This window comes from Coregonus lavaretus (assembly GCF_964263955.1).
Source record: "Coregonus lavaretus genome assembly, chromosome: 23".
NCBI lineage: Eukaryota > Metazoa > Chordata > Actinopteri > Salmoniformes > Salmonidae > Coregonus > Coregonus lavaretus.
The window spans coordinates 39,235,856-39,295,809 of record NC_140010.1 but is presented as its reverse complement, the minus strand read 5'-3'; the positions used below and the strand labels follow the sequence as shown (position 1 = coordinate 39,295,809).

Genomic DNA, 59,954 nt, shown 5'->3' with positions numbered 1-59,954 from the left:
GTGTGGAGTGCAATAGAGATTGCATCATCTGTGGATCTGTTGGGGCGGTATGCAAATTGGAGTGGGTCCAGGGTTTCTGGGATAATGGTGTTGATGTGAGCCATGCCCAGCCTTCCAAAGCCCTTCATGGCTACAGACGTGAGTGCTACGGGTCGGTAGTCATTTAGGCAGGTTACCTTAGTGTTCTTGGGCACAGGGACTATGGTGGCTTTACAGACAGGTTGAAAATGTCAGTGAAGACACTTGCCAGTTACTCAGCGCATGCTCAGAGTACACATCCTGGTAATCCATCTGGTCCTGTGGCCTTGTGAATGTTGACCTGTTTAAAGGTCTTACTCACATCGACTTCGGAGAGCTTGATCACACAGTCATCCGGAACAGCTGATGCTCTCATGCATGCTTCAGTGTTGCTTGCCTCGAAGCGAGCATAGATGTAATTTAGCTCATCTGGTAGGCTTGTGTCACTGGGCAGCTTGCGGCTGTGCTTCCCTTTGTAGTCCGTAATAGTTTGCAAGCCCTGCCACATCTGACGAGCTTCGGAGCAGGTGTAGTACGATTCAATCTTAGTCCTGTATTGATGCTTTGCCTGTTTGATGGTTCGTTGGAGGGCATATTGGGATTTCTTATAAGCGTCCGGGTTAGAGTCCAGCTCCTTGTAAGTGGCAGCTCTACCCTTTAGCTCAGTGCGGATGTTGCCTGTAATCCATGGCTTCTGGTTGGGGTATGTACAGTGAGGTAAAAAAGTATTTGATCTCCTGCTGATTTTGTACGTTTGCCCACTGACAAAGACATGATCAGTCTATAATGTTAATGGTAGGTTTATTTGAACAGTGAGAGACAGAATAACAACAACAATAACCCAGAAAAACGCATGTCAAAAATGTTATAAATTGATTTGCATTTTAATGAGGGAAATAAGTATTTGACCCCCTCTCAATCAGAAAGATTTCTGGCTCCCAGGTGTCTTTTATACAGGTAACGAGCTGAGATTAGGAGCACACTCTTAAAGGGAGTGCTCCTAATCTCAGTTTGTTACCTGTATAAAAGACACCTGTCCACAGAAGCAATCAATCAATCAGATTCCAAACTCTCCACCATGGCCAAGACCAAAGAGCTCTCCAAGGATGTCAGGGACAAGATTGTAGACCTACACAAGGCTGGAATGGGCTACAAGACCATCGCCAAGCAGCTTGGTGAGAAGGTGACAACAGTTGGTGCGATTATTCGCAAATGGAAGAAACACAAAAGAACTGTCAATCTCCCTCGGCCTGGGGCTCCATGCAAGATCTCACCTCGTGGAGTTGCAATGATCATGAGAATGGTGAGGAATCAGCCCAGAACTACACGGGAGGATCTTGTCAATGATCTCAAGGCAGCTGGGACCATAGTCACCAAGAAAACAATTGGTAACACACTACGCCGTGAAGGACTGAAATCCTGCAGCGCCCGCAAGGTCCCCCTGCTCAAGGAAGCACATATACAGGGCCGTCTGAAGTTTGCCAATGAACATCTGAATGATTCAGAGGAGAACTTGGTGAAAGTGTTGTGGTCAGATGAGACCAAAATGGAGCTCTTTGGCATGAACTCAACTCGCCGTGTTTGGAGGAGGAGGAATGCTGCCTATGACCCCAAGAACACCATCCCCACCGTCAAACATGGAGGTGGAAACATTATGCTTTGGGGGTGTTTTTCTGGTAAGGGGACAGGACAACTTAATCGCATCAAAGGGACGATGGACGGGGCCATGTACCGTCAAATCTTGGGTGAGAACCTTCTTCCCTCAGCCAGGGCATTGAAAATGGGTCGTGGATGGGTATTCCAGCATGACAATGACCCAAAACACACGGCCAAGGCAACAAAGGAGTGGCTCAAGAAGAAGCACATTAAGGTCCTAAAGTGGCCTAGCCAGTCTCCAGACCTTAATCCCATAGAAAATCTGTGGAGGGAGCTGAAGGTTTGAGTTGCCAACCATCAGCCTCGAAACCTTAATGACTTGGAGAAGATCTGCAAAGAGGAGTGGAACAAAATCCCTCCTGAGATGTGTGCAAACCTGGTAGCCAACTACAATAAACATCTGACCTCTGTGATTGCCAACAAGAGTTTTGCCACCAAGTACTAAGTCATGTTTTGCAGAGGGGTCAAATACTTATTTCCCTCATTAAAATGCAAAACAATGTATACAATTTTTGACATGCGTTTTTCTGGATTTTGTTGTTGTTATTCTGTCTCTCACTGTTCAAATAAACTACCATTAAAATTATAGACTGATCATGTCTTTGTCAGTGGGCAAACGTACAAAATCAGCAGGGGATCAAATACTTTTTTCCCTCACTGTATATATATATATATTGTAAAGTGGTTGTCCCACTGTGGGGACGACGTCATCGATGCAGTTATTGATGAAGCCAGTGACTGATGTGATGTACCGTACTCCTCAATGCCATCGGAAGAATCCCAGAACATATTCCAGTCTGTGCTAGCAAAACAGTCCTTTAGCTTAGCATCTGCGTCATCTGACCACTTCTGTAATGAGTGAGTCACTGGTACTTTCTGCTTTAGTTTTTGCTTGTAAGCCGGAATTAGGAGGATGTAATTATGGTCAGATTTGCAAAATTGAGGGCGAGGGAGAACTTTGTATGTGTCTCTGTGTGTGGAGTAAAGGTGGTCTAGAGTTGTTTTTCCCTCTGGTTGCACATTTAACATGCTGGTAGAAATTAGGTAAAACGGATTTAAGTTTCCCTGCATTAAAGTCCCCGGGCACTAGGAGCGGCGCCTCTGGATGAGCATTTTCTTGTTTGCTTATGGCCTTATACAGCTTGTTGAATGCGGTCCTAGTGCCAGCATCGGTTTGCGGTGGTAAACAGACAGCTACGATAAATATAGATGAAAACTCTCTTGGTAAATAGTGTGGTCTACAGCTTATCATGAGATACTCTACCTCAAGCGAGCAAACCTCGAGACTTCCTTAATATTAGATTTCGTGCACCAGCTGTTATTTACAAATATACATAGACCACCACCGCTTGTCTTACCGGAGGCCGCTGTTCTATCTTGCCGATGCACCGAAAACCCCCCCCAGCTGTATGTTATCCATGTCGTCGTTCAGCCACGACTCGTGAAACATAAGATATTACAGTTTTTAATGTCCCGTTGGTAGGATATTCTTGATCAGAGCTCATCCATTTTATTATCCAATGACTGTACGTTGGCTAATAGGACTGATGGTAGAGGCAGTTTACCCACTCGCCGTCGGATCCTTACAAGGCACCCCTACCTACGTCCACGATATCTCTGTCTCTTCTTCATGCGAATGACAGGGATTTGGGCCTTGTCGGGTGTCTGAAGTAAATCCTTCGCATCCGACTCGTTAAATAAAAAATCTTCATCCAGTACAAGGTAAGTAATCGCTGTCCTGATATCCAGAAGCTATTTTCGGTCATAAGAGACGGTGGCAGAAACATTATGTACAAAATAAGTTACAAATAACACAAAAAAACACACACACAATAGCACAATTGGTTAGGAGCCTGTAAAATGGCAGCCATCTCCTCCGGCGCCATTATGGGAACTCCAACAGACAGTGCACTGCTACTCCCCTCTCCTTCTCCATCCTCCTACCCCTCTTTCCCTTCATTGATCACCTGTTATACACTCTTGTTCAACCGCCTTCTCAACTCCCCTTAACTTGTGCCTTTGTCGCGCTTTCGTCCTCTGTTTTCTCCTCGCTGTCTCACCACCGTCACTCTCAAACTCCTCTGATCAGAATATCTGTGAGAAAAACAAACACATCCAACATGTTCAGGAATAATACTATCAGAGTGTATTTTAATTTACAAAGCACTGATTCTATTAAACTAGTACAACACTGGAAACCAGCTCAAATTAACTGTGGGAAACCTGGCTACTATGGCGAAAGAGCACACAGCTCCCTTTGTTGAACCTTGGCTCATGACATCATGCTTCGTTACCATGACCTCATTGCTACATCTTTAATAAACATGAATCACTGTGTGACATTCAAATAGTATACCATGTAGCATTGCTTTTCTAGGCAAATATAACATAAAGTCACCACAAGCAGGCAGAGTGAAGAAACAGGCAATTCTTCAAATATTCAATTGTTCTGAATGAAGACGAACCATCTAAATGTGCGAGGATCAGGCTACACTGCTTCGTTGTTCATCCAAAACTGTCTGTATTAAACACAATTAAAGTATTGAAATGTAAAGATCTGCTTAAATTTTCAGTGAGTTACTGCAACTACTGATTGCGTTCTATCCATGAACCTGTTTGTTGGGTTCTCTCTCCATGACAACTGTGAAGTCATCTTTTGTGATGTCAAGCATCAGTGTTACATCACCAAATGTCACAATTTGTAACCATGACTTACATTTCTTTAATTCTATCCATTCTGTCACTATAGCAACCACTTTATGATGTCAGAGCTGATTACACAGGCTGAGGCAAGTTGTAACCTAGGGCTTTCTTCAACCTAGGTTGTAATCCATTTCAATTAAATGAAAACATTGACATTATATCAGTCTCATTCGTTTCTTTCTGTATTTGCTGTTAGAAATATTGGCTACTTAAAGGGGCAATCTGCTGTTCAAACAATGACAAAGCGTCACCTCGTGGCCTTGCCACTGTTTTGGTAAAGAGCTGAGGGATGAGGCTGGAGAAATGTCCATCCATGACCATCAACATTATAGTTGTTTTTAGGCATTACATTGTTTACAGACATTGGAGTAAAACAAGCTTATATTTGGGGTTCTGATGGGGTTTAAGACATTAAAAGTAAGTTTATGTGGCATGTGTATATACTGTATATAATGTACAGTGGGTATAGAAAGTCACCACCCCCTTTCAAAATGTTCACCTTTTGTTGCCTTATAGCCTGAAATGAAAACACATAGTATTAGACTTTTTCCGGCTTTATTTACACACAGTAACTCACAATATCTAAGTGAATTAAAAAAACAAAAAAACTAAAGAAATTAATTTAAAGTAAAACAGTAAAATTTGGATAAGTGAACACCCCCCCTTAGAATTGCAATTGCAAACTTGCTGAGGTATAACCAACCACCTTCCAGATCATAAATCAACCTAATTGGCTTCCATATGTGATCAATTGTACTGACTTTGATTAGTTCAGAATATCAGCAGTTGTTCATAGAGGACTCCACTGCTTAGTAGTGCAATTCAAAGCAAAGAATCCCCTATGGGCGGAAAAGTACTTTCAAAAGATCTACGAGATAAAGTTGTGGAAAGGCACAAGTCAGGGGATGGATATAAAAAGATTTCAAAGGCTTTGTCTATCCCTCTGAGCACAGTTAAGACCATTATTAAGAAGTGGAAGGCGTATGGCACCACCCAGACCCTGCGTAGATCAGGCCGTCCCTCCAAACTGGATGACCGGGCAAGGAGGAGACTGTTCAGAGAGGCTACCAAGAAGCCAATGGCGACTTTGAAGGAGCTTCAGACCTTTATGGCAAAGACTGGTCAATGTGTGCATGTGACCACAATATCACAAGCACTCCACAAATCTGGCGTCTATGGGAGGGTGTCAAGAAAAAAAACACTCCTCACAAAAAGCCATATCAACTCTCGTTTGAGTTTTGCCAAAAAGCACATTGTAGATTCTGAGGCCAAGTGGCAAAAGGTGCTGTGGTCAGATGAGACCAATTTACTTTGGCCTGAACGCAAAACGATATGTCTGGCGAAAACCCAATACATCTTTCCACCCAAAGAACACCATGCCTACAGTAAAGCACGGCGGTGGCAGCATTCTGTTGTGGGGGTGTTTCTTTTCAGCAGGGACTGGAGCACTTGTCAGGATAGAAAGGAAAATGTACAGTGCAAAATACCGACAGATTCTTGAGGAGAACCTGCAGCCCTCTGCCAGGAAGTTGAAAATGGGAAGATGGTTCACGTTTCAACATGACAATGACCCAAAGCACACCACCAAAGCAACCATACAGTGGCTGAAGGACAAGAAGGTGAGTGTCATTGAGCGGCCTAGTCAGAGCCCCGACCTAAATCCCATCGAGAATCTGTGGAATGACTTGAAGAGTGTAGTCCATGAGAGGTCACCATGCAATTTGACTAGGCTTGAACAATTCTGCAAGGAAGAATGGGCAAATATTGCGGAATCTAGGTGTGCAAAGTTAGTAGAGACGTATTCAAAGAGACTCATGGCTGTTATTCAAGCAAAAGGTGGTTCCACCAAGTATTAACTCAGGGGGGTGTGTTCACTTATCCAAATAGGTTATTTTACTGTTTTAATTTTAATACATTCAGAGTTTTTTATTTTTTATTATTGGATATTGTGGGTTACTGTGTGTAAATAAAGCTGGAAAAAGTCTGATTTGATGTGTTTTCATTTCAGGCTGTAAGGCAACAAAAGGTGAATATTTTTGAAAGAGGGTGGTGACATTCTATACCCACTGTATATATATATATATATATAAGCCCTATCACTCTCTCACAACTGCCCTAGAACTCATGTTAACCAGCCATTCACTGACCGCAACCTTATGGTTATGATGCATTTTTTTATCAGTAGTTGTTCAATGTGCTTACTCTGTCAGAAAAAGCCCATTAGAAGAAAAATCATGTTTCTTTCAAAGAAAACACAAAACAATTGTGACCCTATAGGTCCACTAAAATGAAGATTGCTAACTTACTTACCAACAAAGTCTCCTGTGTCAGTCAAACTGCAGTTGTGAAGCTCGTGTTCTGGCTTTCTGTCCCCAAAGCTCTCTCTCCATGCCAACCCCATTGTGATGTCATGCCTGTAGCACCTGTAACTGTGACATCACAGTTAGACAACTGGCAACAGTAGTAGCAAATAGGTAGCCATTGATCTATTGACATAATTAAAATCCTGGTCTTGCACTCTTCCATACACTCACTCTTGTATTATTTTTCAGAATCACACAAACACACAAACTCGCCATATACGTCTTTGCAATACTGAATCACCTAATTGCATTTTGCTGAAACATTTTTCCTCATCAGAATTAAGACAGGATCATTTGTTTTTTGGCAGTTCAGTTTGGAGCCTGTGTTCGCTGATTTAGGCCAACAGATGGCACTCAGTATCTGCGCGTTCAGTGGAACTTGTTTTGAGGGTGAAACCAGGTGGCCATAAGTATCAACATCAATATCTTTAATAAAGTGCACACCACCTAGTACAGTCACCTCCGTAACCTCAGTGCATTAACAATAATATCCAATGACTCCTATGCTTAACCTCTACAGTCATCACCATAACCACAGTTAATTTCAAAACGGTCAACACCGTAACCACAGTGCACCTCTCAAACATAGTCGTCATCTCCATAACCTCATTGCATCTCCTGGTCAACTCCGTAACCACTGTTCCCCTCCGACGTGTCCATCCGTTGAACACTCAGGGATGAGGAGGGTCTTCTGTCTGGGTCCAGCCTGTCTGCAGCCATGCATTGGGCTTTAGCCCATCAGTTTTGGACGTCTAAACTGGGGATTTAAGGGCTTATGGGGGGTTAAACCCCCGGATTCAAGCCCCCAGCCGCCTGTTTGAGGGATTACACTCCTCAGACCTCCATTTTCACCTCTTCATCTTGGCTAACGAGAAGTGGGGGTTGTCTTTGTGGTCGTGTCTCGGCCTGACATCTCTGGGGGCAAGCGATCTCTAAATGACTGGGCTAGCTGCTCTTAGATGTTAAAGAGATTCTCCTGTACTTTTGTATACTTTTTAGCCAGTAGCTCTGAAAGTAGCGCCCATGAGCCAAAAGTGGTCCCCAAAAATGTCATACTACAGATGTAGGATCTTAATTTGAGCCAGTTTGCTACAGCAGAAAAATAATCCTGCAGCAACAGGAAATGTGAATTATTATGTGTATTAAAATTAATGGAAATTTTTTGTAGGGGTTTAGAAATACTTTTTAAACCTTGAATACACTACAAGTTTGCATTTCCTGCTGTGCAGGAAAATTCTCATCAACAAAAGAGTGATCAAATTAAGATCCTGCATCTGTACGTCACAAATGTGCAGATATGTGTACCACGTCATTGCTCTCTCTCTCTCTCTCTCTCTCTCTCTCTCTCTCTCTCTCTCTCTCTCTCTCTCTCTCTCTCTCTCTCTCTCTCTCTCTCTCTCTCTCTCTTTCTCTCTTTCTCTCTCTCTCTCTCTCTCTCTCTCTCTCTCTCTCTCTCTCTCGCTCTACTGTGTCTGCGCTTGCTAGCTGTCACTCAACTGGCGAGGGGCTGAAGCTTATTGCCTGAAAAGCTTACAGAAAACAGTCATTTTCAAACTAGGGATTTCATGGCTAATTGAGGTAAGACAGTAATTCTGCTCATAGATTATGTATGTATGAACTACACATTGACACATCCAGCCCAAAGCGGGAGGTTTAAAAAATACTTACTAGTCTCCAAAATACCAGAGCATGTCTTTAAATCCCCTATTTAAGCGGTTCTGGACTGGTTTTGACTGACTTTTTGGTGTACAAATCGCTCTGTGAACGTTGCAGGCTTCAGTGCCTTATAGTGACAGAAAGCCCCATCTGTCTGCTACCGCTTGAAGTGTCAGGTTTCACACTCCAAATTCGCATATGGAGTGACGTGTCACGTTGTCTGGCCTATCCAGACAAATAATCAATTTGCTCTCCCTCTGAACAACGGATGCCAGCCTGGGAGGTGGCATATTCCAGGGGACAGTCTAGCGAATGCAGCAGTCGTAGTTTCATTTCGATGTGATATTCTCAGCCGGATTCTCAGCTCTCAACATTAAAAAGTACTAAATAACTTAGTAGAATTGAAACACGACCACTTTCTCTTGGTCACAAAGGGACGAAACCGCTATGTCGTCAGTTATATGAAATGGGGCCAAATTTGTACTGTCACTAATTATGATCATATTTATTTGACAATTATACGTTTCTATCTCACAGTAAGGTAGTTTGTCATTTGATTGTTACTATATTTAGAAAGCAGTTCAGTCATTTCAAGCCTTGTTCCTTCACTTTTGTTGAATAGGATGTTTCTTAATATTTGTACACCTCAGTAATTTATAACTATTTTTACCAGAAAGGTGAGTTTCAGACCTTTGTAGAACTATGCAGCATTGCTAGTTATTGTTTATGGACATCTCATGAAAAAGTATTACTTTTAGGCATGTCTATTTGGGTGGAAATTTACATTTTGCCATATTGTTCAAGAGGTTAGAAGGTTGTGTAAGTGGGACATGGTACATGCTGTATTGTAATGTAAAGACGAATGCTGAGGAACTTTACAGTGTTGTGACAGATAGAAGCCAGTGGAATGCACCATATCTTTTTGAGGGGGGTCTGATGCAACAGCAAAAACATCAGAAGAACAGACATCAAAGATTCGACGTAGGTCTACAACAGTATTAACATATCGATGATATTGACTACACAATGGACTGCTCTGCTCTAATGGCTTACAACAACTGCCTATACTAGCAGTATGGTAATGATTTGACAATATGGATGTGTGCATGCGCTGCATGTGTGTGTATTTGTGTGTGAGAATGAGGTCAACTTTGTGCCTATGTGAATGAATGGAAAAGTGTGAGTGCGTGTTTGTGAGTGCATGTATGAGTGTGTTTTTGTGTGTGCCTGTGTTTACCGGTATGTGGTTTTGTGTGTGCGCATGTTCCGGTATTGGTGCGTGTATTGGTGTGCTGGCCAGAGCGCAAAGCTTACGCTCCACTTCAGTGTGTGTGTGTGTGTGTGTGTGTGTGTGTGTGTGTGTGTGTGGTGTGTGTGTTCCGGTATGCCAGGTGTCCGTGCACTTGCTGGCCAGAGCGGGAAGCTTACGCTTCACTTTATAAGGGGGCCTACAGGGGTGGAAGTAAGCTGCCCTGAAACTTTAATGAGAGTCTGACATCTTCAACACGACTGTCTCACTGCCCTCATCCTCATCCAACACTCCCTAAAGAGAGAGAGAAAACCAGACAGACAGTCTACTTTACTACCAGACAGACATTCTGCGGTCTCCTACACACAAAGACACTATTGACACTATTTATGGAGTTTTATTGTGAAGATCAACAGCTAGCTACGAAAATAGGTTTCCAGTCAAGTTTTAATTATCTTGTGTATAGTACATTAAATGTACATGCAAGTTGATGTTGACTTGTTGATGACTGTTCCTAACGATTTTGCTTTCTTAATTGTTTTTGATTGATTGGCTAATTGTCCTATAGCCACATCATACGCCAATTACAGTAGCAGATCAATATTAGTTTACATCGTTACGTGCTTGGCTGAACTGTAAAAACACTGGAGTACCATAAATTCAATATTGGGAAAGCCCTGATTAATTATGAGATCTACTGTAAATCAATGACCCATATCAACAATGTATGCTGACCTCCTATCACTTATATCTACACTACTGTAAGTACATGCACCTCCTTAAAGGAGGACTATCCCATCTCTATTCCTGGGGTTGGGTAGGGTAGTGGTTACGACAGAATTCAAATAGCCTACCTCAGTGGCAGTTACATTGACCAAAACCCTTCATTGGAAGTAGTTCTCTTTTATCCCCTCACCCACCAGAGTCAGTTTAGTTACACTAATAGAGCCTGTTGAGTTACACAAACAGACTCTGTTATCTTTAGTCTGTGTGCACTGACCTCTGCCAGGGAGTAACTGTTCCTTTGAAGTGCAGCACACACAGGCTGAGGGGAAGAGGTCAGACGGACCTTTTCTTTTGTCCTCTGAAGTGACGGATGTCGGCTGGCTTTGTGTCTGTCCAGTTAACCACGTCGCCCACAGAAGGTACCATTATTAACATGGTTGACACTTCCTTTACAGTGCATTCGACCAGTAAAAACCCCCAGTAAAACAAGCTGGTAGTGACTGGCTATTTAGTTGTGAGATTGACATGTGGTCAATTATTTAGAAATCAATGTCATTTAACTCATATCTGGTTATGGCATACTGTACCTTATGACAAGAGAGCACGTGTGATTCAATTCAAAGTTCTTGATTGATACTCTTACTCAGTACCAGCTCTCATGATGGAAGTACCATTTAAGTACAATTACAGTGCTGGATTAGCCATCTAAAATAACAAGCACATGCACAAGTACATGATATCCACTAGTAGTAATAACAGTCTGGAGCTATAGTTTGTGATTGACAAATCCTGTGTTGAGAAAGTAACTGCACAACAAAACTGAAAAGGACTTGGCTCTTGAATTTGACTGCTTTCTTACTGGGCTACTTATATGCATTTTTAATTTGGGACTGAACCATATCTACAAAAGCTAGTATAGACATACATCTTTTCCTATTGACTTTCGTGTACAGTTCTGCTCGTTCTCTAGGGCTAAAAAGGTACTTAAACAAACGTAACTCTCAACTGCTGACTGAATTTCTGTTGTTCTTATTAATAGATCTATCACATGCAACTTGTAACTAACTCAATCTTAACACTGTAGCTGGTCTCATACCCACTACTGTGCACTGACAATTAGCCTGATTCTTTCCTCTCCTCCCCTCTGCTGGGGCCTCAATTATCAACCGTGTACATTTCTTACAAAATTGAGATTCTAGGATTTGCATGCGCAACAAATTATTGGGATTTATCAAACTGTCGCACACAACATATACGTATGTTTTCATTGATAAATAAGAGCCATACTATACGTGAACGAGCGCTACAACCCCGCCTGGAAAACGTCCTCCATTCACGATTTATGGTAACAAAAATGTCCTAATTTGCTGTATGATTTGGAAATGTTGGAACTGGGCCATGTGAGTTTCTAAAAGAAAGTGCAAAGTCTAATTTCTATCACATTTCTGTTGTGGTGTGGGTAGAATGTTTTAATCTTTTGCAGTGACTTTTCGAACAAAAAATGCATGCCACTTATAGCGAGTGCCAAACACTGGCTATGCATTCTGCAAGATTGATTGTCTATTCAAACAATTTAAAAGTAAATGCTACAGCCCATACTTCTTTGCAATATTATACACTTCATGGCCAAAAGTATGTGGTTGTTGAACATCTCATTCCAAAATCATGGGCATTAATATGGAGTTGGTCCCCCCTTTGCTGCTATAACAGCCTCCACTCTTCTGGGAAAGCCTTTCACTAGATGTTGGAACATTGCTGCGGGGACTTGCTTCCATTCAGCCACAAGAGCATTAGTAAGGTCGGGCACTAATGTTGGGCAATTAGGCCTGGCTCGCACTCGGCGTTCCAATTCATCCCAAAGGTGTTTGATGGGGTTGAGTTCAGGGCTCTGTGCAGGCCAGTCAAGTTCTTCCACACTGATCTTGACAAACCATTTTTGTATGGACCTCGCTTTGTGCACGGGGCATTGTCATGTTGAAATAGGAAAGGGCCTTCCCCAAACTGTTGCCACAAAGTTGAAAGCACAGAATCATCTAGAATGTCATTGTATGCTGTAGCGTTAAGATTCCCCTTCACTGGAACTAAGGGGCCTAGCCCGAACCATGAAAAAAAGCCCCAGACCATTATTCCTCCTCCATGCATTCGGGCAGGTAGCGTTCTCCTGGCATCCGCCAAACCCAGATTCGTCTGTTGGACTGCCAGATGGTGAAGCGTGATTAATCATTGCAGAGAACGCGTTTCCACTGTTCCAGAGTCCAATGGCGGCGAGCTTTACACCACTCCAGCTGACGCTTGGCATTGTGCATGGTGATCTTAGGCTGCTCGGCCATGGAAACCCATTTCATGAAGCTCACGACTAACAGTTTTTGTGTGCTGAAATTGCTTCCATAGGCAGTTTGGAACTCGGTAGTGAGTGTTGCAACCGAGGACAGATGATCTTTACACGCTACACGCTACGTTTCTACTTCACAATAACAGCACTTACAGTTGAACAGGGTAGCTCTAGCAGGGCAGATATTTGACGAACTGACTTGTTGGAAAGGTGGCATCCTATGACGGTGCCACGTTGAAGTCACTGAGCTCTTCAGTATTGGCCATTCTACTGCCAATGTTTGTCTATGGAGATTGCATGGCTGTGTGCTCAATTTTATACACCCGTCAGCAACGGGTGTGGCTGAAATAGCCGAATTCACTAATTTGAAGGGGTGTCCATATACTTTGTAGTGTATATTGTTCAATATTTTGTTTATCAATACATGATTGTGTTTCCTTCTCCTGCCTTGGTATAGGCTCTGAGATGACATAGGCTGTGATGTTGCGCTTATATTGTACAGCAATACTGTATCCTACACATACTGTTGAATAATTCAATAGCTTGGCTATTGAATTAACAATGGATAAATGGTAGACACATTTTTGTTATGTAGCGGGAATAAACCTATTTGACCCTTTGATGTCAGAAAAGTAGGGACAGTTACATGTCCTGCAATATGATTATGATTTAAGCCTACATAATAAAAGTAAAAGGAACATAGGCCTATTAGACTACATGCTGCTATGCGATATCATTACCAATGGCAAATGCATCTGTTTTATAATTTGTCCTATGTTTTTATGTTTTTATTAGCCTACCATTATTATAGTTCCCGTCCACCAAATACCTCGATGTTCCCCAAAATAACAACATTAGCATGCAACTCAATTGATCAACCACTAGAAGTTGTGCGTCCGCATGGTTTGAGCTTTGCGCACATTTTTACCAACCTTTGCAGGAAAACTGATGCACGCAAGGTTTAGAGTCTTTTATGTGCGCACGCACCTTTGATAAATGAGGCCCCTGCTCCCTATCTGCTCTGCTCTCTGCAGTCCCTAATTCAACAGCAGTTAATACACCCTCAATTCCCCAATTCACCACCGCCTGTTTCTGTAAACTAATTTTGATCGCCTCTGACACAGTTTCCCCCCACTCCTCTCTCTGCAGGACTCCTTGTTTCTGCAGCCGAGTGCGAGACCAACCGAGGGGGGGATGGAGGGAGGGGGGAAAGTGAGGGGAGGGGGAGGGGGCGAGGGGAATGGAGGGTAGGGTTGATGAAAACAACAGATCGTTGCTACCCTAATCCTTTTGTGTATACAGTGTTAATCCAGCCGTAAAAGCCCCCTGCAGCCGCGCCTTGTACCCGAGCGCTCCCATCACACAAACAACTAGACTATGTCTTTACGGAAAGCAATGTCTGGACAGTCATACTGTAAACACAGCACTAGCAGCAGTAGCATCTCATAACAAACACACAGCAACACAACCTCAAACTCTAACTGTGCCTGTTGTGTGTCCATTCGTCTGAGTTGCCCCAGGGATGTTACAGCCTTAACATAGATTTCTTCTTTGCGTGTTTGTGCAGAGTGTGTTTTAATTAATATGGGTGTGTTTTGGAAATGGGTTTTAAATTTTTGGGTGCTTTCTGACATTTTCTCTATGTGCATTTGTTGTTTTTGTTCCATTTGTGCATACAGAGTTGTTGGTTTGTTTGGTATAGATGTGTGAATGCATACATGTGAATGTAAGTCAGTGTATTCATTATGTGCTGTGTTTTTGTGTGTATCCCGGGCTTGTTTACAAGCTGAGAGAGAGAGGGGAGGGGGGAGGAATAGAGGGAGGGAGTGGTAGTGTGGTTGCCGGGGCAGGGGGTGGCTGTGTCTAAAGAGGACACACCCTGGCAGCAGCGGAGGCACCAATGCCCCTCCCACCCCCAACCCCCCTCTTCTCCAACCCACCATGCCAGGCAGCTGATTAGAGAGCTCTCCGTGGTGCTGAAAAGAGAAAAACACATTCAGTGCAGCACGGCCATGAGAGAGAGAGAGAGAGAGAGAGAGAGAGAGAGAGAGAGAGAGAGAGAGAGAGAGAGAGAGAGAGAGAGAGAGAGAGAGAGAGAGAGAGAGAGAGAGAGAGAAACAGAGAGAGAGAAACAGAGAGAGAGAAACAGAGAGAGAGAAACAGAGAGAGAGAAACAGAGAGAGAGAGAGGGGAAGGTTGAGTAGGCGTGTTCTTTGTGTTGTGATCTGCGCTTCTGAAGCCTGGACTCATCTGCTGTGGCTCAGGCTAGCAGAGAAGAGCTCTGTGGATGAGAGCGGCAGTGGAGGGATGCTCCGACTGAACACTCCCTGACACACACACACACCACTCTCCTTTTCAACTACGGACACAAACTGACACACACACCTGGACAGCTGAGAGTTCATCGGATCAGACAGAAGAAGCCACGAAGTCGCCTCCGGAGTGTGTGTTCATTCTGCAGAAAGTGGCTGCAAGTCAAGAGGAGTGTGCGCGAGGCTTGTTTGTGTTTGTCAGTGAGGATGTGTGTGTGATGCTGGTAGGGTCTGTGCCAGTGCTGCTGCCTCTTCCCGTGCTCTGTAGCATGTGCAGATGAGTGTGAAGCTGGCCCCTGGGTTGGAGTCTAGCATCGTTTGGACAGAGGGTTTGGATCTCTCCGGCTACCCAGGGGAGGGAGCACTGGCTTGGGCATCCACCGGCCTTGCTGCCCCCTGGCACCGCCCTGGCCCTGGAGGACTCCTCTGAGCAAGCCTTACTGTCGGGAGCGTACAATGGCTACTGGACTTCCCTGTGGATTTAAGTGGAATTCTGCACAGGTGCTCCAGTATCTGTCCGAGTTGTTCAGCGGCTCGCACTGGACTCACCTGGAGAACACTTCTTTGGCCCTCCTCAAGGCAGCAGGGACACAGCTCCACTGTAAGTATCACCACACACACACACACGTGAACGCATGCACACAATCACACACACACACACACACACACACACACACACACACACACACACACACACACACACACACACACACACACACACCTTCCCCTAACAGTGCCATTGAGTTCATAGGGTACACCTTTGTTACCTGATCCTCTGTATGATGAGTGATGGTTTTCACTGAGCTGGCTGTGCAATTTTTGACACCGCTCGAGAATATCCCCATACCACCTGTGACACCGTTGCCTAGATACAGACATAGTGTGCCACTTTCAATTCCGTTTTGAGAAAAGGGCGCCTCGGACAACCAATTGTTGCAGTCAATGTCACCTAAGGAGAGGAGAGGATGGAGAGGACAAGAAAAAGTGAGGTATAGTGAAGGAAAGAGAGGATCTAGGTTCGGAGCTGCAAAACAATGTTTTAAGAGAAAAGATTGAGTAAAAAATTGCACGCACGGGAGAGAGAGCTTCTCCAACAGATATAGCTGATTTAAAAGAGAGAAAAGACATGAGAAGGAGAAAGAGGTGAAAGAAAATGAAAAGATGAACTGTGCCAGACCATAGGATGAAAAACGGGACTGCAAGGTTTTACTGAAAAACAGTGTGATAAACAAGCTGATTCCAGCGCTGCACAGCGCTGCAGGCTTACAGGGATGACAGAAGCGGGCTTAATTCAGCTCCAGCAGTGTTTGAATCCTGCGTTGCCCCCCTTCCCCGTCACTGACAGAATTTTCCCTCTGCACTTAACACATCCACTTAACATATCACTTAACACTCACTCAACACTTCAACACTGAGATTTCACGATGGGCTTCAACGGTGCTTCACCACTCAGCAGCTTCATGAAACCACTGTGCTTAGAAACTGTGGTACATGGACCAACATTCAACCAGTCGATGCATTGTAGATGTACCTGTGTATCAATGATAAACTTCAACTATGAGGTACAATTCTGCAGCATTAACCGTAGCACTTCAGCTACGAGCTGAAATACAGTACTGTACATTAGGTCTGTCTCTCGTCTCTCTGTGACACTGATTCAAAACTGGGCCCTTTAAAAATGAGTAGTCTCTGGAGCAAACCGGATAGAACTGCCCCACATGCAGTTAAACTCACTAACCCCAACGTAGAGGTTATTCATGGATAGACAGAACAGACAGACAGTAGAGGTGTAGTGTGCTAGACAATTTTCTGGTCTTTCTAAGTTAGCCATGCAATCCATCTGGCTGCCCTCCAACCTCTCTGACTCACACACACACACACACACACACACACACACACACACACACACACACACACACACACACACACACACACACACACACACACACACACACACACACACACACACACACACACACACACAGTCTAACATGCACACACAGACAGACACACAGTCTCTCTCTCACACACACACACACACACACACACACACACACACACACACACACACACACACACACACACACACAGTCTAACATGCACACACAGACAGACACACGGTCTCTCTCTCACACACACACACACACAGACACGTGCTCATACACGGTCACACACACAAACACACTGTCCCCCAGGCCCCCTCCCCCCGCTCCATACACACACACACACACACACACACAGTCCACTCAGTCTCTTAGGCAGATCTGAAAACATTGACCTACATAAGAGCATGCACTGTCTTCTCTTCCGCCACAGACTTCTGCAGGATACACTGTGCTATTGCACACACACATACCGGTACACACACATTCCCTCTCAAACAGCATCTATGCACAGTGTACACTCTGCATCTACACACACACATTGAATCACACACCACATCATTAGATGCTCAACGGTGTGTTTGGATGTGGCTGTAAACAGTGCTGTATTCACCCTCCATTCTCCTCATTTGAGAGCATTAAAGAAAGCAAAGGGATAACAGTCGAACTGACGTCAGGGAAGTCTTTTTTTCAATGGAGCATCCTCCTTCATGCAGCTCGCCTGTGAATCACAACTGTTTGTGGAGGAATCTTATAATGAATAATCTTGTAGAGAATCAGACAAAAGCACAAACCAGATTATTTGATCAGGAATCGCAGCAGTTCTATGTGGAAATCCAGCACAAACCACAGGACTGCGCATAAATGCAATCAGTACCATAATGCCTGAAATGCTGTATGCATAGTACATTATGTTGAAGGACTTCTCAGTACTGTATGTTGCTTCATCCTAGTCCCCTAAGTATAAGGCTACTGTGTCATTCTCTTTTGTGTTATTTGTTTTCCTTCTTTCATCCTTCTTTCATCTTGATCCATTGAAGTCATTTATCAGAGCGACTAGATAGTGTGGCCCCTTCAGAGCTGTGTGTTTGTACTGTACGTTCCCCATGTGGGGGGGGGGGTAATGATGAAACTTGTGGTCGCAGTCATGACGCAACTATTACCACAAATACTAACAACCCTTTATAAGCAAAAAAAAAAACACCCAGACACAACCACCAGCCACCGTGAACGTCACTGTGCCACTATGCCATATTTGTCATTAACGCTACCCTATGTTCCTCTCGCAGAAGGCTGCCGGATCGCTTGTGAAGAATGATGAGCTCCAAAGAGGAAGAAACTCGGAGATTTTTCCAGTATGTTGAAGATAGCGGACTAAGAGCCTACAGCGGGCTGGTCTCTCAGAACCTGGACCACGCCATGAATGAGAGGAACAGGATTTACCTACAGGAGAAAAACGACAAGAAGAGAAAACAGGAAGAAGCCATAAAGAGGTAGGAGGCTTAAAATGCGTTCATACACCTACAGGATACTCTGGGCCGCAGACCTTTGATAAATAATACATACATACATGTCATGCTTGTCTATAGATGTGAGATGTTGCATCATACTCGTGTGAGGACTTAACATTACATGTAACAAAGCATCAAAGACAGTCATGCATCTTATAATACACCCCAAAACAAACACACACACAAACACTGCATGCTTGTCCAGTTATATATAGATCCACTTATACATTACATGCTTGTAAAGTCACAGGCTTAAGTTGTTGCTCTGTGCTGCTGATGCCACCGTCCTCTTACAATCACAGCTAACCTAAGCCTCCAAGACAGACAATGAAACTGGCCCAAACAAGCCCTTAGGGCACCCAGTCCAATCTTTCAAGGAGGCCTTCGGAGTTCCGCTCCCTTAAGCTGGGTGTACACTACGTGATTTTGGCCCCGATTTCGCTGTCCCAGACAAGTTTTTGCGATCGGAGACAAAATCCCATGTCGTTGCCTACTCGGGGAGCGCGGCCGTCACCGACGCTCTTTTAACGTGAACGGGTCAGAGATGGAATCTGAGGGCTACCGAGCCCGTCTTTGAGCAGTCCCAGACGTCCCGATATTTGGAAACGTTTGAATTTATCGGCACAAAATCTGCAATGCTCTTGTACTGTGAGATATGCAACGACAAGATTTGAGAACAGTGATCTGCAATAGCCAATGAGAGCTCTCCAGAGAAGGAGCCAGTAAGATGATGGTGTTGTATCGCATCACACAGAATGTGTACTCTCGAGCAGGAGCGATGACTCTGACAAGCTCTTTACACGCAATGTTATTACATTCAAAATGGATTGGCTAGATATTTCAACTCTGTATCGCAAGCATGAATGTCTGACTGAAAACGTTTATGAGGCTGCTTTGAGCCACAGCTCGTTCTAGCTATCTAATCACATCACATCCTTGTTTTAGCGAGACAGTGTAGTATTTTTATGGTGTGTGACCCCCGTCTGTGCACACCACTACGTTGGCAAGACAGAAACACAACAGGAAAGACTGTCATTTAATATGAGAGGCTCAGCGATGTTAGGATTTTAAAAGTCGTGTAGTGTTCCGCCCGGCATTATGGTGCGTCATTCTGATTTGGATCAAAGGCTTGTACTGCATTGGTCAAACTGTTGAGTTTCCATACACAACAGAGAGGAAAGGGTGCATGTACTCTATGTGGTTCTTGAGTGTGTGTGCACGGGTTGTGTGTGTGGGTCTTGAGTGTGTAACATGTCCTCAGTCCCTTCTGTTAAGAGCTCACAGTGTGTGTGTGTCCCGTAAGCTATTACCATAGCTTGGGGTTCCAGTGGGTCAGTGCGGGCCTCTCTACGGAGTAGAGTTAATTTGTCATTTACTGACTTATTTGGGACTTGTCCTTGGCTAGAGGTCGTCCCTGCCTGTTCCACTTGATGGAGAGTAGTTTTAAGGTAGCCTGGTCTCAGATCTGTTTGTGCCGTATAGCCAACCCTTATGGCCGTTGTTTGGCATGGCAACGGCAATAGGACTTGGCAAGGCAGCAGAAACAGATGACAACAACCATAGGAGCACAAACAGATCTGGGACCAGGCTAGATTTAGGGGGATTGTGCTCATAAAATTGATGGATGAGCCCACATTCACTATTGGACATGAATGCACTAAGTGTTTGTTTGGTTTAAGGTTGTTTTTAATGTAGGGCCAATCAACAGAACTATAGGCTATATTTGTTAGCTGGCTAATGATAGAAGAGTGGGCCAAAACTCAAAACCAGTCATACATAATGTGCATAATATTATTTACTAACTGAGAGTTTGTAATTTCAGTGGTCTGATACAGTGGTTACAAAAAGTTTTGTCTGATTCTGTACAAAGCATTGGAATTCGCATTGGAATAGTCAGTAGTGTCTTGCAAATGTTTGCATCCTCTTTCACCCTCTGTCCCGGTGAAAGTGAGGCAGAGGAGACTGGTTGTCCTGACTTGGGGATGTGTAGCGGCACCATGTGGCGAACAGGAAGTGGGCGCACAACGTGGGCAGCACGTGGAGACGGCGTGCTTTGGTTGTGTGTGAACAAGTAGGTGCTGTGGAGCAAATGTGTGGTTCACCCATAAAGGATGATAGCAGATGGATAGAGAGTTGCAGGCGTCTGGTTGTGTGCGCTTTCTAATGCTACATGCTAACAGTGGTAGCAGAGTTCCTCGACAGATTCTCTTTCTACATGGTGGCAAAGTCTCTGCAACATCTTCTAGGTCCAGGAAATATGTTCCAAAGCTGAACAGTCATCACTCTTTAAGCCTTGAATGGCATTGATTGCATTCACCTGTTAAGCTCTGCAAATGTTGTCGAGAGTGTCGAGTATGTGCAGTGCCTTAAAGCTTTGGCCATTTAGTGTCTTCTTCTGATAGTAAATCTGACTTCAACTACAGTTGACTCCTAATATTATAGTGGGTGTCAGCAGTGTATACATTTCCATTCGTTAACTGTACTAGTTCTCTGCACTTGCAATGTTTACACGCACAACACTGTTTATATTAGTAGCATTTATGAGCAAGGTCTATTTGAGCAACCAATAGTGCATGTTTTAAAGCACAAAATCCTAGGTCCTTCAGTCCTATGATGAAACGTTCTATGGAGTGCAGAACAAACTCATAGAACCTTTCACTCAAAAACATTGCAGCAAAAGTTACCTAGCACACCCGACAGCGAGTCTGAAGTCATCCTAACTTTGTACCCATTCCAAGGGAGGTGCTGCCTTGAGGAAAGTGGTATCTAGTGTCCTGATATCTCTCTATCCGTCTCTCAGCTGTTGTCAATGTAAAATATTAATACACAGAAGCTAGAGGAAGAGTATAAAAAATAGCTGGATTTTTGATGAGGCCTATAAGTAGGTCAATGAGATGACCCATTTTTACAGTAACTGATGGAGGGAGAGAGAGGCAAAAAGAGAGAGATTGGTAAGGAGAGAGGGAGAAATAGATATATACGAGAGAGAATGGGAGAGAGAGAACGAGGGAGAATGGGAGAGAGAGAGAGGAGAGGGAGGGGGAGAGAAAATAAACCTGTTAGAAAGAGATTAAGTGTGAAGAGCTCGCTAGCAGGAGATGTGTTCTGCCTGGTGACAGCTGGAACAGCCGCAGGCCAATCAGATCACCACGTTGGTTTGAGTGAGGAGGGTCTTCCTGCCTACACTGCTATCCCACTTGTGTTTCCATTGTATCTGAAGGAGTAGTTATTCACACACACAGGGATATACACACAACTGTTGTCGGGCAGTTCTGGTTCTGTGTCTACACTTGAGTCTCTGTGACTTGGAACGTGCAATATGTCACCAACAAACAAAATAATTGGGTTTATGTGTGAGGTTAACTGTAAGGGAAAAGTCTGTCCATGACACTCAGTGTGTGTTGTCACTTGCACACACGCACGCACGTGCGCACGCACACACACACTCACACACATGTATATGCACAGCAAACCTCACACACAAACTTAGTTCTGTTATTTTTTGGTGTGTTATTGGGCATTCAATGTCACATAGACTCAAGTAGCATACTGACACAGAGCCAGAACTGCCCGACGACAACCCTTCATCCAACTGTTCCATGTGCACCTGTGGTCTAAGTTCCAGCCAATCACTGGGCAAAGATCCTATAAATAACACACACATACACTCCACCAGTTACACACCTGGTGCACACAGTTCTGTATGTGTTTATGTTTATGAGTGCTTTCCTGCAGACACCTGTGTGTGAGCGAGCAGAGCTGAATTATTATTACGTATGATTATGATTACATTATTTTTGTCATTTCTGCAGAGTATACAAATTAAGTACCACCATGTTACAGTGAAGCCATATTTCCACATTGCATGGATAAAGTTGTTCTAATTCTAATGAAACGACAAATGATTATGAAATAGGCTAATGTTATGACATTATTATAATAATTTCTGCAGGGTTTATGAGTTAAGAGCAAAAACTACAACTCGTTACTTGATTTACTACACTGAAAACAATGAAGGTTCTTAAAGGGTTCTTCCTCAGCTGTTAAGGTTCCTTGGAGAACTCTTGGCCGATAAAGAACCTTTGAGTTAAGTGGAGGTTTCTTGACGTGACATCTACGGTTCTTCGGAATTCTAAAAGGTTCTTGAAATAATAATATGCCATTTAGCAGACGCTTTTTTTCCAAAGCCACTTACAGTCATGCGTGCATACATTTTTTTGTGTATGGGTGGTCTCGGGGATCGAACCCACTACCCTGGCGTTATAAGCGCCGTGCTCTACCAGCTGAGCTACAGAGCCTGCAGATGTGTCCCTTTTATAGCATACAGCAATTAACACTCAGTTGTGTAAAATAACCCCAGTGTTGGTGATGATAATCAAAGTTGAACCAAAACCATGCCAATCGTTATCGTATTTCCCAGCATGCTCTACTGCAGGTAGATTTTTTGAATTGTTTGTTTCAATATCTATGTTTTTGCATGTACATGATTGATTAATTAATCTTATTCTACTCAAATATAAATAACGTACATTTTTCTAAACTAATTCAATCTTTTACTTGTTCCACTTTAGATTGGCTCATATCTTAGTCTTCCTAACCCTGGCAGTCATTCTGTAAGCAAATGTTGACTATCCCCGCTCTTGCTGGATTCCAGTTGGAATTACACGCATAATGTGACTTTCAGGCCTGATGTGGCCTGTAAACCATGAGTTTCAGGCCACTGTATTAGGGTAAAACTAGGCCCTCAAAATAAGGCCTAATGAAATATGTATTATACTGTCCTAAATAATTATTATTTTATGATAACACAATCACTTAGGATTTTACTTGGTGAAGACCACAGGACTGAACATTTATGAACGCAACAACCATGTCACTAGCAAACACAGTCATGTGTGGTCTAAAATAAACTTGAAAGGCACCCTAGGAAATATGCAAATAAGGCTCAACAACAAGGTGTTGAGTGTATGTGGTTCTTCAAAGAACCATCCCATTTAAGGTTCTTCAGAGAGCCTAAAATGGTTCCCCTATGGCATCGCTCTGAATAACCGTGTTCGGTTTCAACTTGAACCTTGATTTTTAACAGTGAACATAGGGAAAACAATAACTCCTGCCATTCAGATACCATGGTTAGTGTGTTTTATGACAGAAAAAGAAGAATAGAAAAGTACCAAAGAGAGTGTTTGAAATGGGCACTGTCTTCTAGGCTACATAACATCAACAGTGCCAAGCTCCTCTGGGCACAAGGCACGACCAGGAATACACACTGAGAGCGGTGTGATTTTCCCTCCCTGGTCTTGAAAATGCCAGCTCAACGCTACCTCCATCATGGGCGTGACTGGCACGGTCTACTGCAGTGATTCATAACCTGAGGTCCTGGAACCCTCAGGTGGTGTGGGATAGGTTTGATAGCTGGAGGAGGGTAGGTGTCATATAGCTGTACACAAGGGAGGTCTACAGGTTAAAGGAAAGATTCACCCTATTTGAATGCTACATCTCTGAGCGATGTTCTATTGATTCCTGGGGTCATTTCATGTTTTCATGTGTATCTGAGCTATTGTCGTTCAAGCACGCAGAAATTCGGCCGGTATGACATAGCATTGTGATAAAGCCGCTCTCACTACACTGGAAGTTAATAGGAATATGACTTTTAGATCGCAAAAACGTCTATCATATATGTCAGATTTCAATACTGGCTGATATCTCAACGCGGGAGCCATTGATAATATTTTTGCAATATTCCTACCTCGAGAAAATTGTAATTTAACAGAGGGTCCACCACATATCTCCTATTTGTCTGCCTCTTCAGTCCAGGGTGCATTGAATGATGCCATTGCATGGCCGTTGTGAATGTCAGACTCCACTCTGCGAGGCACATCGTTCTGTAAGTTGAACATGGTGAGATTGTAGACGCCTAAATTGATAGTGCAGTTTGTTTAGGCGATTTTACAGCTAACTAGCTTCTTTACATGCTGATATTGACTTTGGTATTATTGTGTGTAACTACGTTTGGTAGCTAGCTACCTAGCTTGCTAGCCAGCCATCCCATAAAGAGAGCATTGCATTGTGCGTTTTGTAGTCGACTTGAACTGCAACAGATTTCCACAACGATTTTCACATGTTGCTACCAATCTTATTATAACAATAAAATGAAACATTTGTGTTATTTAACACTGTAAATTATAGGAATTAGTGGTTTTGGGTGGATTTTTCCTTCAAGAACTACAGATGGGAGTTTGGGACATGGGACCTGTAGTTTCTCATGTGTGCGTTTGTTGTGCTGAACTGGCCAGCTGCAGGCTTTGTGTCTGGTTTCCGTGGGTACCCTGTTGCTAGGCAATGTTAAGCCCCTGACCAATGAACCCAACCCTCCAAGCTCCTGCTGCTCAGCAGCTGGCTTGGAGTCAGTGGGAGTCAGCAAAGTCACACATGCACACACAAACACGCAAACATCCACCCACCCCCGCACACCCATGCATTCAAGCATTTGTACGCACACAATATCACAATAATCTTCCAACTTTGTATTTTGACTGACACATTGATTTAATGTATGGATAAACTCTTAGACTTAATTTCCATTATGTGGGCTAAACCATCAAAAGATACCAAAACACAGAAAAGCCATTGGGTTGGTTTTCCTATAACTAACTGATTTAGTGCAGATGATTGATTCCCCTCCATGATAGTAACTAGACAAAAACTGTTTAGAGTACTAACATATCAACATCACTGATTCTGTCCTATTGGTCTTGATAGGACATCCATTCTATGTTGTCCAAAACAACAGTTTTCTAACCTTTTCAAAGAGGCACTCTGCAACTGGAGTACTGTCCCCATCAGGGTTGAACTACATGGGGTTCAACTATCATCCACTGACATTGTGAAAACTCTGCATCGGTGCAATGAGGAGTTTGATTTGTACTTGAGCGCCAACAGAGAAAGATGTAGGGAGGAAGTGCATATTCAACACAGTGGATGATGCACAGTAGTTTGAATGGCCACTATGTGAGTGGGTGTGTGCATATGCAAAAAGTTCCGTAGTTGTGTGGCTGGAGAGATAATAATTGTTAGGCTATTTGTTTTTGTAGGGTTCAATTGATTTACAGGTACAGTGAGGAAAAAAAGTGTTTGATCCCCTGCTGATTTTGTACGTTTGCCCACTGACAAAGACATGATCAGTCTATAATTTTAATGGTAGGTTTATTTGAACAGTGAGAGACAGAATAACAACAAAAAAATCCAGAAAAACGCATGTCAAAAATGTTATAAATTGATTTGCATTTTAATGAGGGAAATAAGTATTTGACCCCTCTGCAAAACATGACTTAGTACTTGGTGGCAAAACCCTTGTTGGCAATCACAGAGGTCAGATGTTTCTTGTAGTTGGCTACCAGGTTTGCACACATCTCAGGAGGGATTTTGTTCCACTCCTCTTTGCAGATCTTCTCCAAGTCATTAAGGTTTCGAGGCTGATGGTTGGCAACTCAAACCTTCAGCTCCCTCCACAGATTTTCTATGGGATTAAGGTCTGGAGACTGGCTAGGCCACTCTAGGACCTTAATGTGCTTCTTCTTGAGCCACTCCTTTGTTGCCTTGGCTGTGTGTTTTGGGTCATTGTCATGCTGGAAAACCCATCCATGACCCATTTTCAATGCCCTGGCTGAGGGAATGAGGTTCTCACCCAAGATTTGACGGTACATGGCCCCGTCCATCGTCCCTTTGATGCGGTGAAGTTGTCCTGTCCCCTTAGCAGAAAAACACCCCCAACGCATAATGTTTCCACCTCCATGTTTGACGGTGGGGATGGTGTTCTTGGGGTCATAGGCAGCATTCCTCCTCCTCCAAACACGGTGAGTTGAGTTGATGCCAAAGAGCTCGATTCTGGTCTCATCTGACCACAACACTTTCACCCAGTTCTCCTCTGAATCGTTCAGATGTTCATTGGCAAACTTCAGTCGGGCCTGTATATGTGCTTTCTTGAGCAGGGGGACCTTGCGGGCGCTGCAGGATTTCAGTCCTTCACGGCGTAGTGTGTTACCAATTGTTTTCTTGGTGACTATGGTCACAGCTGCCTTAAGATCATTGACAATATCCTCCTGTGTAGTTCTGGGCTGATTCCTCACCGTTCTCATGATCATTGCAACTCCACGAGGAGAGATCTTGCATGGAGCCCCAGGCCGAGGGAGATTGACAGTTATTTTGTGTTTCTTCCATTTGCAAATAAACAAACCAACTGTTGTCACCTTCTCACCAAGCTGCTTGGTGATGATCTTGTAGCCCATTCCAGTCTTATGTAGGTCTACAATCTTGTCCCTGACATCCTTGGAGAGCTATTTGTTCTTGGCCATGGTGGAGAGTTTGGAATCTGATTGATTGATTGCTTCTGTGGACAGGTGTCTTTTCTACAAGTAACAAACTGAGATTAGGAGCACTCCCTTTAAGAGTGTGCTACTGATCTCAGCTCGTTACCTGTATAAAAGACACCTGGGAGCCAGAAATCTTTCTGATTGAGAGGGGGTCAAATACTTAATTCCCTCATTAAAATGCAAATACATTTATAACACGCATTTTGACATGCGTTTATCTGGATTTTTTTGTTGTTATTCTGTCTCTCACTGTTCAAATAAACCTACCATTAAAATTATAGACTGATCATTTCTTTGTCAGTGGGCAAACATACAAAATCAGCAGGGGATCAAATACTTTTTTCCCTCACTGTATGTAAATCAATTGAATGTATGTTTGCCCAAAAAAAAGTAGAAGGGTTGACCTTATACCACAATCAACACATTTTCGTATCTGACGATATCTGATGATATACAGTGCATTCGGAAAGTATTCAGACCCATTCCCTTTTTCCACATTTTGTTATGTTACAGCCTTATTCTACAATTGATTAAATTAATTGTTTTCCTCATCAAGCTACACACAATACTCCATTATGACAAAGTGGAAACAGGTTTGTAGAAATTGTTGCAAATTTCAAAAAAATAAAAAACAGAAATACCTTATTTACATAACTATTCATACCCTTTGCTATAAGACTCGAAATTGAGCTCAGGTGCATCCTGTTTACATTGATAATCCTTGAGATGTTTCTACAACTTGATTGGAGTCCAGCTGTGGTAAATTCAATTGATTGGACCTAATTTGGAAAGGCACACACGTGTCTATATAAGGTCCCACAGTTGACAGTGCATGTCAGAGCAAAAACCAAGCCATGAGGTCGAAGGAATTGTCCGTAGAGCTCCGAGACAGGATTGTGCGAGGCACAGATCTTGGGAAGGGTACCAAATCATTTCTGCAGCATTGAAGGTCCCCAAGAACACAGTGGCCTCCATCATTCTTAAATGGAAGAAGTTTGGAACCACCAAGACTCTTCCTAGTGCTGACTGCGCAATTGGGGGAGAAGGGCCTTGGTCAGAGAGGTGACCAAGAACCCGATGGTCACTCTGACAGAGCTCCAGAGTTCCTCTGTGGAGATGGGAGAACCTTCCAGAAGGACAACCATCTCTGTAGCACTGCACCAATCAGGCCTTTATGGTAGAGTGGCCAGACGGAAGACACTCCTCAGTAAAAGGCACATGACAGGCCACTTGGAGTTTGCCAAAAGACACCTAAAGACTCTCAGACCATGAGAAACAAGATTCTCTGGTCTGATGAAACCAAGATTGAACTCTTTGGCCTGAATGCCAAGCATCACGTCTGGAGGAACCCTGCCACCATCCCTATGGTGAAGCATGGTGGTGGCAGCATCATGCTGTGGGGATATTTTTCAGCGGCAGGGACTGGGAGAATAGTCAGGATCGAGGGAAAGATGAGTGGAGCAAAGTACAGAGAGATCCTTGATGAAATCCTGCTCCAGAGCGCTCAGGACCTCAGACTGGGGCGAAGGTTCACCTTCCAACAGGACAACGACCCTAAGCACACAGCCAAGACAAAACAGGAGTGACTTCGGGACAAGTCTCTGATTGTCCTTGAGTGGCCCAGCCAGAGCCCGATCGAACATCTCTGGAGAGACCTGAAAATAGCTGTGCAGCGACGCTCCCCATCCAAACTGGCAGAGCTTGAGAGGATCTGCAGAGAAGAATGGGAGAAACTCCCCAAATACAGGCATGTCATACTCAAGAAGACTCATGGCTGTAATTGCTGCCAAAGGTGCTTCAACAAAGTACTGAGTAAAGGGTCTGAATACTTATGTAAATGTGATATTTCAGCATTTGCAAACATTTTTAAAAACTGTTTTTGCTTTGCCATTCTGGGGTATTGTGTGTAAATTGATGAGGGGAAAAAACAATTTCATCCATTTCAGAATAAGGCTGTAACGTAACAAAATGTGGAAAAATTCTTTTTTTTGTCCACCACATCTCCAAACTGCATTTAAACTTTAGCCGTGACATCTTCTGTTTGCTGGTTACCTTTTAAATAAAAACAAATAAAAACAGTACTTGAAATGAAGCTAAAGTCACCACCATCTGGCAGTAAGAGAGTCAGAAATCAACTCTATAGTCCTGTGACTGTTAAAAGCCCCATCCTGCCACATGAACCACTCCATTCAGGCCAATCATCCGTGTTTTTAAAGAGTGATCGATGGTGGCTGGAGTGGGGGACTTCCATCGTGTCATTGTGTCTCTGAGGCTGGGAGCGCTGAGCTAACCGTGCCCAGGGTTAAACACAAATCAATGGCTACCCACAGAGAGATTCTCTCGGCTGAGTGGCACTAATGTGGCTCTCATTGTTGGTGCTTGCATCATTTGAGCCATCACAAAGAGACTAGTGCAAGCGGAAGCACACACACGTGCACAAACAAACATCAAAGTAGACCTCTGTGTGCTATTTTTGGTTCAAGTTCTTGTGAAAGGGCAGACCTCCAGAGGTGAGGGAAGGACTGATGTATCAGTGAGGTTTTAAGTTTTCTCATGCTCTTTATAGATGAATATTTGTCACAGTAACTTACTACAACTGTTTGAATGAAAGATTGATCGATTTATTGTTTATCATTTCTGGATCAATCATTTTGGATTTGAAAGCAATACATTTCAGCTTTATAGTGTTCAGTGCGGTTACATTTGTTTGTTTTTTAATATGCCATTTAGCAGACACTTTTATCCAAAGCGACTTACAGTCATGTGTGCATACATTTTTACGTATGGGTGGTCCCGGGGATCGAACCCACTACCCTGGCGTTACAAGCGCCATGCTCTACCAATTGAGCTACAGTTTTTCCATCCATAATAAATTGTTTCTACAGTTGAAGTCGGAAGTTTACATACACCTTAGCCAAATACACTTAAACTCAGTTTTCCACAATTCCTGACATTTAATCCTAGTAAAAATGTCCTGTCTTAGGTCAGTTTGGATCACCACTTTAATTTAAGAATGTGAAATATCAGAATAATAGTAGAGAGAATTATTTATTTCAGCTTTTATTTCTTTCATCACATTCCCAGTCAGAAGTTTACATACACTCAATTAGTATTTGGTAGCATTGCCTTTAAAATGTTTAACTTGGGTCAAATGTTTCGGGTAGCCTTCCACAAGCTTCCCACAATAAGTTGGGTGAATTTTGGCCCATTCCTCCTGACAGAGCTGGTGTAACTGAATCAGGTTAGTAGGCCTCCTTGCTCGCACACGCTTTTTCAGTTCTGCCCACACATTTTCTATAGGATTGAGGTCAGGGCTTTGTGATGGCCGCTCCAATACCTTGACTTTGCTGTCCTTAAGCCATTTTGCCCCAACTTTGGAAGTATGCTTGTGGTCATTGTCCATTTGGAAGACCCATTTGCGACCAAGCTTTAACTTCCTGACTGATGTCTTGAGATGTTGCTTCAATATATCCACATAATTTTCCTTCCTCATGATGCCATCTATTTTGTGAAGTGCACCAGTCCCTCCTGCAGCAAAGCACCCCCACAGCATGATGCTGCCACCCCCGTGCTTCACGGTTGGGATGGTGTATTTCGGCTTGCAAGCGACCCCTTTTTTCCTCCAAACATAATGATGGTCATTATGGCCAAACAGTTATATTTTTGTTTAATCAGACCAGAGGACATTTCTCCAAAAAGTACGATCTTTGTCCCCATGTGCAGTTGCAAACCGTAGTCTGGCTTTTATATGGCGGTTTTGGAGCAGTGGCTTCTTCCTTGCTGAGCGGCCTTTCAGGTTATGTCGATATAGAACTCTTTTTACTGTGGATATAGATACTTTTGTACCTGTTTCCTCCAGCATCTTCACAAGGTCCTTTGCTGTTGTTCTGGGATTGATTTGCACTTTTCGCACCAAAGTATGTTAATCTCTAGGAGACAGAACGCGTCTCCTTGCTGAGCGGTATGACGGCTGCGTGGTTCCATGTTGTTTATACTTGCGTACTATTGTTTGTACAGATGAACGTGGTACCTTCAGGCGTTCGGAAATTGCTCCCAAGGATGAACCAGACTTGTGGAGGTCTACAATTTTCTTTCTGAGGTCTTGGCTGATTTTGTTTAGATTTTCCCATGATGTCAAGCAAAGAGGCACTGAGTTTGAAGGTAGGCCTAGAAATACATCCACAGGTACACCTCCAATTGACTCAAATTATGTCAATTAGCCTATCCGAAGCTTCTAAAGCGTGACATCATTTTCTGGAATTTTCCAAGCTGTTTAAAGGCACAGTCAACTTAGTGCATGTAAACGTCTGACCCACTGGAATTGTGATACAGTGAATTATAAGTGAAATAATATGTCTGTAAACAATTGTTGGAAAAATTACTTGTGTCATGCACAAAGTAGATGTCCTAACCGACTTGCCAAAACTATAGTTTGTTAACAAGAAATTTGTGGAGTGTTTGAAAAGCGAGTTTTAATGACTCCAACCTAAGTGTATGTAAACTTCCGACTTCAACTGTATATCAAATGTAAAGATAGTTCTGCATACCGTCATGCGTTATGACACGAGCACCTATACTATCAGATTCCAGATCAGTCGTCATATATCATAACATAAACATTTCTCTCTCTCTCTCTCTCTCTCTCTCTCTCTCTCTCTCTCTCTCTCTCTCTCTCTCTCTCTCTCTCTCTCTCTCTCTCTCTCTCAGGACGGGTGAAGAGGTGGTGACTGAGGTGAAGCTCCTGCGCATGGGCTCCATGACAATGCCGCCCCCCCCGGAGCGTATGCCCGTGCCCCCCTATCTTGCTTGCGGGCCGGGCTTCACCGTGCGCTCCCAGTCCCTACACTCGGTGGGCGGGGGCAGTAATGGCGGCGGGGAGGAGGAGGTGGGCAGCCCCACCTCCCGCAAGCTGCCCCCGCCCAAACCCAGGAGGGACCCGGCTACCAAGCTGAGCATTTCCTCTGAGACAGTGGACCACAGCCCCACCTTGGTCTGCAGGGGCTGCAGGGCCAATCCGGACAGTTGTGATGGTAAGTATGGAACTGCATGGCTAGCTAAGCAAACATAGCCTGTAATTCAACGTAGCCAAGGCAACATAGCCTGTAATTCAACGTAGCCAAGGCAACATAGCCTGCAATTCAACGTAGCCAAGGCAACATAGCCTGCAATTCAACGTAGCCAAGGCAACATAGCCTGCAATTCAACGTAGCCAAGGCAACATAGCTTGCAATTCAACGTAGCCAAGGCAACATAGCCTGCAATTGAACGTAGCCAAGGCAACATAGCCTGCAATTCAACGTAGTCAAGGCAACATAGCCTGCAATTCAACGTAGCCAAGACAACATAGCCTGCAATTCAACGTAGCCAAGGCAACATAGCCTGCAATTCAACGTAGCCAAGGCAACATAGCCTGCAATTCAACGTAGCCAAGGCAACATAGCCTGTAATTCAACGTAGCCAAGGCAACATAGCCTGCAATTCAACGTAGCCAAGGCAACATAGCCTGTAATTCAACGTAGCCAAGGCAACATAGGCCTAGTACACACCTATGAAAAAATACTACCCATTGCACAACTACACAAACACACAAGACCATTATGCAACAACGAACAATTACGGAAAAACACAACACAACTATGAAAAACACTGCTGCGTACACATACCACACAGCTAAGAAAACAAACTACAGGACAACACACAACTATACCAACATTACGGAGAAACACTACACCACAATATGCACTGGGTGGTGTACGTGTGACAGCACTGTACAGCATTCCTGTCTGACATTACATAACACCACCACACTCCATTTGTCTGAAGCATGCGATCTCAGAGGGCTGGGCTGTAAACGAATTACAAGCCAGAGTGCAGTGAGTGTACATGAGGTTGAGTGCAGCAATGCGGATGAACTCCATAACAAACCAAACATAGGCTTCTAGTGAGTGAGGCTCTGCTTGGTCATTCAATTCCACTGCTCCTGCCGTTTATATAGGCCTACATGTACAGTATGTCAGCCCAGTCGGCCAATGTTTGCCACTATTACTGCATGGTGGACGTGCGTGCAAACTTTCTTTTCATCATACTTTCTCCTCCCCACACGGACATGTTGCAGTGTTAGATTCCACCCCCCCCCCCCCGCTCATCTTAGTCTTGGGATTTCACCACATGAGGCTGCTGAGGTCTCACGACTCATAATAATAGACGAACCGGAGCAAATGGAATGGTATCAAACACCTGGAAACCATGTGTTTGATGTATTTGATACCATTCCTCCAGTCATTAACATGAGCACGTTCTCCCCAATTAAGGTGCCACCAACCTGACTCTACTAACTCATTCAGGCTTGAGGAGGTTAGAAGGGTGCGTGCGAAGTGACCGGTCTCATTTTTGATGTGCTGTCGAAAGCTAACCGTTTGGAAAATGCCTCCCCACAGCATGTGCAACATACAGTATCTGCGTTCTACAGTGTCTGCTCATCCGTTTTCTCCTTAAAACCCACAAAGACCCAGTTTACATTTCGCAAGAGAATGTGCTCCAAGAATGGTCACATCCGGAGAGATCTGATCTTGATGTCCTGGTGTGACTCATTTAGCCTATGTGATCAGCTCTAGCATGAATCCTCACCAGGTAGACAAAAGTGATCCGCTCTGCGCCTGTTGTGAGCAAAAGTGTCAGAGGTCACTGCAAGTCGTTGTTGCATGCAATTGGCAATTCACCGGAATTTTATAATAACAGCAGATATCAAAGGAAAACAGATGAATGAAATGAATGATGGAAGCAGGACACATTGGGAAAAATATGATTACTGTAATAGAAAATGTAAATAGAGACAAGGTAATGAATGGATGGACATTCAACCATCTCTAATCAGATATGATTTGTTTTTACTTGATTCATTATAAAAGCAGTAGTGTGGCCTTCTGGTTACTGGAATGGAAACTAATAGAGCATAAGAACCATAAATCACTGTTCAGCTGTAGACCTATATCATATAGCATGAAAACAACAAAATACTTTGACAGAACAAAGAACACCTGCTAAGCAAGGAAACAACAAGTGCTGCAAAAAATGAAGAAATTAACAGGCTATTAAAGTCTTATAGTCTTAAAGGGCTGTGAGAAACTTAAAGGGGAATATACAACCGCATTTGACTGCGTTGCAGTTTGACGTGTGTGCCAATGTGATGGTTGGTTAGGGAGTTGCCCTGGTTGCCTCAGATTGGAGGGGATCACTGTATGCACACAGATCTTCCTCTGCACCACGGCAACCATCCCACAGAAACAAGACCCCCGTAGCCCGGCCAATCAGAACAGCAGCAGGCAGAGAGAGCCAATGAGGCGGCAGCAACGGTTGAGCTCTAAGGCGTCCTGGCCAATCGCCGTCGGAGTGTGGGGGTGTCCATCACAGAAAGCAGGGTTGTTGCGTGAGCCGGAGCAGGCTTTGCGCCGAGCAGGGGGGAGGGGCCAGTCGGAAGCAGAATTCATTCAGGAGGAGCGATTGACCTAGATTCCTTTTCCCCCAGGAGGACAGGGGGTGTGGGTAAACACATCCGCTACGGGGGAGGGGGCGAGAGAGCGGGCGAAGGGAGGCGGGGGAGGATGAACTCATCATCTGTTCGTGAAACAGATCTCAAGATCCACCATGCAACCCAGTTAGTGTAATGATAATAATAACAGGCCACGTATCCGTTGCGGAGACACAAATTACACAAAGCCACTTCTACAATTGAAACACACACACACACACACACACACACACACACACACACACACACACACACACACACACACACACACACACACACACACACACACACACACACACACACACTGGACCACAGCTGACTGTGCTCAAATTTCCTATTATCATCCGGTTGAGAAAATGGTAATGATAAATAAAGACCTGTTGAATTTACAACCTGTGTTTTAATGTGCACTTGTTGGAGGAAAACAACATATTTGCCCTTTACCTGTGTGTGTAGTAGGGAGAGATTTAAGTTCAGAGACTATGAATGTTAATATGTTGAGGTTGGGTTGAGGTTATGGGTGTACTGTGTATGAAAGATTTCAAAGGGATGAATGGTGTGTGTGTGTGTGTGTGTGTGTCGTGATGGAGGTGGTGAGTCATAGAGAGGAGCATGCGACTGGACCATCTGGCGTCTGAATTATTAAAGGTGTAAAATCTGCAGTTTGAAGGAAACATGTTCCATCTTTCATCTGACCAACGGGAAAAAGGGACACACTAATACACTAATTGACCTAGAAATACACCCTCTCCCTGCACTACAATATACTATAACCAGAACATATCTAGCCTAAAGGAACACCTGTCTCTATATGGCTGTGATATACAAGATCCAAATGGATTCACTGCAATGCTACGTCATACCAACCTGAAAAAACCCACACAGTTTGACCCAGATACACTTAACTACTACACTACCGTATATCTGACCTAAAAACATGAGGTTGAACTGTCTCTACATGTAGTCATACATTATATGAAATATGTGATATCTATTAGCTGAATAAATTAGCTGAATACAATTATATATAGATATATATTATTTATACAGTACCAGTCAAAAGTTTGGACACACCTTCTCATTCAAGGGTTTTTCTATATTTTCACTATTTTCTACATTGTAGAATAATAGTGAAGACATCACAACTATGAAATAACACATATGGAATCATGTAGTAACCAAAAAACTGTTAAACAAATCAAAATATATTGTAGATTTTTTTTAGATCCTTTGCCTTGATGACAGCTTTGCACACTCTTGGCATTCTCTCAACCAGCTTCACCTGGAATGCTTTTCCAACAATCTTAAGGAGTTCCCACATTCTGAGTACTTGTTGGCTGCTTTTCCTTCACTGTGCGGTCCAACTCAATCCAAACCATCACAATTGTTTTGAGGTCGGGTGATTGTGGAGGCCAGGTCATCTGATGCAGCACTCCATCAATCTCCTTCTTGGTCAAATAGCCCTTACAGCCTGGAGGTGTGTTGGGTCATTGTCCTGTTGAAAACCAAATGATAGTCCCACTAAGCGCCTACCATGGGATGGCGTACCAATGGGATGGCGTATCGATTCAGAATGCTGTGGTAGCCATGCTGGTTAAGTGTGCCTTGAATTCTAAATACATCACAGACAGTGTCACCAGCAAAGCACCTCCACACCATCACACCTCCTCCTCCATGCTTCACAGTGTGAACCACACATGCGGAGATCATCCGTTCACCTACTCTGCATCTCACAAAGACACGGCGGTTGGAAACAAAATTCTCAAATTTGGACTCATCACTGCCAAAGGACAGATTTCCAACGGTCTAATGTCCATCGCTCGTGTTTCTTGGCCCAAGCAAGTCTCTTCTTATTATTGGTGTTGTTTAGTAGTGGTTTCTTTGCAGCAATTCGACCATGAAGGCCTGATTCAAGCAGTCTCCTCTGAACAGTTGATGTTGAGATGTGTCTGTTACTTGAACTCTGTGAAGCGTTTATTTGGGCTGCAATTTCTGAGGCTGGTAACTATAATGAACCTCTGCAGCAGAGGTAACTCTGGGTCTTCCTTTCCTGTGGCAGTCCTCATGAGAGCCAGTTTCATCATAGCGCTTTATGGTTTTTGTGACTGTACTTGAAGAAACTTTAAAAGTTCTTGAAATTTTCCGTATTGACTGACCTTCATATCTTAAAGTAATGATGGACTATCATTTCTCTTTGCTTATTTGAGCTGTTCTTGCCATAATATCGACTTGGTCTTTTACCAAATAGGGTTATCTTCTGTATACCAACCTTACCTTGTCACAACACAACTGATTGGCTCAAATGCATTAAGAAGGAAATGAATTCCATAAATTAACTTTTAAGAAGGCACACCTGTTAATTTAAATTCATTCCAGGTGACTACCTCATGAAGCTGGTTGAGAGAATGCCAAGAGTGTGCAAAGCTATCATCAAGGCAAAGGCTGGCTACTTTGAAGAATCTCAAATATAAAATATATTTTGATTTGTTTAACACTTTTTTGGTTCATACATGATGTGTTATTTCATAGTTGTGATGTCTTCACTATTATTCTACAATGTAGAAAATAGTAAAAATAAAGAAAACCCCTGGAATGAGTAGGTGTGTCCAAAGTTTTGACTGGTACTGTATATATTTTATACATCCGAGTCAATAAATTTTTTTCAGCTATTGCAACCTACATCCGACCCAAAGACATGTAACACGTAATAATACAGTAATGGTTTACTATAATTTCACGTTTTGTTTTTCTGCTCCTTCAGCGCCACAAGGCTGCGGTGAAGACTGCAAGAGGGTCCCTCCCCCCAAACCCAGGAGGAACCCCAACACCCAGCTGAGCACCTCCTTCGATGAGTCCTACATCAGGAAGCACGGAGGCTCCAAGGGTCACTCCCCCTCTGCGGAGCGCGAGCGCAACCCCTCGCCGCCGAGCGACGAGAGCCCCAGCCACCACTCTGACTCGGATGAGCCCGTCTACATCGAGATGGGTGCCAGTGTTGGGGGCGGGGGGCAAACAGAGGCACCCAAGAGTGAGGACGAGGAGCCGGACGAGTCGGTGTACGAGGAGATGAAATACCCCCTCCTGGATGATATGGACTACCGCTGGGACCCCCCGGGATGCCGCTCCGCCTGCCCCACCCCGGCGCCACTGGACCCCGAGCCCCTCAGCCGCTGCTCCACCCCGCGCAACATCCCCCTCTGCGACATCCCCGCGCCCTTCCCCAACCTGCTCACCCACCGGCCGCCCCTCCTGGTGTTCCCCCCTGCGCCGGCCCAGTGCTCGCCAAACTCGGACGAGTCCCCACTCACCCCTCTGGATGCACTGACAAAACTGCCCATGATGGACAACTCCGGTGCCTACAGCAAGTCGCCCACCTCCTCTTCTGAGCCCCCCTCGGCACACCTACGCCGTGAGCTGACCGCCACGCCCACCCTGACCGTGTCGGGTCGCTCGTCGGCCCCGCCCCTGCCCTGCACCCTTTACAAGTCCTCGGCCTCCTCAGCCCATGGCTATCAGCGCAGCCACTCAGCCTGCCCCTCGCCCGTCAGCATGGGCCGCTGCCTAACGCCCCTCAGCCTGATGCGTGCGCCACCCTTCGATAACCCCATTCCCTTCCCAGGCGGGCTGCCACGCAGCGCCTCTGCCACGCCCCACGGAAAGGGCTCGCCCCCCCAGGACTGCATTGCCGGGGGCAGGCTGCATGGGTCAATGCAGAACGTGTCGACGGGGCGCTCACGCACACCGACCAGCCCCCTGGACGAGCTGACCAACCTGTTCACCGCCGGCAGGAACATGATGAAGAAGAATGCCAGCGGGAGGAAGTCCAAGGAGCCCGGGGAGAGTGAGTGTCAATCATTCAGTCAATCAATCAGTCAATCAATGCATGACATGATCTATTTGTCAATCTAGTTACAGAATCAGTCAATATCAACATAGAGGTAACAAAATAGTTCCTCCACAGGTATCCACTATCCAGTCTGATCCAAACTGACTGCAGTGCCATAACCCACACAGTGTAACATTGACATGTTGTTGACACATTGACGCACAAACTACAGCAATGGTTCAAGCTTTTTTGTGAAGTTAGTTATTAGTGGTCTCATCAGTGTCATGTTAATATAAACCCCTTTTCATCTGGTAAAGCAACTTCCAATCCCGCTAAATTAGGAGATACTGCTGCTGATGTTTGCTGTGGGTGTTTGTGGGTCTTTGCAAGCATTTCCTTCGTGAGCCCGTTTAATCTATGCCCACCAAACGTAGACTGATACAGATCATATGATTTAATCTGGCCGGATTAGGGAGTAAAGCGGTCAGCATGCCTCTCAAACCCTGCAATGGTATTAAGCCACCGCACAGCATTACTCTTAAATATGTAAACATCATGTTTAAACACAGGAGGCCAATGCGTCCAGTGCAGGACGTTGCCAAAATTACACGAATGGTGAATCCAGATAGTTACCCAACTCCGGAGATTAACACATTTCTATAAAACTTCAGAACCGGTTTTCCGTATTCATACTTCGTCGACCATCCTGTGATCTGTATATTCAGCCATTATATTTCTCCTAGTTACCGACCCCTGTTGAGACATGGCCTGAAACTTCAAGGAATAAAATATGAATTTGTGTTTGAAACCATATACAATACTGTATTGCAAATTGTAAAGGAGTAAATGGTGTGTAGGTATTCAAGACTTGTGTTCCTTAATTGTGGTCACAAGAGCAGTGAAGTGTGTTAATGGGTTTTTATCAGATTGGTTGATGATTTTGAGAGAGATCTAACATAGCAACTAACTCCATGGGAGAATTCCCACTGGTTGAGTGTATTTGAACCCATATAGGGCTATACATCAAAAATGACTGGGCACGTGTCAATCTGCACTTAACTCCGAGAGCTTCATAGCAACCACCAACTCCAAACCAGTCATAGCAACAGAAGAAGGAGCCTCTCTTATTTGCAGCATCCCTCCCAGTGGGGAAGTGGGCCAATCGCAGCGCAGGTCACACCAGCTTCCAACTGATCATGTGCAGCAGCAGCAGCAGGCTTCCTGAGAGACAACCAAGGCTTTTACACCTGATCAGAGAGTTCTATTCCTCTCTTGGCCCAATCAGCTAGTAAAGATTGAAACAAGGGAAACAGCTTCACAGTCACCAATCAGGAGAGAGAAAGAAGCCGTTGCTGACTTCCTGGAATTGTAACACCACAATCTTCTCTGACTGTAGGAAATATTGGTTGGTGGTTCTGGCAAATGTTTGCATCTCGCCTTTTATGCAAATTCTGTGTATTTCTTGGTTGTAATTGGCCTGTGGGATTATTTGTTGGCTCTGTCCTCTTCATGCATATGCAGTAATGTCTTATTGATGCACAGTTCTGTGTTGTCCTTTAGCCCAATAGAGAGAGACAAGTAGAGAGAGATAGAACATTACAATTGTCAAATAGGCCTACTGCATTGTTTTAGAAATATTTCACCAAATATGACAGATTAAAACAGCAAATAAATGTGTGAAATAAGAATGCATTGAAAATGGTTACTGAGCCTTTACCTACCCATTTATACTAGTATCTATGCAATTCACATCCTGGATGTCTCCATGACATCTGTCAAATGAAACAACAGCATTTCCCAGAAATTCAGGCAAAATGACCTCATCTCATGCCAATGGTTCATTGCGCCCACAGCGCATGGGTGACACCAAGTGTCCGTATAGCGTTAGTGCAGTGCTTTAATAAAAAATTTAATCTTTATATAGGCTATGTTTACTAGTTATTTTGTGTTGAAGTAACAGAATATACTACTAACTAATTGGTAGGGACATGCAGGAACTTGGTATTTTAAGGTATTTGACTGTGTTTCTCCTAGGAAATAACAGGAGATACCACTAGGCATAACTAATAACTAGGGACTTGAAGAAACTTGGTATTTTACAGTGTCTGACTGTGTTTCTGCTCTGTTACAGCCGAGTCCAAGAGTAAGCCTAACAGCGACTCCAGACGTGACGGAAAGGAGCGGCACAGTCACAGCAAGGAGTCCAAACGGGAGAGCAAGGAGTCCAAACGGGAGAGCAAGGAGTCCAAACGGGAGAGCAAGGAGTCCAAACGGGAGAGCAAGGAACGTGGCAAAGAGTCTTCTTCTCACAGACGCGACGCCAAGGACAGGGGCTGTAGCAGTGTTGAACCCCTGCCTATGAAACGGGACAGCAGAGACCGCGGTTGTAGTAGTGTGGAGCCCTTACCTATGACAAGAGACAGCAAAGACAGGGGTTGCACTAGTATTGAGCCCCCGCCTGTCAGACGGGACAGCAAAGACAGGGGCTACAATAACATAGAACTGATGCCTAGGCGCAATAGCAAAGACAGAAGTGTCCACGGCATGGAGCCTTTACCACGGCAGGACAGTAAAGACTCTCCCCGGAATGGTGTGGAGTCCAGACATGACAGCATAGAAAGGCTCAACCACCAGAACCCACCGGATCTTCTACCCAGGCAAGATAGCAAAGACCGAACCAGGAACGAAATGGATTCGAGACATGACAGCAAAGAACAAATGGATCAGCCACCAGAGCTCCTACCCAGACAAAATTGCAAAGATTCACCCAGAAATGGCCTTGAGTGCAGACGTAATAGCAAAGACCGAGACAGGGCGAGCTACGGCCTGGAGTCTAGACAAGAGGGCAAAGAACGAAGTTACAATGGAATGGAGCCCTTACCCCAACAGGACATCAAAGAGTCAGCCAGAAATGGCCTTGAGGCCAGGCGTGACAGCAAGGACAGAAGCTGCAATGGCTCAGAGCTGCCTCCCCGGCGCGATAGCTACGGCAAGAGTGCCAATGGGGTAGATCCTAGGCGCGACAAAGACCGGGTGGGTTACAGCGCAGAAGTTTTACCCAGGCGTGATAGCAGAGATAGGGGGACCTACAGCGTTGAGCAATCAAAAGCACAAGAGAGGAACTGTGTATCAGGGCAACAATCATTGACGGCCACACCAACTCGGCACGGAAGACCTGCTGGCAGTCCGCCAATGATGTTGGGAACTGGCAATACAGGTGAGGATAGCCTAATTGAAATTGCACATACAGCTCAACATAACTTGTGGTAAATTATTTACACGCACTAAACATGTCCTCATCATACACAATTATCTGCAAAGTTTAGAGAGATGCTATACTGTTAATTGCAATAACATGTAAGTAGCGTATCCATAATCAAACAATTTGAACATTCTCTGACTCGGTTGCATGGGTAACTAAAATGTACATACAACCAAGGTTATTACTGATAAGTTATTGGCATAAAATAAACTTGCTAAAGTAAACTATATACACAGTACATTACTGACCCACTGTCAAAGATAGTTTAAAGCAAAGTTGTCAGGACTGTGTGTGTCCTGCTGAGGTAGCCTGGTGGTTGGAGCATTGGGCCAGTAACCTTGTTTGAATACTCGAGGTGACAAATCTGTCAATGTGCCCTTGAGAAAGGCACTTAACCCTAATTTGCTCCAGAGCCACCGTACGACTATGGCTGACCCTGTAAAACAGGGGTGTCAAACTCATTCCACGGAGGGCTGAGTGTCTGCGGGTTTTCAGTTAAGACCTAGACAACCAGGTGAGGGGAGTTCCTTACTAATTAGTGACCTTAATTCATCAATCAAGTACAAGGGTGGAGCGAAAACCCGCAGAAACTCGGCCCTCCGTGGAATGAGTTTGACACGTGCTGTAAAACAACACATTTCACTGCACCTATCCGTGTGTGACAATAAAACATATTTTGAGTGCGCTTGTTAGCTAGCTTGCTAGGCTAATTTAGTCAGGATATTGACTGTCACCTTGGCTGTCAGTTGAAGACATTGAATTAATTATTAGGATATTTAAAGTTTGAAAATTAAAAGAATAAACACCATTTTACACTTTTCAAACGAAATAAGCAACTTACCTAGGCCAACTTTTCTCATCAAGTTGCAGTCTCAAACTCAAGAAAGTTGATTTTCTCTGGTTTTGGCGGAAATACTTAGATAATCACACTGCGCGCGCCCTTGACCAGGTGCAGGTGCTCTTTTGAAACACACTGTAGCCGACATAGCTAGTAGCCTAGGCTACCCGACATAAAATAAAATATGACTCCAAGTGTTATCTTATAGACAAGACGTAAAACATGGTGAGAGAACTACAAAGTAGCCTACACTATTTATTCTGGTACTGAAAGATGGCAATGGATATCAATTAATGTGGTGGTGATTGGTAAGGGTTTGAGATTGTGTTTAGGCTTGCAACTGTGTATTGCTACACCATAACTTTCTGTTTTGTTGCATGTAAACCATTAAAAGATTGAGCTAAATGTATTAATATAAATGCATTTGTCCCTTTTTATAGAGCTGAAACCAGCACTTCCGAAGTATGGCCGCTCCTCCTCCGCCCCAGTTACACCCTCTCCCTTGGGGACCCCACAGAGGCAAGCACCAGAGGCACAGGTAATTCGATGAGATAGGCCCCTACTGCAGACCTGGATCAATATCTATTCGTTTTCTTTGATTCTTGAGATGTGCTTGATTTACTTTCCCTGGTTGCCTACTGCTCTTCTCCCCAGGTGCCCCAGATGCCGTGGATGTGTGGGGACAGCACCATGCTGGAGCAGATCGAGAGGAAACGCACCCTCTGCATGGAGATCCGCTCCAGGCAGCGGCACCCAGACAGGAACCTGTGCAAGCAGAAGAGCAACGGGGCCAAAAAGATTCAGCCGCCCCCCTACCCCACACAGACCACTGTGTTCTGGGACACAGCCATCTGACTATAACCAATTATTAACTATAACCCACTTGGCCCCACGCCCAACCCCCATCTAGACTTTGTGCCTACTGATTGGCCTACTCCGCATCACGGGGGTCAGGGGCAGCCAATAAGAGCAGGGAGGGGATCGCTGATGTCAAAGGACAAATGGTGGTTACCATAGCAATATTTCCGCTTGTTCAGGTTGTAATGTTTTCTCGTCATCAATGGTGATATTTGATATTTTTCTATTTCAAGTGACTCCATGTAATATACTTAGTATGAATAGATATTTTCTAAACAAAAAGGGATAAAGCAGCAAAAACTAAGTAGATGTAGAGCAATCCAGTGTTTTTATTTAAGTTTTTGTTTTGGTATTTTACATTTTAAAGCATAATCTATCACGCATAATTATTTATGCCAAATGCTCAATGAATTTCCAGTGCTCTAAGCACTCTTTTGAATGGAGGATATTCTGACTGTCAACACTGCCACTGTTGTAGGTTGAAGAGTTCAGTTGACATAGGTTTCTATCAGAGCCAAAATATTTAGATCTAAATACATGGCTCTGGTTGCCTTTAGCCCTTGGGCCAATGTGTTCTAGAATGTACAATACTTAGTCCTAGAACAGGTCAGGAATCTTGTGCTTCAGTTTGTACGTTTACAAGCTGTGTAGTCAGTCAGAGCCTTTGACAAGGATTTATTTGTTATGAGATGGGGTTGGCTAGCATGTATATAGTACACAACACTAAGATAGAAACAAGGGTGGGTCAGGGAGATAAACCTAAGGACAAACCTATTATCCCAAACCAGCCAAAGCCTGCTGAGGTAAAATTGTGGGTGGGTTTGCATTTTGCAAGGGTTGGTTATCTAATATGGGTTGGTGGCAATAGCTGGCACAGGTCAGCTCTCCTACTCTGCCAGGCACATTGAGGGCATCATCCCACAGAGTAGATACGGTACTCAATTCACACCAACAACCAGCCGGAACAATCCTTTTAGACAAAAACGTAATCTTTCGGCAGAATATGTGTATATTATGCACTTGCTTGAGAAATAACTTTGAAAAAATATGCTTATATATTTTTTGTAAAATGTAGAGTAGTAGAGCTGTGCCATGTAATACGTTATCACTGGTTGGCTGGGTGGTATGATCGCAGATGACTGGCTGTCTGTGACATGCTGTCATCCGTGACTGGCTGTCTGTGACGCATTATCCCCCGTGATTGGCTGCTTGGCAGCATCCATTTTAGGGATCAGATGATAAGGACCTATAGCGTGGCCACAGCTCTGCAGTATAAGGACATGGGTTGCATAAGGGCCTAGAGATCAAGGCTTTGTAAAGTACAGATTAATAATGAAAAACTGCACTACCCATCATCCTCCATCACACTCAATTAGGCTGGATCCATGTCCCGCTACACCTCCACTCCCCCTCTACCTCCTACATCATCTAAAGAGGTTATCTTTTGCATGTAAGAAATGCAATGTCTGCATTGCCAAACTGTTTTAGATGTATCCCCCCCCTCCCCTCCCCCATAGACCAGCATGCACCTGCATGGGCAATAGGGGTGTGACTGAAGTCACGGGTGACTCAGGAGTTGCCTCTAACTGTTGTTCCAGGGCCAGATTTCTTAATGGTCTCCTAGGTTATGGTTAGAATTTGGGTAATCTGACCCCAGATCTGTGTTGGGGGATGCTCCTACATCAAGCAATGAATCCCTTTGAGGTTGTTTAAGGTGCAGTGTACTGTAGTGATGTTGGGCATTAACATGGGTGTGAGACCAATAAACGGCTAGAACCCCAAATCTGTTCATTCATTGGCAGACGTGAGCAGCAGTCCTATAGGAATGGAGGAAAGGAAACCTAGGAGTAGCATGAACAACATAACTGGTTAAGCCAGTGCAGTACCCCTTCCATTGAGAAATCAACACGGAGGTCCCACCGAGTCCTTTATACCTGTATGTGTGTGTGAGTGTGTGTTAGTGTGTGTTAATGTGTGCGAAGCTACACTGTATGCAGGTCAACTCTGAAATGATTGTTTAAACATGAACTTTTCTGCCCCATGCAGGTCAGAAATGTGTAACGATGTACAATCTCTTTTGTGTGTGTATAGAAAATGTGCACTGTGAATGGTAGAGAGAGCACAGCACTGTGAAGGGTAGAGAGAGCACAGCACTGTGAAGGGTAGAGAGAGCACAGCACTGTGAAGGGTAGAGAGAGCACAGCACTGTGAAGGGTAGAGAGAGCACAGCACTGTCGGAGTCATATGTCTTATTTCTAAAGGAAAAGAAGAAGAAAAAAAATGTTTGAGAAAAATAAGTACTGTATGCTGACTGTCACATGGGTTCTGTTGTCGAGAGAAATAAATATGAACTTCAACCTGCTGTGGAATAGCTCAGACTCCTGGTGAAATATGTGATTGGGCTTTTGGTTTTCACAGTTTACTCTGATTTATTTGGATACATCTGGTTTTTCAATAGTAACCCACATTGTAGTACTCAAAGGGCACTTGGTAAAGTTAATGGAAAAGGTCCCTGTAAACGAGAACATGATTCAAAGGGATTTTTGTTCTTGTGGATGAAACTTTTAAAGAATAAAAACATCTGCTTATCTGTAATACTAACATTTCATAGCACAATTTGATAGCAAATTCAAAACCATAAGAGCACCACTGTTATCAGCACCAACAAATAAAATGGATATTTACACCGACACAAGCAAAAAAATTGAACTATTTCATTTGTCATTTCATTTTGCACAACTAAAAACAGGTATATAACACAGTTATGATGTACGTTTATAGCTGTAATAGCAGTATTGTAAATTATATAAATTATAACATTATGACATGGGTATTGATACAACAATATAACATTGCTGGTTATTTCAACTACACAAGTTAAGATCATTTCTTATTAAGGCATACTGTGTCTATTAGCCTGTAGTCGTTGTGAGAGTGAATAGCTGGTTTTCCACTGTTGAGCACTCTCTGAGAAAGCCAGTGCATTCACATTACTACTTTCCCAGTGTCCGCTTTCACTTCCTGGTCTGGGAGGTGCTCAATGCGGGTTGATCAGTGCTTAACCATTGTGCTTATGACCTGGCCAATGCCCGCCATCAAGAAGTTAGTTAAAAGGATTATCCAGCGAAATGACATCATCTTCCACACTTTATATATTTGTTTCCTTACCTCGAAAGCAGTCTATCGACAAGGATAGACAGCGATCCACAATATGGTTTTGTTAAATTAGCCTCCATGGTCAAATGGTAGATGATGGTGGTAGCCCTGACGAGTTGACAAATAAGGCTCTACAGTGGGAAACCGACAGGGCTAGCATAGCATTGGGAAAAACCAAAATAGCAGTGATGTACTGTAGAGGGGTCGGGGAAGTTTGGTAATCATAATATGAGGTAACTTGACTGAAATAGGAGGTGACGTGGCCTGGAGTGGTTTAGCGATCTACGTCGCTGCCTCTGGAGCACATGTATGATGTATGGCTGCCAGAATGGGTTCAAATCCGGCCCACTGCTCTTTCAGCACTCTCTCTCCTATCTTTCACCTCCATCTCTCTCAATCCAATAAACATCCAATAAAGAAAATAAATAGGAGGTGACATAAGGTGTTCAGCCCTTGGTACACACGTGGCAGCGGCTGACCTGCTGGCGCTGTTGATTGGCGGCACGCGCAAGGGAAGGGGGCGGTGCCAAACTGCTTGGTTAGGGTAACGCGGGTCAGCCAGAAGCTGTAGACATTGGCAAAGTATTGGCACGTGCCACTCCACGAGACTGAGTCTGCCCCAGAGTGCGTAGAGGATAGTGTGAGCAATACACAGTCATATACACACACTCCTACTGTATATACATAACACACACACACATACATTAAAACATCAACACACAGCTTTGCACACAATAAAGTCATACACACATGCAGAGATCCCCTCCACAAACTCGGGGGGGGGGGACAGCTGGGGGCGATGTGATCTTGGCTTCGAGGGCGTCTCACACACGGCACAGCTGCTGATGTGGGCGAGGATGTCGCGGCCCGACACGGGCATCACGGGCATGGCCGCAGTGGTGGAGAGCCTGTAGGACTTGTCGTTGCGGCTGGCGTGGTCACAGGTGCCTGTGTTGCAGTAGGAGATGGGCATGGTGCTGAAGACTTGCAGACACGAGCCTGCCTGGCCTGGGGGGGAGGGGGGTTGTGTACATGTGAATCGGGATTGGGGTCAATTCCTTTTTAATTCAGCCAATTCAGAAGGTAAACTGAAATCCCAGATCCAACTTCCAAAAGTTGGGTTAAACTGAACTCTGATGTGAATACATTGAAAGAGACACAAAGTAGAGATGCCTAATAAGTCACTATCCTGTCTCTCTCTATCACACACACACACACACACACACACACACACACACACACACACACACACACACGGTCACCCTGAGGACCCTGATGACCTGTGGGGAGAGGGAGGGAGAGAGATAAGTTGAGTTGGGTACATGTGTTTACACCGAAGGACTAATGTATACATGTGAGATGAGAGGTTAGTATACTGAATTATGTTGAGATCCACAGTGAGACGGCTTAAGGCTTAGCTACTTCTGTTACTTTTGAAGTGAGAGTCTGTGTCTCTGTGTGTGCACTGTGTGTGTGTGCCTTTACCATGTTGTCCCACGAAACCTTGCTGTCCATGAGCGCCTGGGTCTCCTAAAGGTCCAGGTGGACCTAGAGCTCTGTTACTCCCTGGAGGCCCTCGCAACCCAGCATGACCCTTAGGACCCAGGAGAGAACACAAACACCACAACCAGTCAGTGTGGAGGTCAGGATGCGCGCACACACACACACACACACACACACACACACACACCTCTCCTCTTTCTGTAGGTCACCTACCATGAGGCCCAGCATTGCCCTAGGGCCCAGGGAGCCCAAAGGGGGCTGATACCATCTAAAACGCGACCGGGGCGGTCTTTGGGACCTGCAGGGTTATACAGAGGAACCGCGTTGTCAAAGGGACAGGCTAAAACAGCTAGAAGTGTCTCAGTTAGCTCTGCTGGTCTCAGCGGTCACCGGCGTCTGCCATAGGCACCTGGATGACCTCTTGGTCCGTTGGGGCCCATGTGACCCCCGGGGCCTCTGGCACCTATCAGAAAATATCATTAGGCACCAAATAGAAGAAAACAGACATCGACTTGCCAAAGAAAAAATAGTCATTTTCGTTTTAACACGTTTTCTGTTTTGGAGTTGTGTGTTGTGTGGTTACCTTTCGGTCCTTGTGGTAGTCTGGTGGCCTGGGGGGGCCTGCGTCTCCTGGGGAGGGCACTGCAGTCCTAGTGGGACCCAGTTCACCGGGTGGTCCTTAAAACAGAGCACTTGAATACTGGAAAACACACACAGAAACACCTTACACATGGTAACCCCCATCCCCCCCCATCCCATCCCCCCCCCCCCCCTACGCACCAGAGTATGTGAGCAGAGCGGAGCTGGAGCAGACCGAGGAGCGGAGCATGCCCAATTTGACTGGAGCGAGATTCCCAAAGTCTGGAGCGTAGGCCTTCACTCCAATTTCATTCCAGTAGCCTCCAGTAGAGCTCAAAGCATTCCTGGCCAAGCATGCATCTGTAGTCTACTAGTTTGCTGCTATAGCACCTTGCTTTAGCTACTGTCATGGAGTTCACTAAATATTTTCATAAAGAAACTAATAGAACACACAGGTGCTAAATCAAGGTGAGTTACAAAGATGAGGACTAAGAGCAAGAGAGGGAGTGTGGTGATGTAGTGTCCACAACTAAAGAGTCATTGTGGAATATGAAAAGACACTTATCCCGAAAGCATGATGGTGTACTTATTATGCTAAAAGAAAGGAACGAGGTGGGTAGCTAACTATACTGAACAAAAATATAAAAACGCAATATGCAACAATTTTACTGAGTTGCAGTTCATATAAGTAAATAAGGCAATTTAAATAAATAAATTAGGCCCTAATCTATGGATTTCACATGACTGGGAATACAGATATGCATCTGTTGGTCACAGATACTTTTTTTTTTTTTAAAGGTAGCGGTGTGGATCAGAAAAACAGTCAGTATCTGGTATGACCACCATTTGCCTCATAAAGCGCGATACATCTCCTTCACATAGAGTTGATCAGGCTGTTGATTGTGGCCTGTGGAATGTTGTCCCAAACCTCTTCAATGGCGGCGCGAAGTTGCTGGATATTGGCAGGAAATGGAACACGCTGTTGTACACGTCGATCCAGAGTATACCAAACATGCTCAATAGGGGACATATCTGGTGAGTATGCAGGCCATGGAAGAACTGGGACATTTTCAGCTTCCCAGAATTGTGTACAGATCTTTGCGACATTGTCATGCTTAAACATGAGGTGATGGCGGATGAATGAATGACACGACAATGGGCCTCAGGATCTCATCACGGTATCTCTGTGCATTTAAATTGCCATCGATAAAATTGAATTATGTTTGTTGCCCGTAGCTTATGCCTACCTATATCCATAACCCCACCGCCACCATTTGACAATGTTTTCATCAGAAAACCGCTCGCCCACATGACGCCATAACGTGGTCTGCGGTTGTGTAAGGCTGGTTGGACATACTGCCAAACTCTCTAAAGCGATGTTGGAGGTGGCTTATGGTAGAGAAATTACCAGTCAATTCTCTGGCAACAGCTCTGGTGGATTCCTGCAGTCAGCATGCCAATTGCACACTCCATCAAAACATGAGATTTCAGTGGCATTGTGTTGTGTGACAAAACTGCACATTTTAGAGTAGCCTGTGCACCTGTGTAATGATGATGCTGTTTAATTAGCTTATTGATATGCCACACCTGTCAGGTAGATGGATTATCTTGGCAAAGGAGAAATGCTCACTAAACTCATTTGTGCACTACATTTTAGAGACATAAGCTTTTTGTGCGAATGGAAAAATTCTGGGATCTTTTATTTCAGCTCATAAAACATGGGACCAACACTTTACATGTTGTGTTTATATTTTTGTTCAGTATAAGTGTGTCATTGTAGTAAAGTATTTCAGATCTGTTAAAAGTTTTGTTCATTTTTGTTCTATTATCTATACGATAGGCCATAATAGGATTTTGGCTCAATAGGCCTGGCATATTCCCACTTTCAAGGAGCTTTCTGTTTTGATTGGGTTATTTGGCCTAAAAACCGTTAGGCCTACCTACAGAAGAAAAAGAAAAAAAACTCTGCATCTCTGCCCAGCCTGGCAAGAGTGGCCAAAAGGGTGTTTAGCATCCCCAGTGGCTCTGCATTAGCAGAGAGGATATTCTCTACTGCTGGCCTGCTCTCCAGGCACCATCTCGTCAGCCTGAAGCCACAGACTCTGGCCAAACTCGTGTTTCGAAAAATTAATTAAAAGGCATTGTAGACTGAGCCTAATAAGACATTTTTCGATTCATTTGTATTTAATTCTAAGTAAGTCACAGCCTATATGCACAATGTATAGACTATAATGATTTAACACAACAAAATGTTTAAATGCTGAGCCCTTTATGTCCCTACCAGGCTAGTGTGTTGCAATCGCAAATGCTTCACAATGTATTTCTTTGTAGGCTGTAGCCTTGAACAAATTTAAATAATATAGCCTAAATAATTCATTTTCTTCCCTTCTTAGTCTCCATCTGGCTCCTGACCTATTTAGAGTGTTTATATGCTGTTTAATAGGACATGTAGCCTATTTGAAATGGTGAGCGCTTCTTACATTTACCTTTTCATGTTTATTAAAATACTTTTCATTCAAATCATATGGTTTGGTTTCAATACTTCAAAACCAAATGGTTGGTCCAGGTAGTCACACAAATAGATGGGTGTTGGTTCAATTGTGATTTTAATGAATGGGGCAAATTCAGAGCGGCAGTTTTTCTTCCTGTCAGAGCAAAGCGGAGCAGTTGGAAAGGATGTGGAGCGTCGTGCTCCACGAGAGATGAGCAGGATTTCTGACCGCTCAACTCCGCTCACATACTGTGCTACGCATTCACTCACTGACAAACAGATACAGACAGACGCAAATACACACACACCTGGAGGTCCATGAATGCCTTCGTATCCTGGGTCTCCGTTGGGTCCTCTAAGTATAGTCTTGATTAAAGACTAATTGATTAGAATCAGGTGATGTTCTTCTGTGCACTCTTCACCTGAACCAACAGGGCGTCCTGGGGATCCTGAGAGACATCACACATTCAATCAACCATACAGGAGTTATTCAGTAGCTAACATCATGTTAACAACCCAACCACTCTAAAAAGCAATTCCATGCAACACTCATTTGTACACTACCAGTCAAAAGTTTGGACACACCTACCTAATAGTGAAGACATCAAAACTATGAAACAACACATATGGAATCATGTAGTAAAAAAAAGTGTTAAACAAATCAAAATATATTTTATATTTGAGATTCTTCAAATAGACACTCTTTGCCTTGATGACAGCTTTGCACACTCTTGGCATTCTCTCAACCAGCTTCATGAGATAGTCACCTGGAATGCATTTCAATTAACAGGTGTGCCTTCTTAAAAGTGAATTTGTGGAATTTATACCATACTCTGGAATTCTTATCTTCACATTGCCAACACCTCATCATCCCTAAATAACTTCAAGCGAAGACTGGGGGTCAGCCTGATGAACCAAACTACCCAATAATCCCCTCCATGAAGACTGGGGGTCAGCCTGATGAACCAAACTACCCAATAATCCCCTCCATGAAGACTGGGGGTCAGCCTGATGAACCAAACTACCCAATAATCCCCTCCATGAAGACTGGGGGTCAGCCTGATGAACCAAACTACCCAATAATCCCCTCCATGTAGCCTAACTCTCACACTCATACACATGCACACACACATAATCAAACATGGTTTTTGTTGTATACTAAGTATATCATGTACATTTATAATTAATATGCTTTGTTTGATTGAACAAAGTTGTTTTTTTACTTACATTTGTTGAGTGGTTTTCATATCAGCCCTTTTGGGCTTCCAACCTCACCTGCACACCGTTTTTACACGTTATTTTTTATCTGTACTGTCTTGTCTTTCACTTATTTTCTTCAGTGCGAATAAATAAAACCTAATATATATATAATTTGTTGTGATCTAAAACCAGTAAATTAAAAATATTCCAAAGAGAAGAAAAAAAGGCTTAATACAAGTAATTTATCCTATTTCAAGATATAATTGTTTGACATACGAGATATGATCATACACTCATAGTATACAGTGCTGTCAGACTACTGTGATGTCACCACTAAACTGTATACAGGGCTGTCAGACTACTGTGATGTCATCTCTAAACTGTATACAGGGCTGTCAGACTACTGTGATGTCATCTCTAAACTGTATACAGGGCTGTCAGACTACTGTGATGTCATCTCTAAACTGTATACAGGGCTGTCAGACTACTGTGATGTCATCTCTAAACTGTATACAGTGCTGTCAGACTACTGTGATGTCACCTCTAAACTGTGTGGGAGTTTTAGTCCAGTAGGCTTGGTCAGGGAAAACCGCTCTGTATGATCAACTAATCTCATCTCCTGTATTCTGTTGATGTCATCATCTCAAAGCTGTAATCCGCCCTAATAGCATTGTTTGTGACTGTTTGCTCTGTTTGAAATGTGTCCAAAAGTAGTGCCCCAGATTCTCAGGCTCTTGCCAAAAGTAGTGTAGTGCACTGTATAGGGAATAGGGTGGCATTTTGGATGTATTGTATTGTGATCACCTCTGTGTCCCGGAGGACCAGGTGGTCCAGGAGTCACCTGGGTCACCTGTAGAATATGGTCAGGGTTGGAGTTTCAGTTAGGCACGACATCAGGATACAGAGGAGATATTGGTCCGTATTACAGCACTTTCACTCTGATAATAACCCATGTATTGGAAACTTCTCCCCTGTCCCTTTAGCTAATTTTCCCCAAACATCAGACACCCCCTAACCTCGGACACTCTCTAGCGGTTGGAGGACTGAATCACCTCGAGCTCAACATTTAAATGGACTGAAATATAACGGTAAGTTTTGTGACTAACGACACCCTTTTAGCTAGCTGACCACCGATTTTCAGTGCAATTTCTGTAAGTTAAGTTAGGTTTTGAGAGTTTTCAAAAAAGTTATATGTACACATTTTGTGGAACACGCTGCATATTGTAAAATTCGACTGCGCGACAGACCACACCTAATTTAATATCCAACTTTTTACCTCTGAAATATAGCTAACGGATGTTCTAATGTTGCTATCTTAGTTGCTAAATGTTGATAGAACTGCTAAGTAAGCAAAAAGGAAAGAAATTGTAAGTGTTAGATAATACATATCACGAAAACAGCTGCATGTTGTCAAGCTTTACCGTATCAAAATTGGAGTCCTCTGACGGAGGCGTTTTGCACAATCTGCAAAAATGTATTTGGAACTTTGAACCATGAACTTTTTGACACCTATCACTGTTGGCTATGTTTCATCTTACAACAGCTACATAGAGGCAGTATTTAGTTAAATGGTACAATGTATGCATCAATATTACACTAATTGGGACACTAATTTTCATTACAGATAACATCAAACAAAAAACGTGGGTACACTTTCAGTTATTGTGAAAACTTTCATCACCTTTCAATGCCTTAGCTTTGAAATGTAAATGTTTATACATATTCAGATTGAGTTATCTTTCTAAAATGTGTATAGTATGCCAAGTTATTTAGCTACATGTATTTACCACTGCAGCATGGAGAAAGTCAAGAGGAAGCAGTGGAGTGAGGTGGACATGTTCCATGCCATGGAGGACTGCGGGGCAGGGATGGCTATCCGCCAGGCTGCCAAGGTTAGGCATCTTTTGTTTTTAGGAGATTACCATGTGTATGTGAATTTTATCTGCTAGTAACAGTTTTATTTTCTTATCTACCAAGGTGCATGGTGTACCTCGGCAGACCCTGGCGGACAGGCTGAGCGGCCGGGTGACCCATGGTTGTCGCAGTGGACCACCCACATTGCTTGCACCAGAGGATGAAAAGTCTCTGGTGCAGTACTGTATCTACTGCGCCAGCCATGGGTTCCCCTTCACCAGACAGAGGCTGATGAAATACGCCGACAAAATACGCAGGTATTTGGTGTTCTATGTGTTTATGTATGTAGAATGCTGGACTGACTGTTATTTTACATTTACATTTTAGTCATTTAGCAGACGCTCTTATCCAGAGCGACTTACAGGAGCAATTAGGGTTAAGTGCCTTGCTCAAGGGCACATTAACGTCATTTAGCAGACGCTCTTAGCCAGAGCGACTCACAAATTGGTGCGTTCACCCTATAGCCAGTGGGATAACCACTTTACAATTTGGGGGGGGGGTTATCAATGTGTGTGATGTAAATGTGGATGTGTATGGTGATGCCAAAACAAACATTTTCATCCTGGATGGACAATTATATATTCTATTCTATTGTAGGTTTCGGCACCCACGGGAAACAATCCCACCACTGGGGAAGAGGTGGTGGGAAATGTTCAGGAGGAGGCACAAGAACCTAAGCATGAGGAGGCCGGACACCCTGGACAGGGGGAGAGCTGAGTGTGCCACACGTCCGACGATGGACACCTTCTTCACTTCTTATGAGAAGCACTTGGAGGAGAGTGGGTTGAGGGAGAAACCCAGACAAATCTATAACTGCGATGAGTCTGGGTTTCGTAGCGACCAGAGCAGGCACAGAGTGCTGGCTCCCCGGGGCGCAAAACACGTGTACCAGCAGGCTCCGGGGACCAAGGAGCACATCACAGTGCTGGCCTGCTTCAACGCAACTGGGGAGGACATCCCCCCGTTTATCATCTACCCCAAGTGTTTCCCCGGTGGCCACTACACACTGGGAGGCCCCCCCCAAGCCTTGTATGGACGGTCAAGCAGTGGCTACATTGACGGGGACCTGTTCAGGAAGTGGTTTCAGCACTTCATTAAGTATGCAGTGAAAGAGCGCCCTCTCCTTCTCCTCTTCGATGGGCACAAGAGCCACATGGACCCGGAAGTGCTCGCGGTGGCACTAAGGGAAGGGGTTATACTTCTTTGTCTTCCACCACACTGCACCCATGTCCTGCAGCCGCTGGACGTGGCATACTTTGGCCCTTTAAAGGCTGAGTTCTCCAAGGTAGCTGGAGACCTTAGCCATTTTGACCACTCCTACATGGTAAACAAATCAGAATTTGCCAGAGTATTCCGCTACCCGTACCAGCGATGCAAGGACATGCGCTATGTGGTGGAAGGGTTTAAGAAGTGTGGCCTCTTCCCTTTTGACCCTTCAGCCATTGAAGGGTCCCGTTTAATGCAGTCTCGGACCCTACCGGGTCCCAACACCGCCTCTACTGGAACCAGCAGCAATGTGCCATCCATCAGCACCTCCTCCCCAGCGACCACAGGAGGACCCTCAGCCCCTGCCCCAGTCCCAGCTGCTGCTCCAGTCCCATCCCTAGCTCTAGAAGAGCACCCCCTAATAGAGGGGGGGCTGATAGCGAAGGACCTGGGGCACATCCTTACTGTCCTGAAGTATCGGCTGGACCGATACAGAAGACTCCCTGTGGTCGCCACATGCCTCACCGGGGAGGAATACACGCGCCAGTGGCAGGAGAGGGGTGAGAAGGAGAGGGCCGGGGCAGAGGAGAAAGAGCGTCGGGCAGCCCTCAGAACACAGAGGGCACAGGAGAGGGCTGCCATGGATGAGACCATTGACGCCATCGCCTCTGCTGGACCCCCTGCTGGAACCACTCCTGACAGCTGCATCACCACTGCCAGTGCCTCCCAGTGTGCAACACCTGTAGGAGCCGCCGGAGTCCCCAGCTGCAGAAGAAGGCCACATGCCTACTCTCCCGGCCACACCATCGTCGGCCCCTCAACCCCACCATTACAAACACCAGCTCCTCCAAGCCATCGTCGGTGGTTTTGTCCACCACCACCCCAATGCACACCACCCCCCATGTCTGTCACCACCAACACGGCCTCCTCTGGACCAACTGCCTCCTCCGTCTCCCCTGGTCACACCACCATAGCAGCCTCGTCTGGTGTCCCTGCCCCCTGCAATTTGAATACCACCACCTCCACAGGTAAACACATGTTAAATTACGAAAAAATGACTGTTTGTTATCTGTTTTATAAAACAGCAATGTAAAAAATATATATATATCTTTATATATCTACAGTAAATAGCACCAGCCCTCAAGTCATCTCCGCCTCCTCCAAAACCTCTGCAGCTTCCTCCAGAGGTATTGATGTAAAAAAAGTTGAAAAGGGTTTTCATGCAACATGCTCTGTCTAACACTACTTTTTCTCAAACTGCAGCACAGAAAAGGAAGAGAAAAGCTACACCGGTCACATCTGTCACACCACCCATGGCACCACTCTCAGGTACTTCATAATCTGTTTTTCTCGCTCTCTCAGTTGTATCAATTACTATTGTTGTTGAAGAACTTCTACATTTTGCAAAACCATATTAATCAACTTGTATTATTATTTAATTTTTTATAAAAGAAGACACCACCTGCTGTGCTCGCTGCGGGGAGCGTGATCCGCCTGCAAGCTCCTCTCAGGAGTGTAGATCCGAAGTGCCATGGGTGTGCTGTGACTTTTGCCAGCACTGGTTCCACTGCAGGTGTGTGCAGTGGGATCAAGAGGTAGCGGTGGAGCTGGATTTTTATTGTGATTTTTGTGACAATATAGGGATGGAGGTCGAGATTTAATTGTTTGTTTTGTTTGTGTTCATATGAAATTATTTATTTGTTCAAAAAAATAAATGTCTAAAATTTAATATATATATTTATTGAACCCATCTTGTGTATTTCTTCCTTTACTTTCCAAGTGCACCTCAGCAACACAAACTCCAACAGTGTTTTCATTGTTTTATGTTAATGCACATAACTGAAATTAAAGTGTATTTGATGTAAATTATTAATACTCATATTTCATTTGGTTACAACACTGAATATGTTGGTGAAGAACCATTTTTTAAGAGTCCACAAGAGGGCGCACCGGGCTACGCAATGAAAAGTTGACAGGCAAATCATTATTTTTTACCTGAAGACTAGCCAACTAGTCAACTATCTAGTAAACACGTCGGGTACGTGGTTGGTGTCTCTTTTTTCAACAAAATTAAACGGATATATCTTGTAATTGAACAAAATAGTAAGGTGCCCAATAACTGGGGGCCGTATACAGATAATACGGGACGTATTTTTTTGCTAAACCGCTTATCAAAAGCAGATAACAGTAATATTTTCAAATGAAATGTCAAACTTGCTAATTGCTAAACCGTTAGCTAACATTTTTACGACACCAATAATCACAAAACATTGAAGGCTTGATCACAAGATAACACTGTTGAAGGTAATATATTTCTTAAACGCTGTTGAATATGACGATAATACGGGATTCTACGCTATAACCTCTGGTTATCCTTATCATGTTTGTTGTATCTCTACTAAGCCTGGGAATCCTGGACGGCCTGTTGTTTTGGCCCCTGCAAGGAGCCACAACAACAGTCACTGGCATGGCAACTCACAGTAACACCCACATACCAAGATACTCACATATAACATTCCTGTGTCTTAAAGACATTTGATCTTACATTACTTCCAAGACAACTTACTTGGAAAGGAATAATACTCTCAATTTACACACTTACAGACATACTGAATCTCATTTATCAACATTGAGTAGCATTATTTTGTCTGCTAATTAATTAATATTAGCATTTCTTTAACCAAAGTTTTAGTCGTTTAATGAGGTAAACAATGAACATGCAAGAAGTAATGATGTTTTATTGTGTAACTGATCACCGACTGGTCTAGGGAATCCCACTACACATCTGAAGCCTTTAGGTCCTGGTGGTCTGAGGGGGCCGGGTAGACCAGGTCTACCAGATGGTCCTGGGGGCCCCTTCTCATATCCAGGGGGACCATCCCACCCATTCACCCCTGGTTTACCTGGTGGCCCACTTGGGCCCTTTTCTTTCCTTGATTTAATTTTTTTAGGGTGTAAATCAGCTTTAATACTGCAGATAGATTGTAACTTCTATCAATGTAATTGTCTGCATCACTTCCAATCCCCCATATATGTTTTTTTAAACAAACAAACAAATATATACACACACGCACACACACACACACACACACACACACACACACACACACACATACATACATACACATACACTACCGTTCAAAAGTTTGGGCTCACTTAGAAATGTCCTTGTTGTAAGGTTCTGTATTTGTTTTCTTAGTTCACCTTTTGTTCTTGTACGTAGCCCTGTCTTTCATTTTTGTTCATTGATTTCACCTGTGTTAGTTACTCACCTGGTCTCATCAGCTCCTTATTTAGTTAAGTTCTTTCTGTTTGTGCCTTGTGAGGTATTGTTTGTTTTGACTCTACTAAGCCTTTTTATAGCTTGTTTGTGAGAACCAGTTACAGCCTTCAGTCCTAGTTGTTTTGATTCTCCTGCCTGTTTGCCTACCTGTGTATGACCATTGCCTGCCTGTGACCATTCCTGCCTTTTGCGAAGGCGATTAAACACCTGCCGCGCTCTGCGTCAACAGAAAAAGCCATATCTCAGACTGGCCAATAAAAAGAAAAGATTAAGATGGGCAGTCTAAGTTATGGCTTTTTCTTTGCAACTCTGCCTAGAAGGTCAGCATCCCGGAGTCGCCTCTTCACTGTTGACTTTGAGACTGGTGTTTTGCGGGTGCTATTTAAATGAAGCTACCAGTTGAGGACCTGTGAGGCGCCTGTTTCTCAAACTAGACACTGTAATACATTTGTCCTCTTGCTCAGTTGTGCACCGGGGCTCCCACTCCTCTTTCTATTCTGGTTAGAGCCAGTTTGCGCTGTTCTGTGAAGGGAGTAGTACACAGCGTTGTACGAGATCTTCAGTTTCTTGGCAATTTATCGCATGGAATAGCCTTCATTTCTCAGAACAAGAATAGACTGACGAGTTTCAGAAGAAAGTTATTTGTTTCTGGCCATTTTGAGCCTGTAATCTAACCCACAATTGCTGATGCTCCAGATACTCAACTAGTCTCAAGAAGGCCAGTTTTATTGCTTCTTTAATCAGCACAACAGTTTTCAGCTGTGCTAACATAATTGCAAAATGGTTTTCTAATGATCAATTAGCCTTTTAAATAAAAAAATAAATATGCCATTTAGCAGACGCTTTTATCCAAAGCGACTTACAGTCATGTGCGCATACATTTTTACGTATGGGTGGTCCCGGGGATCGAACCCACTACCCTGGCGTTACAAGCGCCATGCTCTACCAATTGAGCTACAGAGGACCTTCAGCCTTTTAAAATGATAAACTTGGATTAGCAAACACAACGTGCCACTGGAACACAGGACTGATGGTTGCTGATAATGGGCCTCTGTACGCCTTTGTAGATATTCCATTAAAAATCTGCCGTTTCCAGCTACAATAGCCATTTACAACATTAATAATGTCTACACTGTATTTCTGATCAATTTGATGTTATTTTAATGGACAAAGAAATTGCTTTTCTTTAAAAAAACAAGGACATTTCTAAGTGAGCCCAAACTTTTGAACGGTAGTGTGTGTGTGTCTATATCCTTAAAAAAAAAAAAAAATCCTTTATTACTTTCCAACCCCACCACCCCTCCCTTAATTGGAGTAAACTAGTGAACAACAACGCTTAGGCCTCTACTTCCAGCTTAGACATACTATATACATTTTATGGACAGTCAATTTTACAATAATTCTATTTTGTTTGTTTTTACTCCTGAATTTCCTTTACCCTCAACCTCTCTGATCATTTTCATGATGTCCATTCGGTTTGCCTCTACATGCCATATCACCCAAACTGTGCTCTTTCACAAAAGTTCTCAATG

At 44.0% G+C, this 59,954-nt stretch overlaps 1 protein-coding gene and 1 long non-coding RNA gene across 2 annotated transcripts; both read left to right on the top strand.

Moving 5' to 3' along the window:
- Nucleotides 1–18,212: 18,212 nt before the first annotated feature.
- On the top strand, nt 18,213–43,087 carry LOC311150523 (neuronal tyrosine-phosphorylated phosphoinositide-3-kinase adapter 2-like; the record flags this gene model as incomplete). Its single annotated transcript, XM_084188007.1, has 6 exons — nt 18,213–18,391; nt 31,486–31,808; nt 37,068–38,147; nt 40,264–41,349; nt 42,673–42,770; nt 42,887–43,087. 6 exons carry the CDS (start codon nt 18,213–18,215, stop codon nt 43,085–43,087), a joined length of 2,967 nt encoding a protein of 988 aa, XP_084044133.1.
- A 12,943-nt stretch (nt 43,088–56,030) lies between these two features.
- LOC311098630 lies at nt 56,031–56,664 on the top strand. The gene is made up of 4 exons (XR_014609651.1): nt 56,031–56,167; nt 56,264–56,326; nt 56,403–56,468; nt 56,592–56,664. It is a non-coding gene; the product is annotated as an uncharacterized lncRNA (long non-coding RNA).
- The last annotated feature ends 3,290 nt before the right edge of the window (nt 56,665–59,954 follow it).